The sequence below is a fragment of the Nannobrachium achirus genome, assembly GCF_963921795.1.
Source record: "Nannobrachium achirus genome assembly, chromosome: 15".
Classification (NCBI taxonomy): domain Eukaryota; kingdom Metazoa; phylum Chordata; class Actinopteri; order Myctophiformes; family Myctophidae; genus Nannobrachium; species Nannobrachium achirus.
Window position 1 is genome coordinate 5,635,893 of NC_137822.1, and position 53,938 is coordinate 5,689,830.

Below are 53,938 nucleotides of genomic sequence, written 5' to 3' on the forward strand. Positions count from 1 at the left end.
GACCTTGCCCTTTAACCAGGCTAGAACCATCCACGAGGAGCTCATTCGGCTGATGATTCTTGCAGGTGGGATTTATGGCTCTTTGAAGTGAGCCGGATCTCTGTGATCCGTTCCTTTTCAAAGAGCCGTTCAAAATACTGTCTCGTTTCAGTTACTTTTAGTTATTTTGTTTCTTTCTAGATTTTGATTATAATTACAAATCACTTCACCCTATACAGGCCTACATTATGGCCATATACATTTCCGCCATTTGATCTACAAGCTCACAATGTGTCACGTTGCGACACATTGTGAGCTTGTAGATCTGCTATTTTCAAATGATTTTTCCAAATGTTATTAATTGGAAAACCTGTGAAATGTGACGTTCTGCATATTGAGTACTTTCTACTCAATATGGGGTTAAATGTACTATAATCATATTTTTGTCTTAGGAATGCGACAAATACAACACATTATTGATAGCCGGGGACCCACAAGGCCAAAAGCTCAAGGAATAGGGTGGGACCTGGGATTTTCTGCCGTACTTTTTATTTCTGTTTTATCGATTAGTTTGGTCATTAAGGCCTGCTCTGCCGGAAACATCGCGAAAAAAAGTTATGGCCATTTGTATATATTCAGTGTCCCATTGACTCCACTAGAAATATATATATATATATATATATAAAAAAAAAAAAAGAATCTGCTTTAAGTAGCATGTGAGGGGTCAAACTAGGTTTCTGAATTGAATCCACTGCAAGGATTTGTTTTGCATGAAAAACATTCCTTGGGTTAACTTTCGGCAGCCCAAAACTGTGAAAAGTGGAAAAAATGTTTTTCATGCAAAACAAATGCATGTGTAGTGATACGCGGAAGCGGGGATTGAACCCGGGACTCCCACTCGCCAGTCCAACGCACAACCAGTCGTGCTAATAGGGCTGGGCCCGATTTGTAGGGCTGTTGTCGCTGGTTCATGGCTGATACTAACTGTGGGGTGCTACATTCACCCTCTAGGTCTTTTGGAGCGTGCCCTCGCGCTTCACACATCACGCCGCGGACCACCGCACACGACGTGGCACTGTTCCTCCTCACGAGGGCAACACGCTCCTCATCCTGCCGACAACGCCAGATTGTAGTGATACGCGGAAGCGGGGATTGCATCACTACACTTGCAATGGATTCAGAATCATGCAGAACCCCTAGTTTGACCCCTCACATGCAAATTAAAGCAGACTTTTTTCTTTTTTTAAATATTTCTAGTGGAGTCAATGGGACAGTGAATATACAAATGGCCATAACTTTTTTCCGCAATGTTTCCAGCAGAGCAGGCCTCTCATTCTGTGGACCTTAATGACCAAACTAATAGATAAAACAGAAATAAAAAGTACAGCAGAAAATCACAGGTCCCCTCCCATTTTGGTGACTGGGTCCCCGGCTAACTAACTTAAGTCTCCATGGCACGAGTAATCAATAGAAAAAAACTCATTTTGGGGGGTGAACTACTGCATTTTGATACCAATACTTTTGTGCTTTAACTCAAGTACATTTTAATTACACTTATACTTGTGTATTTTGTTCATTGTAGTAAAGAATGTTTGTACTTTTTACATGTAGTATTTTGAACGGCTCTTTGAAAAGGAACGGATCGCAGAGATCCGGCTCACTTCAAAGAGCCATAAATCCCACCTGCAAGAATCATCAGCGGAATGAGCTCCTCGCGAACCACCCCAGGTGAGCAGCCAGCCAACAGCAGGAGGATTTGGGAAATGAGAACGCCACCCAGGCAGACCTCCACACGCCCACACACCAGCCAGGCCAGACCCTATAGGGAAAAACAAACTAAAACAAAATGAAAAACAGACAGCCCATGACAAAAGTGTCACATCATAATACTTATAGTAAAACGTATGCAGTGCCAAACAAATAAAAGTTACCATAAAGTTACCATAAAGCAAAACAAAGTGTCCATATCATAGTTTGACTAAGGGTTAGGGTTAGGTTTTAGGGTTAGGTTTAGCTTTAGGCATAGTTTTACTGAGGTTAGGGTTTGAGAAGGGGAGGAGCTGGGAGAGGCAGGACAAGTTATATAGGCCTACTGCAGCTGAAAATGCTCTGAAAGTCAGGCAGAAATGACAGGGGCTCTGTATTCAGTAGTGGTAATTTAGCCTCAAACCTTTTGAAAAACGTTTTTGGGAAAGAGACAATATTATATTAATTATTTTTAAATGCATGGTGTAGGAAAAATAGAAAAAAAAGGGGCAGCTGCTAATGCCCTTCTCGTAAAGGAATCGCTCCTCAGTTAGCTAACTGAAGTGGTTGCGACAGTAGTTTATACTCATTATCTTTTTTTTTTTTTTCATTTTGATTTATTTTTTATTTTTATTTTTTACCACTACCACTACACTCTTTTTGTAATATTTTTCATTCAGTTATCTTTTTTGGATGATCGTTGTGCATAAAGACTGTAATTCTGTGAGCAAAACATGGCTGAAGGTAAGACAATACATCAAAGTATATTATCATCTCTGGCAGGTGGAAGCCTCATATGTTACTTTGCAGGATTCAAATAAAAACAATATCCAAAGTAGCAGATAAGAGTAGGCAGGGGCCTCACAAGGGGTAGGAAAGTGGGACTGAGTTACCAGGGCCCAAGGTGGAGGGGCCCTAGTAACTTTAGCTATTGAAAAATAGCAGATATACAATCTCACAGCGCGGCACCGAGTGCCGCGCTGCGAGCTTGTAGATCTGCTATTTTTGAAAAGTCGTGAAAATGTGCGCAAATCTTTGAATATATGTATTCTTTAAGTGAACATTTGTAACTCAAATTTTGCTTCTGGGGGGGTCCCTGGAACTAAATATTTTGAGATGGGGGGTCCTTCACATGAAAAAGTTTGAGCATCACTGACATGGAAACATAGGTTTCTTGGCACACATTTTTCAAAAATAGCAGATCTACAAGCTCGCAGCGCGGCACTCGGTGCCGCGCTGTGAGCTTGTATATCTGCTATTTTTCAACAGTTAACATTCATGGGGGGCCCGCAGTGAATCCTTGTACCCAGGGCCCAGAATTTGGTGTGACGCCCCTGAGAGTAGGGCATTCATTTATGAAAAGTTATAATTTCTGTCTGACAGCAATGATTCCATCATTAGCTGCTGCTTGATACTACGTTGTGTTGTCTTCTACCATGAGGTCTCTGCTCGGGTCTCTGCTCTGTATGTAAAGTGCCTTGAGATAACTTGTTGATTTGACACTTTAATACAATTGAATTTAATTTAATTGAAACCTTGTATGTCCAAAACTGTTTGTTTTGTATTTATCATTTTTAAAATGATTTAGAGTAGTGAAAATAGCAGATCTACAAGCACACAACGCCTCACACTGTGTGGCGTTGTATGCTTGTAGATCGGCTATTTTCACTAGTCTTGTGTGACAGCCATGTATGATGAAGCAGGGCTTTACTTTAAGAAAGAAAAAACAGTGATGTTCTGACCATGAGTCATGATGCCATGGCACAGGCACTGCTATCTATTGTTTAGCGCAGTTAGTTCTCACACTTGTTTGTGCCATGGACCCTTGTTGAACTAGCCTCGTACCCGCCCCTCTTCCAGAAACCATTTCATTACCCGCCCCTCTTCCAGAAACCATTTCATTTCCTGGAGAACGGAAGTTGGTCGTTTACTAGGCTATTGTTGAACATGGGGACATGTGGATCAGAATGTATTCAAGTCAAAAGGCAGTGAAAATATGATGTTTTTTAAAAAGTGGTCTTGTGTGTCTCACTTTACCCCAGCATCGGGGGAAAACTGAAACAGCCCAGATAAGTAAAGGGGGTAAAGTCACTTACTTTTTCAAATACTTAACTAGCTATTAGTAAGTGATTTACTAATAGCTTGTTCATAATACATTAAATATTTGCAGTAGAGAGAGACACTGGAGCAGCTCAGACGGTTCTAACCTTTTATTCACATTAAATATTTATAAGGCATAACTTATAAGTCCTTAACTGTTAACAAATATTGAAAAAGACATTAATAAATCAATAATAAATGTTTTGTAAAAATGATCCATTAACTGGATATAGGGCCTTCTTAATAATCCTTAACTAACTATTAACACATGCTTAACAAGGCTTTAATAACTCATTAACTAATAGTTTATTAACTACTTATAACGAATAGTTATTATAAAGTGTTACCGTCTTGGTTTACCCGGTGTCTCAGTTTACCACGCTCTCCCCTATCACTACCAGCTACATTAATTTTATCTCTACTTTTGCAGGTTCAGATTTGCTGGAAGAGCTGAGGATAGTCCTGGTGGGCAAGACTGGCACAGGGAAGAGTTCGTCAGCGAACACAATCCTTGGAACAAATGTCTGTAAAGTGGGCGGTAATACAATATCTGTGACCAAAAAGTGTATGAAATACAGCGGGGAAGTGGACGGGACAACGGTGCATGTCATTGATTCACCAGGCCTGTTTGACACAGGAATAAGCAATGAAGACCTGAAGTCAATCATAGGGGAGTGTGTTGAGAAGTCCGTCCCAGGGCCTCACGCCTTCCTGCTGGTGATAAGGCTGGGGGTGAGGTTCACCGAAGAGGAGCAGAATGCCGTTACATGGATCGAGGAGAACTTTGGAGAGGACTCCTCCCTGTACAGCATTGTGCTGTTCACGTGCAAAGAGCAACACCCTCCTAAAGAGGCTATTAGGGAGTGCAAGGAAATACAGAGGATCGTCAACAAGTTTGGAAACCGGTACCTCGCCTTCAACAACAACGACAAAGACGACCACCAACAGGTCAAAGACCTCATCGAGATGATCAGGAAAATGGTCGACGACAACGACGGGAAGCACTACACCCACAAGATGTTCGAGGAGGCTCAGCAGAAGCTGCGGGAGGAGGAGGAGAAGAGGGTACGGGAGAAGGAGAGAGAGAAAGCGGAGGAAAGGCAAAGGTGGCTAGATGAGGAGAGAATGAGGCGAGATGAGAAGAGAACGAGGTTAGGTGGTGCGAAATTTGCGTTTGTGCTGGGGTTACTGCTGTTTATCGCCGGAGTATTCATTACAGTAGTGGTAGAAGGGATAGGCCTGTATGTAGGAGTTACATTAATCCTATTGGGAGTTGTTTCTCTCATAGTTGGATTTGTCATGTATAAAGGGCAGTGTCGTAATCCCACACCGGCAACAGCAATGGACATGTCGGTAGTATAATTATGTGCTGTGTGTGTTTGTGTTCAAAGATGTCTCATGAACTGCTTTTATCATGGTATCATGGTAGCCTACTTGAACACATTTATACGCGACAAATAAGGATTTCTGTTTGTATTGATCGTCTTGCAAATGTTTCTCAGGAACTGATTCCATATCACTGCTTAGTTCACAATGTTTCACATAATGTATTGAAATGAATAAAACTCATTATTCTGTGTATTTGTTCCATTATTATTGCTATTTCCCAGAATTGCACAAATATTATCATTATTCAACTCTTACCTACTCCTGTAAACCATCATGCTACGCACATTAGTTAATTAGTTGTAATCTTACATTTCACTTTGACACTGTCACATGGTATGATAGTAGCCGTTGGCCACACAGGAAAAGAGGAATGACTTTTGATGGAAAGATTATTATATTCCATATGAATAGACAGTTTCCCCCAAAATATTAAAGTACTCACACACAAGAAATGAGTCCACACAGTGTAAGTCCGTTTTCTGTTAGTTGTAATGAAATAATAGTTCAGAGTTCAAATTGTACAGTACAGCAACGTACAGTACAGCAAAATCACCCATCATTGCTTCTCTGCCTATACAAAACATCATTTCACAGACATTAGTCACATTCTGATTGGACAATTAAACATAACAATGGATATCAGATGTTTTCGTGTCGTTGGGCCCAGTAGCAAGGCCAGATAGTATGGCTTGGCAATATCATTGTGTTATCCTGTGTCCTGGGCATTATGACCTGCAGTGGACAGATCTCATCACATACATTAGTTATTTGTCCCAACACAGGATGGCATTGACATTTAACACTGAAAATGATATCTATACCGTGTTAAACATAATAAGGGTTTGTTTTGGAACACAAAGAATTATGATATTTGACCGTTATACACAAATTGGTACACACTGCTATATTAATATTATATTAATAATATTAACCAAACAGGATCCATCAACTTTCTCCTGAAATTCACAGTGAGGGCTTTGCAATTAGATGGTTTTTAATCACATTTGACTACTGTGGACCACTGTTTATTTTTAGCAAATTTTTAGTCATGGTCTTTTGAATAAAATGTAATTTAGTTTTAGTCACATTTTAGTCGTCTCAAATGTTTCAGTGTTATTCTAGACTAGTTGATTTTGTCGATAAAATGTATTTTGGTGGCCCTTGTGGGGCCTTATGCCTGATTTTACACTTGGTTGCATGCTGAAAAAATACCTTTCTACAGTATGTATTCTCTTCTCCACTAGCCCCTCCCTAACATTTTTTATTTGTTGACAAAATTGTCAATATATTTAGTCAGTTTTAGTCATCATATCATAGCTTAGTTTTTGTTTTCGTCAGTGAACAAAGATAGCACCCAATCTTTGAATATATCTTTTTAAAAGTGAACATTTGTAATATTTGCTTCTGGGGGGTTCCTGGAACAACAAATACATATACGTTTGAGAACCACTGATTTAAGGACTTAAATAAAAAATAGCTGATATACAAGCTTGCAGCGCGCTGTGAGCTTGTAGATCTGTTATTTTTCAATAGCTAAAGCATAATAATGTTTAAAGTAATAATGGTTAATGTAATGATACGTACCCAGAATGTGTACTTTACTGGAGTATTTCCAATTCTAAATACTTTTACTTCTAGGTACATCTTGGAGGCAAATATTGTATATTTTTTTGACTCCACTGTGTTTGAAAAATTTGGTTATAGTAACTTACTTTGTAGATTTTGATTGGTTACAAAACCACTTCAGGCTTAAGCCTGTATGCTTTGGCAGTTTGAAAATTGTCGACACAAGTGACGCTTTGTGAGCTTGGAGGTCTGCCATTTTCAATATTTCCACCAAAAGGCCCTTTTAGACATTTTGTCAAATATTAGAGGCAGAAATTGCACACACACACACACACACACACACACACACACACACACACACACACACACACACACACACACACACACACACACACACACACACACACAGTGTACTGCATGTATTTTCCTAAATTGCCACTATCATAATATAATACAATCTAAGGGACCTTTAACTAACATGCCTATGAAGTGCAGACAATAATAATAATAAATATAGCTGCAAGCAGCGATAAAGTGGCCAAGGCATAAAAAGCAGGAAAGCAAAAAGGCATCAAGGGAAAGCAAAGAAGACATCAAAGAAAAACTAGAAGCAGTGTTCTTCCGAACAGGACTCAGGCAGGTCGGGTAGGTTTTTTTTTGGCTTAGTGGTGACTATAATAGGCCAAAGTGAAAAGGGTACCACATGTTCTTGGGCCTTTCACGGCAATCGTACACTGCATGTGTGTGTTTTTCTAAAAATTGACCCGCTGGTGGCGCTATAACAGGCCAATGTGAGAAGGGTGGAATCTGTTCCTTGGCCTAGTGGGAATGTGTGTGCAAAATCTCACAAATAGCAGGCTGCGTTTGAGACATTTTGTTCAAAAAGGAGCAATCCTGCAAACCTTGGAATTCAATGTTAGCCAATTAGATAGAATATGATATAGGACAAATCCGTCATGATTACATCACTGTAGAGATACTGTGTACCCATTTGTGTGATTATCGGATAAAATCTGAAGGAGTAATATCGAAGAATGTGTTTTCGGCCTTCTGGTGGCGCTATAAATGACAGAGACTCTGCCGATTTTACACTAATCGGCATAGTTATTGGTAAAAGCACAAATTGACCTCTACACGACATGTATGCAAAAGACTATATGCAACAGACATAAAATAGTTCCAAAGAACTCAAGGTTTTAACTCAATATCTTTATTTTCCAACTTTTTCATTAGTTGTCTTTGTTGAAGAGTTGGTCATCAGGTTGTAAACCTTCAAAACAGAGGGTTAACAACCTAGCCATTTTCAGGCATGTCTTTTAAATCACAATGTTTTCAAATAATTCAAGTAGTAAACGTCTTCAAATAAAGTTTTTAAACAACGTTTTTAAACATTAAGTATTGTGAAGTCTGAACCCAAACCAGCACACGGAAACAGTTCTCAAGGTGAAAATGCAATAAGCGTCGTTTTATTCAAGGGGGCGTTCCCCTAAAACATGGGGCTTTTAACTCAAAATATGCTTCTTTCCAGAACTTAACAAACAGGGGTTACATTCGAAACACATGTTTCACAGTATGCCGTTGCTTCCATTAACACATGCCATTTCTCTTCCAAGATTCAGATGCGGCTCCTAATTTGCCTACAATGGGAACAGATAGAACCACCATTAGCAATGTGGCAAAATACAGAGCAAATGTGCGACAGAGGAGAACATAGTGGAGTTTTGCTTACTGCTCGATGGAAGAGTCCCTTCGAGAGCCAGCTACTCAGTGAAGCAGAGCTCGGTGGTTAAGAGCAAAAACATTTGGATTGCCTGACTCAGAGAAGCTGTGTTGCGGCCAGGTGCTGACAAATCAAACTGATTGAGAATGAAATTGGACTAGCACCATAGGCCCCTGGCTCCACCAGTAGCTGCTAGAACAATGACAGTAATACATATTACAGATTAACCACGTAGTTACACGGAATCGTGGACTACAGAATATATGTCAACCCCTTTCCTTGTTCACCTTTGCACATGCATATTACCAGTAAGACTCCCTAATTGGGAGATAAGTGACCGTCAGGTCGCATACACAAACTTTAGAAGGCAATCGTAGCCAATCAGGAGGTAACATGGGAAATTCATGTTGATGAAATGACTTGAGATACTATGTACCGCTTTGCGTGTTTTTAGGGAAAAATCTGTAGTGTTGAAAAATGTGTTTTGCAAAAATCGGTCTGATGGTGCTGCTATAAGAGGAGCATGTGAGAAATCAGGGACGGAGGTTGTGATTTGACAATCAATTTGCGTGATTTTAGGCCAAAATCTGTAGGAGCGTTGTTCAAAAATATGTTTTACAAGAATCGGCCTCATAGTGGCGCTGGATGTGAGAAATCAGGCTGCCAAGGAGTGTGTGCAAAGTTTGGCATGGATAGGGACAACGATGGCAGAGATATGAGTAGGGCAAAAGTGTGATGTCACACGGACAGACTGCCAGCCGGTGGAGGTTTTGATAGTAACTGCGACCTAACAGTCGCAATAATAGTCACATTTCTTTAGTTAAATGCTTACACTGTGGGTGCTGGGGGCGTGTTCCCTCCTCCGCGTCATCAGTGCCCACACCCTAGGTGGGGTTGGCAAAAGGGCCTTTCTGTGTGGAGTTTGCATGTTCTCCCCGTGTCTCCTAGGGTAGATACCCTCACAAAAACATGCAGTAATCCTGGTCTCTATAAAGCCTCCCCCTGGCCAGCCGGGGCGCCTGATGGAGGGGAATGGAACTGGTTGGAATAACGTGTTCCTTCCACGCGCTACGTCCAACCGGGGAAGCTCCCCCTGTCAGGTGATAAGAAGCGGCCTGCTCACTCCTCATGCATTGAAGGAAGCATGAGCTCAGTTCGGGGCCCTCCCCAGGTTGGCAGAGGGGGAGTAGAGCCCAGGATCACAGCTTAGGCAATTGGCACCGGGTGAAAAAAATGGGTTACAAAAAATCGTGGGATAAAAATTTTAAGAAAACAAAAAAAAATAAAAAAAAAATGCTTACATTAAAGAAAGATGAGGCCACACTCCCAAACAATAGTGGACACAGGCAATCCACAACTGCACAGTCCTGGCAATATAAAACACATTCTCACTGTAAACCATAGACCAAAATAACACAGTAAAACAGTAAAAGAGACCATACAAAACACAAGCAAACAGTCTTACCGGTTAACAGAGCAGCACACATCCTCCTCTCTACATCATGCAACCAGCAGTGTTTTGCCTCAACTGTTCTTCAGGTGGATTCAATCAGCCGACACCCAACAAGCAGCCATCTTAGCTGCTGCATTATGGGAAATGCAGTGTTTCTGAAAACCAAACAAAGACATCAGTTAGATTCAGTTCACATGCAAAAAACATGGCCTGGATAAATAAAAAAAGAAAAATCAAATAATCAGCCGATCTACAAGGTTAAAACAAAATAAAGTCAACAGATCTGCTGATTTGGAGGTTGTGATTTGCCATCCAATTCGCGTGATTGTAGGCCAATATCTGTAGGAGCAGTGTTGTAAAATGTGTTTTGCAAAAATCTGTCTGATGGTGGCGCTAGAGAGGGGCATGTGTGAAATCAGGGACGGAGGTTGTGAATTGACAATCAATTTGCGTGATTTTAGGCCAAAATCTGTAGGAGCAGTGTTCACAAATGTTTTGCAAGAATCGGCCTCATGGTGGCGCTGGAGGGCCATGTGAGAAATCAGGCAGCCAAGGAGTGTAAAACACCCAAAAAACAAGCAGGCAACAATGAACTCGCTCCTCCACTTGTTCTCTCTCTCTCACTCACTCACTGTACTCAGTCAGTACTCAGTGGAGTAGCAAGGAGATGTTGAATTGGGGGGAGGGGGTCTCTCCCCCAAATGAACGGCTCTCTACTGCGCGAACCGGATCCCAACGTTCACTTCAAAGAGCCGTTCAAAAGATTTGATTCGTTCGCGAACGTCCCAGCTCTATTCTGCATCTAGCCTAAGGCCCAGATCATGGGAAAACCCTACTCACGTCAGGGTGGGGGGTCCCCAGTTCAAATATGATTCTTTTTGGTTTCAGTGATATTTGGACTTAACCTCTACAGTAGTTCATCATGAAAATTTTACTTTGCATGTATGTTTTAGAGGCAGAAGAATAATTTGCAAAAAACTTGCAATGTTGATTGAATTATTAAAAAAGCATGTTTCAATGTTTAAAGAATCCGATCTGACAGATCTTTAGATATTGGTCCAAAGTTCATGTAAAAAAAGTTCTTTGCACGTGACGCAAAAGTTCCGGAATAAAAGCGGGTTTAAGTGTTTTACAAACTGCTCAAAATGGCGGAAAATCTAAGGGCGGAGCTTACTTAACAAAGACACAGATGTCTTCCGCTTGAGTCAAGGCACGCGTGTAAGCAAGTTGCATGTCTTCAAACGAAACGAGGCATGACTTATGCCCCTTTAAAGTTTGAGTTTTCAAACGCTTCGTATAGCGCCCCCCCTTTGGCCAATTGGAGTAAGATTGTTTTCAGTGATATTTGGACTAACCCTCTACATATTTGCCAAATGCCATGAACGTGTCACTTTGCATGTATGATTTAGAGGCAGAAGAATAATTTGCATATAACTGCAACATTGAGTGAATTATTAAAAAATAATGTTTCGCTTTAAAGAAAATCCGTATTGGTCCAAAGTTCATGTAAAAAAAGTTTCGCGCACGTTACGCGAAAATCCCAGGAGGAGATACATTTTTACTGTTTTTCATATAATTCAAAATTGTGGGAGAAGTAAAGGTCAGAGGTCAAAAGTCAGAGCGTAAAAGTTGTTCGGCATGAGGAGACGCATAAGTGTATACAGGTTTCATTGCTGTACCTGAAACAGGGCATGAGCTACACCTGTTCAAAGTTGGCATTTTTACAGCGCCACCCTTTGGCCGATTGTTGCGAGCTTCGCGTTTTAGCCGTTTGGCATAGTCCTCTGCCATACTGCCGAGTTTCGTAAAAAGCGACTGCACGGTCTAGCCGCTAGAGAAAAAGTGGCGGAATAATAATAATAATAGTGATGAAGTCCAATATCAATAAGTGGCCATTTGCCACTTCGTGGCCTTGGCCACTAATAATAATAAATGTAGCTGCAAGCAGCGATAAAGTGGCCAAAAACACCTCAAATCATGAACACAGCCTTTGTACTTTTATTCAAGTACATTTTATTTTATTCCTGAACTTTTACTTATAACAGAGTATTTCTATAGACCTATTGCAGTATTGATACTTACTCAAGTAAGACATGTTAGTACTTTTTCCACCTCAGTGGAGGGGGGGGGGGGGGGGGGGTTTAAACGGATAAATGCATAGTCTGTCTATACTGTACATAGTAAAGCATGTTTTGGTTCATACAATATACATTTTACAATATACATTTTGGTGTACTGAACGGTGCATGATGGAATTCCAATGCAGGACCCAGGCCGGCCATCTCGCAACAGAGGAAGGCTTCAATGGACAGGAGCATCATGTTTTATCTTCAGAGTCGTCAGTGAAATTAATTTACATCTGAGCAAACAATAGCCTATTTAACACAACAATAAGGCATATATCTCAGTTGTAAAACTAAGTTTTGACGTGAATACTTTGCAATCCAATCCATAACACACTTCGACACCATGTGACTACTACATGTGTGTTTGTTTATTTTTTGGTGTGGGCAGAGTATAGGGAAGGACTTCCTATGGAAGGGAATTTAGGAGGAGTCGAGGAATGGTTATATGCAAAGCAATCTGGGAGTTGGAGTTATTCAGTGAAACACAGAATGTCATGAAATACTAAGATTTCTAAAGACACATTTTGAACACATAAGAACCCCAGGAGTGTGTTTATTATCTCACAAACAACATTACAATAAGATTTGGTTGTCTCAGGGGTGACCTTGCCCTTTAACCAGGCTAGAACCACCCCAGGTGAGCAGCCAGCCAACAGCAGGAGGATTTGGGAAATGAGAACGCCGCCCAGGCAGACCTCCACACGCCCACACACCAGCCAGCCAGACCCTATAGGGAAAAACAAACTAAAACAAAATGAAAAACAGACAGCCCATAACAAAAGTGTCACATCATAATACTTATAGTAAAACGTATGCAGTGCCAAACAAACAAAAAAAGTTACCTTAAAGCAAAACAAAGTGTCCATATCATAGTTTGACTAAGGGTTAGGGTTAGGTTTTAGGGTTAGGTTTAGCTTTAGGCATATAGTTTTACTGAGGTTAGGGTTTGGGTTTGGGTTAGGTTTAGGCATAGTGGTTAACATTCACCAGGTTAACCTGGTGCTTTCACCAGCGTCAACAGGTAAGCATTTCACCAATTTGCGTTCACCTGCGTCAAACTAGTGGGATGTCGAACAAATGTTATGTTGCAATATTGACACTCCCAGGTTACATGTGTCCTTGCCATGCGACTGTTGTGTGTCTCATTGTATAACTTGAGAGCAACAAATGGCATCACGAATCTCATTGGATCAAAGGTTAAAGGGACTACACCATGAATTAAACAATGTCCTATGTTTATGTCTTTTTTGACACCAGCACCTTCCTCACAATGTCCTATTTCCGACCATTTAGTCAGGTTTGCTATGTTAAGAAATGTTTATTCGTTGGATTTTTATGGGGATTTGGAAAACTATACATTTTTGAAATCTTCAGAGCATGGGGAATCCAAAAATCTTTGTTGCCATTTGCACAGACACCTGCAAAGCCGTCATTTTGGACGTTCAAAATGGCCGACATAAAATACATAATTTGTGCCATCTTGGCTTCTAGACAACATAGAAACTTAATTAAACATGCCAATCCTATGTTTTCTGGGTCAAGGAATCGAATGAGTAAATGATGGGTGTAAAATATTCCGGACCCCCACCCCCTTTCTGGGGGTTATCTATTTTGGGACCTCCCAGAACAGTACGCCAGCCAATTGATGTCCTATTTTCATAATAGTAGAGTTGTTTTGTAGGTTTTAAAACCTCCTGGGCTCATTTATTGCAGCCAGAATAATCCTTCTGACTTTTGGTTGGGGTCTTTCCTCACCTGGGACCCTCAGACAGACCCTTGAGCCTATCTCAGTAATCGCTCTGCTCCTGCTCCAGAACAATGTTAAATTAGATCATAATTGAATCATAAAAGTTTTTGTAGCTGGGCTCTGAAAACAAAAAGGATTGGTAGCAAATACCAGGGGTCTTCCATGGGGGGTCCGGGACCCCTGGGGGGTCCTCAGTGTTACAACAGGGGGCCTGCCAAATCTTGATGGGATCTTTTTTTATATATATATTTGAAACTTTGAATGTTTTTATGTATCCTGGGTTTATGTACTGTCACAACATTTTTGTGTTGTGACAGTTATGGTTGACAGCTGTTACTGCAGGGATTGCAATAATGAAAGTATTGCAACTTCTCATTTTGAGCGCGCAGAACAACGTGTCCATTTATTGCACTGCACTGACACTGACAACACAACACACACACTTGTTATCGTCACCCCAAAAGCCGAACCCTATCCTTTTAGAGCTCCCTAATAGTGTTGACCGTCTCCACCATAGCATTTGCAGGGAGGAGTGCAAGGCAGGTTACCTATGCAAAACCTCTAATAAATACTTCAATCAATGAAAAAAATGCATTTGGAGCAGGGAGGGCAAGACTCCCAATACCCTACGGTTCGACGGTCAGGATCGCACGTGACCCCTTGAGTAACAAACGGTTCTTAGCGAACAACGAGCCCGCATGCAGCCCACGCAAACGAAAGTATACGAACGACCTGTTGTGACAGTGAAGCCCATGGTAAGGCCCCAAGCCCAGGTACGCCCAACCCAAACTCAGGCAGCAGCCCCTCCCTAATCCACCCAGAATAGGGACGACCCAGGAGAGGGATCGTCAGGACTAGGGCAGAATAGGGAACAACGTAGGGCAGCTTTGAGGGAACTGGGGACTCCAGCCGTAAGGGTTGTAGAGCGACGCAGTAATGTTGGGGAACCCCCTATATATATATTGTAGGGAGTGACAGTGAGGAGGAGGATTTCCCAGTTCCAAGACGATTAAGAATAGTACAGAGAAGAAGCGAAGAGTGCACCTCTCAGTCTACTCGTAGTGAGTGAAGGTTAGCTGAAAATGTGACACAGGGCAGTGGGGATGTTGACAGAAACATCAGCAGCAGAGAGTTAGCTGAGAGATTCTGTTTAGACCCTAGGCAAAGAGAGTCTTGGCAGAGAGAAATGGACATGTTTGACGAGGGTTTGCGGTTGTTGCGGTCTGGTGAACACACTGTCAGTCAATCAGGGTGGAGCTCAGGGAGGTTGGAGGAGGTCCGACGTCTAATTGCACCAATTGAGGCAATTAATGATGCAGTTAATGATGAGGATGGGTCACCAGGCCACCACCAGGGGGCAACGGAGAGAGGGGCAACGGAGAATGAGGTGCAGTGGCATGAACCCAGTCAGAGGGATCCAGACTACGATCCCACATATGATCCGTCATCACCTACGGAACCTGACCCGGACGAGGCCACAGTACCCTACTCCCCCACATCGCTCAGCTGGGAGCCTGAGCCTACGGGTCATTTCCAGGATGCTACAGGCAGGTCTCCCTCCTCTTCCAACTACACTCTCGCGTCATCCACCTGCGATCCAGCATCACCCACAGGAACTGATCCTGACGAACCCCGGGAAGCAGGATTCCCAGAGGAGGAGGAAGCAGAATTCTCAGAGAGGGAGGATATGGAGGACGAGGAGATGGAATAGGAGAAGATGAGAAGAAGGGCTAAGTGAATGATAATGTGTTGTAATGCTACTGAACTATTGCACTGTTTTCATACTTTTTTACTCTAAATACTTTTACTTTACATTTTTAAGACAAACATGTTTACTAGACGGCAGCTGTGGAAAGTCCCTGAGATTTGGATATTGTAATTCAACTTGCCCGTAAGGCAGGAAATGTTGCAATTGTGGTAGATAGCAGTTGACGATAAGGAAGAAGTGGTGTGGCTTTGCGCAACCATGTAGCTGGGTGCGGCCAAAATGGAAAGAAACAGAAGCAGAATTAGTAACACACTATGCAACGTTAAAATGGCATGTGATATACTGTACGTGAGACACTGTACAGTATAAGTAAAGTAGGGTTGAGAATCCATGAAGAACTAGAAACATTGTTTGATCACAAGGTTCAGTAGCATGTCTCATAACCAACATTATATTCAACTTTTTAAGTTTAATATAATGGGAGAACTGCTGTAAATAGACTTACTTAGATGAACGACGCTAGACACTCAACTACTGAAAAGATCTTAGCAGGTGTAAAAAGGCAATCTGATTGGTAGTGGTAGCATAATACTTGAGGCACATGCAGTAGTCACCTGACACTGATGTCCCCCTGCTGTTAACAGTCAAAAAGGTACAAAAATATGGAAATAGATTCTAGCACAGGGGTCCTCAATAGGCGTCCGGACCGCGAGTCACCGCCGACCGGACCCAGGACGAATTATATATAAAAAGAAGAAAAAACGTGGAAAAATATCTCCACGTTTTGTTCCCACTTCTCGCTGTATTCATTCACTTCATTACATGCGCTCTGAAGTCTGAGTGCGAGAGAGAGAGAACGGCACGCTGATTGGCTGATGCTGGGCCATAGAGTATTATGGGTTGTCATCTCTATGACAACGACGCGCTGATAGGCTGTTACCACCTCCGTTCATTTCACAGACTGCGGAAGCTTTTCTAAGCAGGCAGCAACAGCGGTTAACTGCAGCCTGTAAACTAGTTATAAATCAGTGGGTTTCATTCGCGCACAAGCACAACATCAACGTGAATACGTTTGCAGGATGAGGATTATAATCTTCTCTCCAGAGAGTTTGTCGCGAGGTGCCACAGCCATGGCTGCCTCTCTCTTTCTCCATGGATATGCAGCCAGCGAGCCATGCAGCAAAGCCAGCTGCGAGCCACACGCATTACTCAGTATAGGAGTGAGCCAATCTACAATCCAAACTGCCCTCTGTACATTATTTCAAAGGTGGTCCTTCTCAAACTGTGAAGAAGTACCAATTGATTGCAGATAAAAAACCAGGACCACAGCGAAAATTGGCACCTGAGAATGAACTTTTATTGACTCTGATGAAGTTGAAACTAAATCTGTCACTCAGGTTCCTTGCCTATCTTTTCGGAATCTGCACCAGTGTTGTATCTCAAATCATATCTACATGGGTGCCTCTGCTCTCAAGAGAATTAGAACCACTTATATATTGGCCTCGACAAGAGGAGATTCACCTGTACTATCCTGAATGCTTCAAAAAGTACAAGTATGTGCGGGCCATCATAGACTGCACTGAGGTACCCATACAGAGGCCTTCACTGGCAAAAGCCAATAGCCAGATATATTCTCAATACAAGGGAAGACCTACTGCTAAAATTTTGGTAGCATGTAGTCCAGCAGGAACTGTTTCATTTGTGTCAAAATCTGCAGGGGGATGCATGAGTGACAAGGAAATAGTTAAAAGGTCAGGCATCATTGACTTATTGGAAAGAGGTGATCACTTGCTGGCAGACAGAGGGTTCAATATCCAAGAACTACTTCTTGACAAAGGAGTGACCCTTGTAATCCCTCCATTCTTAAAGGGACTACACCATGAATTTTCATTTTTCCAATTTTTATGTATTTTCTTGGTGTCCCACCAGCAACTTCTATCCTCACAAAGTCCTATGTCTGACCATTGTGTCTTTCTCAGTTTATGGGCAGATCTATGTTAGCATGTCTCAGAACGGTCCTGATTGTGAAATGTCAGATTTGTGATGTCACAAGGCCTGAGAAGGAGGCAGGAGGAGCTGGGAGAGGGTTGGGGAGGGGTGGGCAGGCCTGAGAAGGAGGCAGGAGGAGCTGGGAGAGGGTTGGGGAGGGGTGGGCAGGCCTGCTGAGCAGGAGGTGGGGAGGAGTGTGGGGCCAAAACTGGCTCAATAGCGCAGTCCTCCCACTCAGGACAAGGTGGTACTGCAGCTGAAAATGCTCTGAAAGCCAGGCAGAAATGACAGGGGCTCTGTATTCAGGAGTGGTAATTTAGCCTCAAACCTTTTCAAAAACGTTTTTGGGACACAAACAGTGTTATATAAATTATTTTTAAATGCATGGTGTAGGACCTTTAAAATCCAAAAAGCAGTTTTCAGATGCTGATGATAGACGAACCAAGCAAGTTGCTAATGCTCGAATTCACATTGAACGTGTTATTGGCAGGATTAAGGATTTTGACATAATGAAATCTGAACTCCCATTACACATGTTTGACATTTTTGATGACATTGTAGTAGTTGTGGCAGCTCTTGTCAACTTACAGCCACCCATAATTCCACTGAAATGTCACTGACATAAACAGTAGTGCAAAAGGTGCAGTGTAAAATGTATTCTAGACCAAAACATAACACACATGTCATTATAAATATGTAATGTAAAATCAATTTTAAGTGTACTATTTTTGTTTTTCACATATGTTTATTCAATACTGTAATTCCACTGAAATGTCACTGACATATTGGCATAGAAAGAACTTTAGTGCAACAGATCCAGTGCAAACATTAATTGTAAACTAAATTAACTCAAGTTGTGCATATGTAATGCAAAATAAAGTTAAAGTTATACCATGTAACTTTTTTTATAAAACAAATCTTAAAATTGTCCTAACTGTTAAATCGCTAAAGTTTTAGAACACCCACTCTGTTATTTTCAGCTTCTGAAGCCTTCTCTTTATATGTTTTCTATGAGTTGTGAGGGGGGGAGAATTTCCCGGCAAAATGATGTCATCTCCCACATGATACACTACCGGCCAATCACAGTGCCGATCATACAACACCGGCCAATCACAGCGAGTCTTGCTGTCTCTAAAGGAAGTAGCTTCCCTCAGCAACTGTGTTTACATTGGTGAAGGAATCTTGCTTGCTACTCCCTCAATCCTGGTCTAAACGGGAGACGGCTCTACGGAATCGTATCGGCGAGGCGGAGGTGCTCGCGACGGCCGCGGTCGCGGCGACTCCGGCCGAAAAAAGCAATACCGCTACTGACCACTAGTTGAGCAGCTTCCACAGTACAGCTTTAACAAAACAGGTATTTCAAGTGTACTGTTTTTTTCTTTTTTTATATCTCTGTCATTTCAGTGCACTGAACATGCGCATTACAGAGACTGGAGGAATATTTAAGCTGTATATTTCAGTGCACTGCATTTACAGTCTACAACAGGGGTCTTCAACAGGGGGTCCAGGACCCCTAAGGGGTCCTCAGAGTCCCTACAGTGGGTCCTCCAAATCTTCCAATCCTTTTTATATTAACAACTTGAACCCTAGTGTCCATATATCATGAGAACTGTAGCCAAAAATAGCAGATCTACAAGCTCTCAAAAGAGCAGAGTGAAAGGTCAAGTTTAGGTATTGACGGTTCAAGTGGTTAAATATCTGAAAACATAAATTGACATGAATCCAAAATACACTGACGATTGCGCTGTCAAACAATGAAACTATAGGGAATCTATGAACAGGTTGTGGGGGTCCCTGCTTCATCTCTCTCTCAACTAAGGGGTCCTTGGCCTAAAAACGTTGAAGACCCCTGGTCTACAACACACTACCCTTGGGCACATTTTGCACAAACCCAATTTGTCACATTATTTTGGAGGAAGGCCTCATTACCACTTAACTCTAAACATGGCCAATGTGACCACTCTTTACAAGAGTAACACACAATACTCATGTCTTCAAATGTGTGTGGGTTATCCACACATTCCTTTGTGCAGACAACACAAGGAAACTCCACAGCTGATGAGATGGGTGCAAGCTCATTTACTGCACTGGATGGTGGCGGTTCATCACTTGTGGCACTTTGGAGCACCTCTGGACCAGAGGAAACTGCCACCGCCCCTCTTTGCACATCTTTCTCCATTGAGCTCTTCAACATCCCCCCCAGTAACTCTGGTTGGATCACAGACCGGAAGAAAATGGTTGACTTTTCAATGATCTCCTCAACAAGATTGGGGTCAAAGCAGATTTCTTCTGTGTGAAATTGGTTGTAAGGGGAAGCAGTTTTGAGAAAGAAGAAGCCAACATCAGCATGGGTCACCAGCAGCTGCATTTGCACTTGAAAGTAGTAGGGATGTGTTGCCTTCAACTGTGTTTCACCTGTTGGTAATATGGAAAAGCAAAATATATTTATATATATGTGTGTGTGTGTGTGTGTGTGTGTGTGTGTGTGTGTGTGTGTGTGTGTGTGTGTGTGTGTGTGTGTGTGTGTGTGTGTGTGTGCTGCATATACATACTGTATATTCTTATACTGTATGAACCTCATTTGACATTGACAATGACAATTAGTCACAGTCTACACATAATAAATTAATTCTTTGTGTGGAAATTCTCAATTCAATGATCAGTTACTCTATAGTAGAACACAATAGCACTAGACCATTACCTGTTGGTGTAATCTGAAGGCAGGAATCAGGTTGCTCAGCCAACTTTGGGATACTGAGAGCTCGATGCTTGAAGGGGTTTTTCACCTCAAGGGGACGAGTGCCACAACACTTGCAGGTTACAAGTCCATCTGGTGATGCTGCTATTATTGGCAGCTGGTCATACAGAATAAGTCCACAAGGGACTATTTTCATACCCTTGTGCTTACGCCGGTTCAGCTTCTCAAAGTTGTGCACAGCATACCTCTCATTATAATTGCCCCAATGGATAGCTGGTGAATGAGCTGGTGGCAAATAGTTCATTATTTCTTTTAGTAAAGCTGTGTTCTTGCTGCTAACCTCATCATGCTTCACCTTTTTAAACACAGAATGTGCTTTGCTGGCTGTAACACACCCAACTCTGTACTCACGCCATTCATCTGAATTTGCCTGGTCTGTTGTGTACTGAGACAGAGCTAGAACAACATGCTGGTCCAGGGGTTGTACAGCTGCATCAAAGAATTGATCTGCAGAAGAGCAGTGTGTTGCTGCAAGGGCTTTGAGAGTGGGAGGCAGAGCAGCTTTCACTTGCTGTAGTGGGTCTTCTTCCATAGCCTCCTCCCACTGTACTACACCACAGTCTCTTAAATCAGGTGATGCATGTGCTGGATCAGGGGAAGCTGGATGGTAACAGAGAATCCCAGCAGTTCCATTTGTCGCCTGCCTGAGCCCCTCTAGGTCCATGTCGTGGATGGATCTTTTGGCTCTGTGAGGTAGTGCACGGGGGTCAAACTTAAACCTCCGAGACCGACACACGGTCTTCTCAATGACACAGTTTCCTGAAATGTCAAATTAAAAACTGATCTTATATGATTTGGCAGGCTTATGTGAATTGAGGCTAGAGGCTTAACAGATGCTGGAGAGTAAAACATGGACAGCTGTGGGCTTAGTGGACTGTAATATGAAATGGATTTTGTTATTGTTAGCCTATAAAGTTATTTTTGTAAAATGTTGTATCACATTCTAAGAAGGGAATAACAAAATGCAACAGAATAAAGAAAATGTCAGCCAGCTACACAAAATAACTGATCAGTTAAATTATTACTGTACACAAATCATCACCTTGAACTTTCTGAATATGGATGTTTTCAAGGAACTCCGCATCGTGCAGCTTCTTGGATGGTGCATGCCAACTTTGTCTCTGTTGAGTCACCGTTTTATTTTCTCCTCGTGCCACTTTCTCGATGACCGTATGGCAAAGGGATGCAACGTGCTTACATGAGCCACGTAACCTTGTATTTTGAAAGGACAGAGTATGAATGAATGAGTGACTTGGTCACAATACTTTGAAACTGGTCTTTGGCAAACTTGTAGTAGCATATTTAAATTAAATAAGCAAAGCCAATATACCCTGCAGGACAGGAGCAGAAGGCATCCACTAGCAATGCCTTTGACTTGTGGACAATCAACCAACATCTATAGATGCCTTAATGGTCCACGTCACATTGATATAAACCAGTATGCGCACGCCGGTCGGCACCAAATGAACCCCACCGTTCATAGGATGCAATGGATGGCACTCGTGTTTAAAAATGCATTCCATCAAACTTTCAGATGCCGTTTTTCTCCCAGTGTGGATGAAGAATGCTTAGGATTTTTACTGTAAATTCTCACTCTTGAAATATATAATCCTTAGTTTCTGTTGATTGTGAACAATAATAGCGATTCAAAACAGTTGTCCTTCAAACCCCACCTCTATTCACCGTCATCAGAACAGAGGGAGCGCTCCTCATGATCACCCACCCGATCCACTGGATCACCAGAGCGTCTACTGCTCGCCCAGCTGCAGTCCATGAAGCCTAATTATGCTCCGTCCTGCGACGGTGTCGCGCGCAGAGCCGCAGACCTCCAAGCTCAGAAGGGTTGCATTGGTGACGCGATGTGAGTTTGTATATCAGCTACTCTTGACGAGGAACACCGTTGCGCAATGAAGTATATAGGGTGGCAGAGAGAGGCTGGTTTCCCTTATGACAGTGGCCCTCAGCAGACAATAGGGCACATTTTCACCAATGCCATGGTATTGAACACTATGGACATGGCCTGAGATGTGAAGGGACTTTCCATCCCTCAAAGCCTCTGCACCACCCGTTAAAATGCCAATTGCACGGTTTTCTATTGGAGAATAAAACTTTAGTTGGTGATGATCAAAGTTAATTCATACATGACAGAGGGATAAAATAATGATATATATATATATATATATATATATATATATATACGGGTCAGTGACGTGACGCCCCAAAAAATGTGTTTTTAAAAAAACTTTAAATTGCAGGCATAAAAGTTATTTACTTTTGTTCTACTCACTCTCAACCTTATGGAAATACATTTTGTTTTTAGATATTTTATTGGAATCAGACTTTATTCAGCAGTTTGTTGTACTTGTGCCTAAAATCGTCATATGGTGTGACATGAAAATAATTGTTCATAAAATGAAAATGGAGTACATCTTTCTTAAGTTACTCACTTTATCAAAGTCCTTTATCATAACTAACCAGTGATCCACTATAGTTTTTTGAAAATTAATTATATCTGTATATTTGTTTCATAATCGACACTCTGTGTGAGGCCCATGTTCATGATCTTACAACATATTTTAAATGTATTCTGTCAAAACTTTCTCTAAAATTACACAAATATTTGTGACTCTTCCTGATAATATTCTCTATGTAATCCATAAACATTTTTTTGGTTTAATCATTAATAAAGGTATGATTTCTCACTATTTGGAATGTCACACCAAATGATTTAGTGTCACACCGTATGATCATATCTTCATGTGTCAAAGCAAACTGTGTTTTAACCTACCTATTAGTGAGTACTGAACTTTACTGATTGATTAAACAATTACCCAGGATAACATGGCCTTAATATTTCTGAACAGGATATTATTGTAGGGCTTTAACATGGGATAAGAAAGAATTGTAGTAGTAGATGGATGATGAGGATGTGCACAGGAATGCTACGCACACCTAAGTCTTCTGCCGGCCCACGGCAGAAGGATCCTAAAGGGACAATAAGGCGCATAGCCACACTTGGAGCCAAGGCATTGAAGGCAACATTTTATTAACACCAATTAGTGGAAACAGAACTCAGCATTCAGGTAAATTGCTTTTTTCCGAAGTCTCCTGAACTTGAACACAGCATTTTGTGTTGAACAAATGTAATTAGGAATCATGACATTACACCACATCTCCACTAGCTAAAGAGTGCTGGGTTGCGCAACTCCGAAAATAGCTGATCTACAAGCTCTCGCAGCACAACGTGTTGAGAGCTTGTAGATCAGCTATTTTCGCTAGTTTTGTCTCGGGTCCTACCTTAACACTGTCCACTGTCCAGTCCAGTGAGTGAAAGTACAAAAGTATTAGATCAGATTAGATTATACATTTAGACTGTATTGTACATCAGCCAGTCGTATTTGGTGAGGGTAGCAAACCGGCTGCCTTGTTGCGGTTCTGCTATGCCACAGACAACCTCCTGCTCTTCGTAGAAAATGCAGTCTCGCCCCTTTGGCTCCTCTCTCCTTGCTGGGTCATTGTTTAGTTTCTCCCTGTACTTTCTCGTTCTCTCAGCACTTGTCATTTTCCAGCTGACAAAAGAAAATGGAATGTATAGTTTAAGACAAAGAGAAAATATTGTTTAGATTGAAACAATATGTTAAGGTTGCTGTGAAGGGGTTTCTGCTCTGTCTGATGAATTTGAAGTATCACTGAATGAAGCTAAATTACATTTTATGTAAAAATGTTTAAAACAAATGTTTAAATGTACAAAAGAAACATGGAACTTTGTTATTTGTTGTTATATCTGTAGTTAACTACAGTATAAATCATATGGTGTGACAGTCAAGTCATATGGTGTGACAAGCAGACATGTCACACCATATGATTAAGTGTCACACCATATTACTGTTTTCTCCATTTAGGTTTACCTTGAGGCTACTATGTACACATTAGCATGCTAACAGCATGCTAGCTATAACAAAGCAGCCTAGATCTACATGGAAATATGACCAAAACTTCAAATAACTTAAGCTTTTTTTAAAGAAAAGGTGTCACACCAAAAGACATCCAGAATGGTGAGTTTGTCAACGTTTCAACAAGATGGCATTTCATGAAAATGTTAAAATCATAACTCACCTCAGACACCTGTCTTGCAGTTGTGCTGGGAGTGCTGAATAGCCTTACAGAAGAAGGACCTCTCTAGCCAATAGGTGTCCAAATAATTGCCTGTTTAATTTTTCCAAACTAGTGTCACACCAAATGATTTTGGGTTGGGGGACAAAATGTTTTTGATCAGAAATGACTGAAAACATTATGCTTTGACTTTGAAAAGATATAGGCTCAAAATAGACATGTTTTTTAGCCTAAATTCATTTTCAAATGATTTTTAGCAATTCTTTTTCTTAGTTTTATTCAAGTTCCCACTTTGAGAAACAAGGTCAGGACAGTCACACCATATGAGTTTTGCCATGTTTGGTTGAAGATTCTGAAGAAATGAGGAATGAAATGTTTTAATCTTGAGTAAGTTCACATAAAGCTTAATGTCCTGCACAATATTCAGAAGGTTTTTGACAAATATATTTTTTATTTATACATGTTTGACACCGAGGACAGCGAAAACGTTACGTCACGTCACCCACCCATACACACACACACACACACATATATATATATATATATATATATATATATATATATATATATATATATATATATATACATATATATTTTATATACACACATACATATATATATATATATATATATATATATATATATATATAGGTCTATATATATATATATGAGGCCTGTGTGTGACTGTGGTCTACCCAGACCCTGTGTGATATGTTTTGAAATATTGAAAGAGATGCCTTATTGCAGCAAACTTGATATGATTCTTATTAATAGACTTACTTTTGTCAAAGTACGTTTCTACAGTATTTTGTAACGACTGTGGATAGCTTGATGGGCTGTCTTCCCAGCCGTTTTGTAGGGTATCAGCCAGGATCGGGTAGACAAATTATGCCCCCGTCTAAAACTAGTTTGGACCTCCTCTGGTTCTCTATTTCTGCAGCATATTCTATTGGTGTAGCCTTAGGTTGCAGATTCACGGTCTAATAAATACTTCTTAATTGTGGAACGGTGAAATTATCAAATTGGTCTTGTGCGTCCGTCATCCTCCAGCTGTACCCACACCGGCTGAGGTGCGCAATAGCGCATGGACCCAAATCATCCCAGAGACCTTTGCGCATACCCAAAATGCATTGCGCGATATCCAAGATGACGCTATTTGCGTACTGGGTTATGGGCTCTTTAAGAGGATAGGGTGAGGGTTTGGGGGGTTTGAGGGTTTATTGCAATCCCTGCAGTAACAGCTGTCAACCCTAACTGTCTAATACAAATCAAATATGTTATATGTTATAAATAATAATGAGAATACTATAAAAACATTCAAAGTTTCATATGTAAAAAATATTTGGCAGGCCCCCTGTAGTAACTCTGAGGACCCCCCAGGGGTCCCGGTCTCCGGACCCCCCATGGAAGACCCCTGGTATTTGCTGCTACTCATTTTTGTTTTCAGAGCCCAGCTACAACAACTTTTATGCTTCAATTATGATCTAATTTAACATTGTTCTGGAGCAGAGCGATTACTGAGATAGGCTCAAAGGTCTGTCTGGGGGGTCGCGGAAAGGTTATTCTGGTTTTAAAAGTGTAATAAATGAACTCAGAAACCTACAAAACATCTAATATTATGAAAATCGGACATTAACTGGCTCACATACGTTTCTTGGAGGTCCCAAAATAGATAACCCTCAGAAAGGGGGTGGGGGTCCGGAACATTTTACACCCATCATTTACTAATTTGATTCCTTGACCCAGAAAACATAGGATTGGCATGTTTAATTAAGTTTCTAGGTTGTCTAGAAGCTAAGATAGCACAAATTATGTACTTAATGTCAGCCATTTTGAACATCCAAAGTGGTGGCTTTGCAGGTGTCTGTGCAAATGGCAACAAAGATTTTTGGATTCCCCATGCTCTGAAGATTACAAAAATGTATAGTTTTACTAATCCCCAAAGAAATCCAACAAAAATACATAGTGAACCTGACTAATTGTGTCTTTCTCAGTTTATGGGCAGATCTATGTAAGCAGGTCTCAGAGTCAGAACGGGCTGCTACTGCTGTGCTGTGTGCTGTGCTGAGTAGGGGTTGGGCAGGCCTGAGAAGGAGAAGGGGAGGACCTGGGAGAGGCAGGACAAGTTATATAGGCCTACTGCAGCTGAAAATGCTCTGAAAGTCAGGCAGAAATGACAGGGGCTCTGTATTCAGTAGTGGTAATAGCCTCAAACCTTTTGAAAAACGTTTTTGGGAAAGAGACAATATTATATTAATTATTTTTAAATGCATGGTGTAGGAAAAATAGACAAAAAGGGGCAGCTGCTAATGCCCTTCTTGTAAAGGAATTGCTCCTCAGTTAGCTAACTGAAGTGGTTGCTACAGTAGTTGTACTCATTATCTTTTTTTATTTTATTTGTATTTGTTTTTTTATAATTTTTTTACCACTACACTACACTCTTTTTGTAATATTTTTCATTCAGTTATCTTTTTTGGATGATCGTTGTGCATGAAGACTGTAATTCTGTGAGCAAAACATGGCTGAAGGTAAGACAATACATCAAAGTATATTATCATCTCTGGCAGGTGGAAGCCTCATATGTTACTTTCCAGGATTCAAATAAAAACAATATCCAAAGTAGCAGATAAGAGTAGGCAGGGGCGTCACAAGGGGAAGGAAAGTGGGACTGAGTTACCAGGGCCCAAGGTGGAGGGGCCCTAGTAACTTTAGCTATTGAAAAATAGCAGATATACAAGCTCACAGCGCGGCACTCGTGAAAATGTGCGCAAATCTTTGAATATATGTATTCTTTAAGTGAACATTTGTAACTCAAATTTTGCTTCTGGGGGGGGGGGGCGGGGGGTTCCCTGGAACTAAATATTTTGAGATGGGGGGTCCTTCACATGAAAAAGTTTGAGCATCACTGACATGGAAACATAGGTTTCTTGGCACACATTTTCACGATTTTTCAAAAATAGCAGATCTACAAGCTCGCAGCGCGGCACTCGGTGCCGTGCTGTGAGCTTGTATATCTGCTATTTTTCAATAGTTAACATTCATGGGGGGTTAGGGTACAGTGAATCCTTGTACCCAGGGCCCAGAATTTGGTGTGACGCCCCTGAGAGTAGGTACTTTTGATCCTTTTGTGTAACACTGCATAATATGATCAATAGGGCATTAATTTATGAAAAGTTATAATTTCTGTCTGACAGCAATGATTCCATCATTAGCTGCTGCATGATACTACGTCGTGTTGTCTTCTACCATGAGGTCTCTGCTCGGGTCTCTGCTCTGTATGTAAAGTGCCTTTAGATAACTTGTTGATTTGACACTTTTAAAATTTAATTTAATTTAATTGAAACCTTGTATGTCCAAAACCGTTTGTTTTGTATTTATCATTTTTAAAATGATTTAGAGTAGTGAAAATAGCAGATCTACAAGCACACAACGCCTCACACTGTGTGGCGTTGTGTGCTTGTAGATCGGCTATTTTCACTAGTCTTGTGTGACAGCCATGTATGACGAAGCAGGGCTTTACTTTAAAGGTGATACACCATGAAATTTCACTGTTCCTATTTTAAAACCTTTTTTTGGGGTCCCACTAGCACCTTCTATCCTCACAAAGTCCCATTTCTGACCGTTGTGTCTTTCTCTGGTTTTGAGAAGGCAAAGGTTAAAAGTATCCCACGGGTTCTTAAAACAGGCTGTCCAGATTTGCTGCCGATTGTGACGTCATCATCGGCCGTTTTTTAAAAAAATTTTTTTTCAAAAAAACATTTTTTTTTTCAAAAAGATTTTGGGGGGGGGGGGGGGGGGGGGGGGTGGCGCAGTTCAGGCCAAAGGTGGTACTGCATCTGAAATGCTCTGAGAGCCATAGAGACACACGGGCGCCTACAAATATGGCCGCCCTATTGTGATAGCGACCCGACTTCGGGTAAGGATGAACGGTGAACTGCAGCTGCCAATGCAATCCCAATGAGAGGCATCGTGAAATATCATAATTTCAGTGGTTGACTACTGAGGCATTAGCGATTTCTTTTGTGTTCTAATAAAGTGTCCCATGAGTTTAATTTTGCCTTTTTAAAGTGGCATATCTGTCATCTTGATACACTACCTACAATATACTTTAATATACTTCATCTGTGAGTCAAAAGTGCTAGCATTGGAAATCTTAAGTTTAGGTGGTCGCATGGTACACACGTCATGGACGCATCCCTTGAGGTTTTCTATACCCAGATACGCTCGTCTCTCATGTATAATTAGGCTGTTTATTTTTGGGAAATGATCGCATCTCGCCTTTTCCAAACGGAGTCTTGCAGGTTATTTTTGGATTAATACTAACCTGGAGAATCCACTCTGTAGTTGAAAAGGTCGGGATCTTCAAAGTCGGCGCTCATAAACGCACAGCAGTAAAGACAGTGATGTCACTGAAAAGCGACAGGTTCTGTGTCTGCCGTTTCCCCTCTTCTCTGTTAACATTATGGGTAATCCATTCAAGTGGCAAATTAAATGTGACACACATCATGTATTTAGCAAACAAGAAGATATGTTGTCAGAGTCAGGCCATACATCTGGAAACATATTTTTATTCAAATCAAGATAGTCTGCAGTTCGTGTAGGATTATTTTAATATTAGGCTAACCACAGCTGAATTGCAATGACTTTCTATGGGCTGGCTGGCAGTTCACCGTTCTCCCTTACCCGAAGCGGGGCCGCTGTTTCAATTGTGGGCGTGAATTTGTAGGCGCCCGTGTGTCTCTATAGAGACACACGGGCGCCTACAAATATGGCCCTATCGTGATAGCGACCCCACTTCGGGTAAGGATGAACGGTGAACTGCAGCTGCCAATGCAATCCCAATGAGAGGCATCGTGAAATATCATAATTTCAGTGGTTGATTTTGTAGGCAGAGGAGCATTTCTGCCCCCAGTTTCCGTGAATCTTTTTACTATTTTTACTATTTACACATTTTTCTTCTCTTTGTTGTTGAAAGGAAAGTGTTAGAATTATACTTTAGTCGTTATTTTTGTCTCGGATCTGTTGAAAATAGCGAGGGACAGAAAATGCTCTGGGGGCAGATTCTCCTCTGCCTACAAAATGATGTCACGGCTTAAAAGCGCGATTTTTTTTGTGTTCTAATAAAGTGTCCCATGAGTTTAATTTTGCCTTTTTAAAGTGGCATATCTGTCATCTTGACACACTACCTACAATATACTTTAATATACTTCATCTGTGAGTCAAAAGTGCAAGCATTGGAAATCTTAAGTTTAGGTGGTCGCATGGTACATACGTCATAAACGCATCCCTTGAGGGTTTCAATACCCAGATATGCTTGTCTCTCATGTTTAATTAGGTTGTTTATTTTTGGAAAATGATCGCATCTCGCTTCTTCCAAACGGAGTCTTGCAGGTTATTTTTACGTTTTGTGAAAGCAAAACTTCTTTACCTACCCCCTGGAAATCACTTTGGCAGTGACGTCAGAATGGAAAGTGGATAAATGTCCCTTGATGATAAACGCGGGCGGCTCTCTAGGCTGCCTCCACGTATTCTATTGAAGTCAGTGGGCTCCGCCCCCGCTCAGCGTGCAGATCATGTGGAATCAACTGCTCCTCCTTCCGTGGGCTTTGCTAGTTGCTTTTTCGCCCCCCTTCTTTGGTTTGGGAAAGGCGATAAATGTGTCAGAATGGATGAAACCACAGTGGATGAAACCACGGCGAGAGTCGTTAGATGAACTGCAGCTCAGATTTGCCCAAAAGACGCCGAAACGAAACGTCATTTAGCCAACAATGGAGCAAAGTAAATAATAATAAAGTAAAGTTAATAAAGAAGCGCAGAATTGACGAGTATCATCATGCACTGTGTGCAGTGGCGTAGGGGAGGGGCACGCAACCCCTGCAATGCAGGGGGGCCTCCAGCAGAGGGGGCCCCCACACAGCACACACCCAAATGCTCCCTACTGCTCCAGTCTAATTCTCTCTCCCCCTCCCCCGCCTGCTGGCCCAGTCTCCACACAGCTGTGTGGAATGTAGTTAATGAGCACTCCTTTAGCTTTCCCTTACCAAGAAAGGAATATATGTTTTGTTTCCCAAAAAAGAAGAGCACAGAGAGGTAATCCACCCTCTCTCTCTCTCTCTCTTTGTTGTTGTTGTTGTTGTTGTTGTTGTTGTACTAATGTTGTACCACTGGCACTTTGGCTGAAATATACATCAGAATGTTTGGAGCAAACATGTAGCTGTTAATATTATGGGCTCATTGGGCTGTATGCAGATAAATACATTTACTGCACCCAGCATTTAGCTAGTGGTCGTGTTGGAGCGCCTCAGTCCGCCAGCAGAGTTCATGTGCAACTTCTTCCAGAGAGATTGATTGATTGAAGACTTTATTAGAAGTTTGCATAGGAAAAGGTACAGTTTCATGACAGTACAGTTCACTGGTACAAGGTCAACTAAAAGGAGATCCTAGTAAGCTTTTCAGCTTATTTACATAGGAAACCTTTTATGACTCATATAACATTGAACAGATATAACTTCGTCATCATTTGCAAAAGGGCCCCCACCCCCCTCCTCGCAGGGGGGCCCCACAATTTTCAGGAATGATGTCAGCAAAGAAAAGGTAGAACGCAATGCATGTTTAGGTTTTCCTCTTGTCACTAGTAACAAAATAACTGCAGCTGAGCATAATTATATCCACAAGTCTCCCCTTCTCTTCCCCTCTCTCTGTTCTATTATTTCTGCTATGCCAGTCATGTGGATTAGATTTCTAATGGGACAATTTAACTCAAGAATAATTGCAAAAAAATACAGTGTAGGGCCATCATGAAATAAAATAATTCATGAAGGGTATTTGGGTGCATAATAAATAAAGGAGGTAGGCTAGTCTTAGTTTCAGGGCCGTGCAGCCCATACAGGCAAAATAGGCAGCCGCCTGGGGCCCCACACAGGCTGGGGGCCTCATGAGATTTTTTTTTTTTTTTAACTAACATGGGCATGGTGATTCAGCAGTGATTCATGGTGGTCCATTGGCTAATAAGTGTCAATTTAGGGGTCCTTGACATAAAAAGTGGTGTAACTTGGAGGGCGCTGGTTTAAGCTTCGCTTGTTTAGCCTTGGATCAAGACAGTCATAGGTCAGTCTTGTTAACTCAAATATTTACTTCTGGGGGTCCCTGGAACAAAATATTTTGGGATGGGCAGGCCATGGAGCCGCTCCGTGGACCAAATACATATCATTTGTGCATTTCCAGGGGTTAGCTGACATTTGGTGGGTGAACACTAGGCACAATCATTGTCATTTTGTGCCATACATTTTAGGCAGATTACCCCCCCGGACCCCCTGCGGCTTAACACATTAAGAAAACAACAAGCAACAAAACGTTATTATTGAAATATTCAATTCTAGTTTGATTAATACTAACCTGGAGAATCCACTCTGTTGTTGAAAAGGTCGGGATCTTCAAAGTCGGCGCTCATAAACGCACAGCAGTAAAGACAGTGATGTCACTGAAAAGCGACAGGTTTTCTCTCTGCCGTTTCCCCTCTTCTCTGTTAACATTATGGGTAACCCATTCAAGTGGCAAATTAAACGTGACTCACATCATGTATTTAGCAAACAAGAAGATATGTTATCAGGGTCAGGCCATACATTTGAAAACACATTTTTATTTAAATCAATATAGTCTTCAGTTTGTGTATGATTATTTTAATATTAGGCTAACCAAGGGTGAATTGCAATGACTTTCTATGGGCTGGCTTGCAGTTCACCGTTCTCCCTTACCCGAAGCGGGGCCGCTGTTTCAATTGTGGGCGTGAATTTGTAGGAGCCCGTCTGTCTCTATTCAAAAATGAGAGAGGCTCTCTATTCAGGAGTGGTAATTTAGCCTCAAACCTTTTGAAAAACGTTTTTGGGACATAAACAATATGACATAAATACTTTTTAAATGCATGGTGTATCACCTTTAAGAAAAAAATCACACTTGTGTGAACTGAGCGGTGGAGGATGCCTGTGTGTGTGCGTGAGTGTTTGTGTGAGTGTGCCTGGCCTGAACAACAGCGCCCCTCCCTTAACATGTGTGGTCAGAAAAGGTACTGCAGGCTACATACAGACAAAGGCTACATACAGACACGGACGGACGCATACCCACACACACGGCCACGTATAGGAGACGGTGTGACCACCGCTCAAAAACAGTGATGTTCTGACCATGAGTCATGATGCCATGGCACAGGCACTGCTATCTATTGTTTAGCGCAGTTAGTTCTCACACTTGTTTGTGCCATGGACCCTTGTTGAACTAGCCTCGTACCCGCCCCTCTTCCAGAAACCATTTCATTACCCGCCCCTCTTCCAGAAACCATTTCATTTCCTGGAGAACGGAAGTTGGTCGTTTACTAGGCTATTGTTGAACATGGGGACATGTGGATCAGAATGTATTCAAGTCAAAAGGCAGCGAAAATATGATTGTTTTTTAAAAAGTGGTCTTGTGTGTCTCACTTTACCCCAGCATCGGGGTAAACTGAGACAGCCCAGATAAGTAAAGGGGGTAAAGTCACTTACTTTTTCAAATACTTAACTAGCTATTAGTAAGTGATTTACTAATAGCTTGTTCATAATACATTAAATATTTGCAGTAGAGAGAGACACTGGAGCAGCTCAGACGGTTCTAACCTTTTATTCACATTAAATATTTATAAGGCATAACTTATAAGTCCTTAACTGTTAACAAATATTGAAAAAGACATTAATAAATCATTAATAAATGTTTTGTAAAAATTATCCATTAACTGGATATAGGGCCTTCTTAATAATCCTTAACTAACTATTAACAAATGCTTAACAAGGCATTAATAACTCATTAATAGTTTATTAACTACTTATAACGAATAGTTATTATAAAGTGTTACCGTCTCGGTTTACCCGGTGTCTCAGTTTACCACGCTCTCCCCTATCACTACCAGCTACATTAACTTTATCTCTACTTTTGCAGGTTCAGCTTTGCTGGAAGAGCTGAGGATAGTCCTGGTGGGCAAGACTGGCACAGGGAAGAGTTCGTCAGCGAACACAATCCTTGGAACAAATGTCTATAAAGTGGGCGGTAATGCAATATCTGTGACCAAAAAGTGTATTAAATACAGCGGGGAAGTGGACGGGACAACGGTGCATGTCATTGATTCACCAGGCCTGTTTGACACAGGAATAAGCAATGAAGACCTGAAGTCAATCATAGGGGAGTGTGTTAAGAAGTCCGTCCCAGGGCCTCACGCCTTCCTGCTGGTGATAAGGCTGGGGGTGAGGTTCACCGAAGAGGAGCAGAATGCCGTTACATGGATCGAGGAGAACTTTGGAGAGGACTCCTCCCTGTACAGCATTGTGCTGTTCACGTGCAAAGAGCAACACCGTCCTGAAGAGGCTATTAGGGAGTGCAAGGGAATAAAGAGGATCGTCAACAAGTTTGGAGGCCGGTACCTCGCCTTCAACAACAACGACAAAGACGACCACCAACAGGTCAAAGACCTCATCGAGATGATCAGGAAAATGGTCGACGACAACGACGGGAAGCACTACACCCACAAGATGTTCGAGGAGGCTCAGCAGAAGCTGCGGGAGGAGGAGGAGAAGAGGGTACGGGAGGAGGAGAGAGAGAAAGAGGAGGAAAGGCAAAGGTGGCTAGATGAGGATAACATGAGGCGAGATGAGAAGAGAATGAGGTTAGGTGGTGCGAAATTTGCGTTTGTGCTGGGGTTACTGCTGTTTATCGCCGGAGCTATCATTACAGTAATGGTAGAAGGGATAGGCCTGTATATAGGAGTTCCATTAATCCTATTGGGAGTTGTTTCTCTCATAGTTGGATTTGTCATGTATAAAGGGCAGTGTCGTAATCCCACACCAGCAACAGCAATGGACATGTCGGTATAATTATGTGCTGTGTGTGTTTGTGTTCAAAGATGTCTCATGAACTGCTTTTATCATGGTATCATGGTAGCCTACTTGAACACATTTATACGCGACAAATAAGGATTTCTGTTTGTATTGATCGTCTTGCAAATGTTTCTCAGGAACTGATTCCATATCACTGCTTAGTTCACAATGTTTCACATAATGTATTGAAATGAATAAAACTCATTATTCTGTGTATTTGTTCCATTATTATTGCTATTTCCCAGAATTGCACAAATATTATCATTATTCAACTCTTACCTACTCCTGTAAACCATCATGCTACACATTAGTTAATTAGTTGTAATCTTACATTTCACTTTGACACTGTCACATGGTATGATAGTAGCCGTTGGCCACACAGGAAAAGAGGAATGACTTTCTCCTGAAAGTCACAGTGGGGGCTTTGCAATTAGATGGGTTTTAATCACATTTGTCTACTGTGGACCACTGTTTATTTTTAACACATTTTTAGTCATGGTCTTTTGAATAAAATGTAATTTAGTTTTAGTCACATTTTAGTCATCTCAAATGTTTCAGTGTTATTCTAGACTAGTTGATTTTGTCGATAAAATGTATTTTGGTGGCCCTTGTGGGGCCTTTTGCCTGATTTTACACTTGGTTGCATGCTGAAAAAATACCTTTCTACAGTATGTATTCTCTTCTCCACTAGCCCCTCCCTAACATTTTTTATTTGTTGACAAAATTGTCAATATATTTAGTCAGTTTTAGTCATCATAGCTTAGTTTTTGTTCTCGTCAGTGAAAAAAGGTAGCACACAATCTTTGAATATATCTTTTTAAAAGCGAACATTTGTAACTCAAATATTTGCTTCTGGGGGGTTCCTGGAACAACAAATACATATACGTTTGAGAACCACTGATTTAGAAGGATTTAGAAGACATTTACATAATCTGGTCAATATATTCAAAGACTTGTTCAAAAAAATAGCTGATATACAAGCTTGCAGCGCGCTGTGAGCTTGTAGATCTATGTTTAAAGTAATAATGGTTAATGTAATGATACGTACCCAGAATGTGTACTTTACTGGAGTATTTCCAATTCTAAATACTTTTACTTCTACTCTACTAATCTTGGAGGCAAATATTGTATATTTTTTTGACTCCACTGTGTTTGAAAACTTTGGTTATAGTAACTTACTTTGTAGATTTTGATTGCAAAACCACTTCAGGCTTAAGCCTGTATGCTTTGGCAGTTTGAAAATTGTCGACACAAGTGACGCTTTGTGAGCTTGGAGGTCTGCCATTTTCAATATTTCCACCAAAAGGCCATTTTAGAAATTTCAGCCCCTGCCTCTTTAACATTCTCTGCACGTGCGCGGCCGCTCCAAAAAATCAAACATAGCCAGATCGCCAGCCAATAGCGTTTCCCCCTCGCGTCAATCCCCAAAATTCCGACTCCTCCCTCAAACAGTCTGCCTGTGAGAATTCCCCCCCCCACCAGCATGCTGCTGACAACCCCTCCCCCCGGACCAATGGGGGAGCAGGGGGGAGGTTTTTGGACGTCCCCCGGCCAATCCTTTGTCGCGGGGTTCCCTATTGATGGAATGGAGGAGGCGGAGCGTTTCCTTGTTCTGTTTCCCTGTCTGTTGCATGGTCTGTTCTTCAGCTTCACACATTGGACTCTGCAATTTATACCCCTATGGTTATACCGTGCTTGCTTTTGGACACATATAATGTTTATTTAGGTCGGATACTAAAGCGTGATTATTACTTTCAACCTGGTGATACGTGATACTGCTTTGAGCTGTGGCTGCGGGCTGGGTTGCTCTGGGCTTATCTCAACGCGAATTCACCTTGTGAATGTGAAATGAAAGGTCTGATTGAAACGCCTGGGTTCCCGATTATGCCTTAAAAAGAAGATGTTTCACGCAAATGTCTGTACGGCGCCTGAGGCGCACCACACACATATGTGTGAAACATCTTCTCCGTATCGTCTGAGAATGGCCACTGGGGGCGCCGTACTAATGCATTGTCAATGGAAGGTTGTTTGGTGTATTGTCGTTGCCGTGTCTCTTGGCCAAAAGACAGGCTGTGGTTGAGCTAGAGACACGGCAAGGACAAAAAACCAAACAACCTTCCATTGACAACGCATTAGTACGGCGCCCCCAGTGGCCATTCTCAGACGATACGGAGAAGATGTTAGACGCATATGTGTGAGTCAGCCTAGGTTGACTGTGCCTCTGGGGTCACGGACACTTATCTCTCAAGAAAGACATATTCAGCATTGTTTGTTTACCGAATGGGTCTCCAGATTGTGTGTGTATGTGTAAACTGTAGCCCTGAAGCTAAAGTCCACCCAGTGGCTACAGATACTGTCTTTTCTGCCTATATTGATGGTACACATGTAGAGTGACAGGAAATGGGGAGAGAGACAGGGGAGTGACTCGAAAACTTGAAAGGGACCATTTTCTTTCCTCCCTTCCTTTTAGATACTGTATGTTCCTCTTTGCAGATTTATTTTTTAACCCGAACAAACTTTTTTATTTTTTTATTTTGCACCTTATGTCTAATCATACCTACCAACGTGTTACCATTTTCACACCTTATGCTTAAAGTACATATCCGTTTCTGCTGGTCTTATGTGTATACCTATTGTACACTATGGTTGGTGGCAATTCTTTTTTTCTTTTTTGATAATACGGTAGCAGTGTGTTTAAAACTGTATCCCCTGTGTCTGTTTTTATTCATGTAAGTGGTCGGGACTTTAAAAGATTGTTATGCTTTACATGGGTTCTGCTGTCAAGATGTGTCTTCAAGCATATACCATTAGGAAATCACTGAGTGTTCTTGAAACAAACACCATTTAAATCCTCATTGTTAATTTATCCTTTTATAACTCAATGTTTTATAACCCCAACCCATTTGGTTCCATTGGTACACTCTCAGAGTTAAAGGAACACTGAGGATTCTTGTGTGCTACTGTTCATTAGTTTGTTCTTTGCTTCATGTCCTGTTCATGCTGGTTTATCTAAAGGTATTCCCAGTCTGGACGACAGCTTGCTCTATCATTGTCTTTACTGTGAAATAAATATCTTCGGATAGAAGGCCCACACCATTTAAGCTCTTGAATTTGAATTTCAGTCAGTCACTCTTATCCCAACATGACTTCAGAGACACCTACATACATTCAATCCCTCATACAGTATACTGTGAGTGTGCATACCCCCCGGGCACAGGACTAGTTTAGCTATTTTATTCCACGTCTTTTAAGACACTCTGTAACTGTATTCCTAAAAATATTAACAATAAATAATACTGAAAGTTGTATATGCAAGTTTCAGCGTCCTCTGGGAGGTCAGGTGGCCGATCTGCAAGCTCACAACGCGGCGCGGAGACGTGGATGCGAGCTGCTGTGCCTGTGAGCTTGGAGATTGGGCACGTCAGTTCAGGCACGCAACACCGTGGGATGAGGAAGGGTTCGCTCGCCACCGATGGCTTGAGGTGAAAACGGGAGGAATTTACACACGGTCCGTGTCACTCCGTGTGTAACAAACAACAGGTTTGTTTTGTGGGCTAACGCTATACCATGGACAAATATCTGAAGTCATTGCTACAACTACATACAGTAGAATCAGACAGGGAATATAATATCTTGTTTACAGCCATTTTGACAACATGCAAACTCAAGAATAATACAGGTATAAGTCCCTTCTGTGCCATAAATCTTAGCAAATGGATTCACATTGCTTGTATTTGCAAAAGCAGTCAACAATCATGGTAGAAATTATGTTAAAGCTCTATTTTGGGAGTCCACCATCTTGCAAATATGCACAATAAAGGTCCAGACACACCCAATAATAAGATTAGCTATTCCATTGAGTCTCCCATGGTCAGACACCATGAAATAGACACCAAGTTTGCGTTTCTAGCTCATCTGGTTCAGAAGTTAGAGGCAAAACCTATTTTCTGGGTCCTTACATTATGGCGGCCATATTGTGGCGGCCATATTGGATTTCATGGAAACTTGCAATACAAAAAATGTTCATATGTATACCATTGATCAACCTGTGAGGTTTCGTGGAAATATCCCTCAGTTTAAAATGTTGTCCTATTCACCCCCCATTAAAACTAATAGGGGCTAATATTGAGGCGGCCATATTGGACTTTGTTGTACAAATTGACCGGGTTGTCCATATAGGTTGTGATCCCACTGGGTCATAGATAATATTTCTGGTGGACAACTTTGTATGTCGGGGCAAATAAAGCACACCTTCCTTTGCCCCCTGGGTATTTAGAAATTTCAGCCCCTGCCTCTCTAACATTCTCTGCACGTCCCTGGTGTAGACCTTCAGAAAGAAACGATCCAAACTGTTCTCATCAACTGATTTATTTTTGCTTTATTGTGGATAGTGCATGACATTCTTTTGATTTCTGGCTTTTCTGCCTTTATTGGATAGTGCACAGTGGTGGGAAAAGTACTAAAATGTTTAAGTAAAAGTATCAATACTGCAATGTAGAAATACTAGCCTGTTAAAAGAAAGGGTCCGGTATCAAACTTTTCTTGAGTAAAAGTACAAAAGTATTGGAAGCAAAATATAATTAAGTACCACAAGTAATCTCATTGTGCAGAATGTCCCATTTCACATATTCAAAATGTATACAAATCTTTTAAAAATAGCAGATGTACTAGCTCACAATGCGTAGCAACGCACTCTAATATTTGACAATTTTGCCAATGTTTAATTTGTTATTAGAGGTATCAAAAAGTCCTTAGATTGTCACTTTAGAAATGTTCAGATACCCTCTACACACTTAAACTTTATGCTGGTTTGTTTACTGTCGAGTGAGAAAACAATGTTTCACATTAAGCTAATCATCTGGGGACCCCCAAAATAATTTGGGGACCCCCCCAGAACCACTGCTTTACACCACTGATAGTGAAAAAATCAAACCTCGGTTCGAAGTAAAGCGGTGAACTTTTATTCTATGTGTTCTAGAGTTATGAACTCTGTGATCTATATGTCATAGTATATTAGAGAAACAGCACATTCGAGACGCGGAGCACTCGTGGTGCGGCACGGGGCGGAGCAAGCGGTCGCCACAACAACGTACTCCAGGCGGTGCGCCGCTCTATTGTCCACGACACTGCGAGCGGCTACCGAAGCCCCCCTGTATCCACGAAGCCCAAACGAGTTACGAGGCCCCCCTGGGTCCACGAAGCCCCAAGCGGCGCGAAGGCCAGCGGACCTTGGTCCTGCTCTTCGCCCCCGAGCGCCGCAGGCCGCGCGAGTTACGAAGTTACGAAGCCGTGGTGAATGCAATCGTTATATTTATGCCCAGGCCGTAAGGCCTGGGCAAGCGCACGTTAAACACCCTGTCCAAGTGACTACAATGGAGCTAATGGCTAGGCTAGGCTAGGCTAGGCTAGGCTAGGCTAGTAAATAAAGAGTAAACACTTCCGGTCTGCGGCGAGTTCAAAGCGTGACGTAACTCTCTTATATACACTCTGGTGAATGGCAGAGCAGTGGCTGACGTCGCCATCTGGTGGTGATTAGTGTGTGGTGAACGTCAAAACGAGTGCTCCTTGACAACTTTTACTGGTTTCTTGAACATACTGTAACACAATCATCAAACCGGGACGGACACTACACACATATTCTGGACGTACAGGACAGATAAAACCTGTTCATTATGGACTGAAATGACCATATATGGACATGGGACACATTTTGTTTTTGAGAAAACCTGTTCATTCTAGACTGAAATGACCATATATGGACATGGGACACACATTTTGTTTTTGATAAAACCTGTTCATTCTGGACTGAAATGACCATATATGGACATGGGACACACAAAGCCACTCCTTGGAAGCGGCTTTCACCGCTTCAAAAAATACTTTTCTTCTGGCAGGCTCAGGGGTTGTATCTACCCACACATCGTGAAGAATTTGGGGTCCTGTGGCAGATGGCATCCTGAGCCTCTTGCTGTTCGGCAGCCTCTTCCACAGCTTTGCTTATATTGAGTGTTAAACAGTCAACAGTAAACTCTCCCTGCAGGAAGTTGACACACAAACAAAAACATTATGCAATTGGAATACATTTTCTGTAATGTGGTATAGCAGTAGGCCTACAATGAAATATTATTTGAGTTTCTTCAGCCTATTTGTAGCTGTAAACAAATAATGGCCTGGTGCAGGCTGGTGCAAAAGTAACTGAAAGTCTGCTGCAAATAGCCGCCTGGTTAATTTTAAACACCCGGGCTACTATTTGGCCTAGATATGGCCTACATCTTGGCACAAATGGCTCAAAGTTTGTTGTCCGGGACTCAAGTAAACTGAGAATGGCTTACACCTGGCCTAGATATGGCCTAAATCTTGGAACAAATGGCTCAAAGTATGCCCAGGGTCCCATTGACCAAGTTTCGCAGGACGAGCTGTGTTTATAGTGGGGACCCTTGATGAATTTAACTCATAAATAGCACCGCTCACTTCTTATGTATTTGGTTTTACTCCAGAGTTAACTGAGATTTTATGTAAGAAGCTGAAATGACACCTACCTGCCAAGAGTGTGCCTGGCCATAACGCAGCTTAGTGGTGAAGTGCTCGCAGTTCTTATAGAGGAGATCGTAGGCAACCTTCCTCCCCACCTGTGCCAGGGCCTCTTTGACCATGGCATCGACTGGCCGCGGCCTATGTGTTTTGTCCCAGTAATTGTTGACTTGCCACTGGTCGCCCGCGACCACGTCCAAAAGCTTCTGTTTCTTTACCACAGCCGACCCGCTAACAGCTGACCCGCTAACAGCTGACCCGCTGCCGAAAGATGACCAGCTGCTGTTTCCTCCATCATCTATAAGTACAGAGAAAGAGACATAGCTATACTATGTCACTTTTTTTTTTCTCCTTGTGATTATAATGTTCTGTCTACCCGTTATTTTATTGAGACATTGTGTGTCAGGTTTGACATGAATGAATGGTTACAATTTCAGCACTTGCACAGAAGACCTTTCTTCTTTTCTTTTTTAATCCAGGGCCCCATTTGTTTTATTTCTGGTCCAAATGACCTAAAGATATGGCCCAGCTGAAAAATACGGTTTTGCAGAACCGCAAATAACAACAAACTCCTGGACTACCCTGACAGATGTGTAGGCTTGACTCACCAGTTGTCACGTGAACGACATATCCATTTCCAACGTAAAATGCCCAGTGCTGGTAGCCTGTTCTGAAGACTTGAATCATGTCTCCCGCCTTTGGCTTTTCCTGGAAAATACAGTATAGGGAAAAATACATTTCCACAGGTTACTTCCCATGTTCTAATTTTTAATGAACCCCATCAGAATCCACCTTCATAGGTAGTTTTAAACTTCTACATCAGAGAAGGACATAAATATAGCAAAAATAACTGATCTACAAGCTCAATGTTCAGCCAATCACAGCAAATGGTATAGAAACTATTCCAGATCATACCGTATCTCTCCAGTCAGTTCACTAACCTGAGTTGAAGCCATTTGGTTTCTTTCAGACAGATGAGGTGATGTCTTCAAGGATCACTCACACTCAGCTCTGTGTTCAGGCCTTTTATAATCCTTCACCTGCTTTCACTTTCCATCAGATCATTAGAGGGAGACATGTGAGAATTTTGGCTGGTTGAAGACCAATCGTGCCGGGGCATTTTGGATCAATCCTTGAGTCATTTGCGTCACTGAAGTGAGTTTGAGTTACTTGCCCACCCCTGGAGTTAAATCTCGGCAAGATAACTAACTACACAACCCAAATCTCTGCCAAAGTGACCTTGCCCTTTAAGTAAAACCATCCATGAACTGTCACTTGCTGTCACTTGCTTTTTTTAAATATATTTAATGATTTACTTTGTGTCAAGTTATTCTTTATAGGCTACTGTACGCTGTTGTTCACTCTATGGCAACAGAGAGCAGATAACAGACATTTGGAGCAGGTTCAAAGTTATTATCACATACAGTACAGTATGCACATACAATATACAGTAAGTAATTAAAGTCACGTCCTCAATGCTGTGATATCAATAACACACACACACACACACACACACACACACACACACACACACACACACACACACACACACACACACACACACACACACAAAAGCATAATAAAGAAGCTATGTTTTCACATTTATTAGGGTCTTACGTGATACTTGCACGTACAATATTGTGTAGCTTCATGCTTCTCCTTTGCCTCCGTGTGAAAGGGGAATCGTTGGAAGCTTCCCATGTGAAAGGGGGAAACGTGGAAGCTGCTTTACTGTTTATTTGTGGTGGTTCCCACCATATCCTACCTAAATCTGCATCTTTAGGTGGGATGTGTTGGTAACCCGCCACAAAGAAACAGGAAAGCAGCTACAACAAAGCTTTCACGTTCCCCCTTTCACACGGAGGGAAAGGAGAAGTGTGAAGCTAATGTACACGTGAAGTCTCACATAAGACTATAATAAATGAAACTATAGCTTTGCTTTTTGTGTTTGTAAGTAAATGTGTGGTATTCAAAAATGTGCTTGGATATCAAATTGTAAAACCATCCATCAGCCGGAACACTTCCAAGAAAACAAATTCAAAATTAAAGTAGCATAATTTGTATGTAATGATCTATTTTGTGTCAATAATATAATAAGGGTAATAATAATAATAATAATAATAATAATTATTATTATTATTGTTGTTGTTAGGTATACCAAATCTTATACTGTACTGTATACTGTAGGTGGAAATTGCAGCCACATGGTGAATTAGATATTTTGCTGTACATTCCCATTTTGATATCCTGCGATTGAATAAAAGAAAAAGAAATAAATGACACAAGACTGTACTCTATCATATAATATTAAATTATTGTTATTATTGTGAGAAATGCAAGTAATACTGGACTGGCCAAGGTAAAACAGCATAGAAGATAAAATGACTATAATGTCACTAGCATCCTTTAAAATTGCCCTAAAAAACCACTTACAGGCAGCAGCCGTTCACAACTGGTAAAAACCTAGCCCAACCCTACCCTCCCTGCCCCTTCCTTGTATATACTGTACATACTGATTGTTTAGACTTACTGTTACCTGCCCCTTCCTTGTATATATTGTATATACTGTACTTACTGATTGTATAGACCTACTGTTTTCTTTTTTTCTTTACATATCTACTGCATAGTACTGTGTTCTATTTGTCTGTCATTCAATGTTATATGAGATACTTTAATGGTTTCCTGTTGAAATAAGCTTAGTCTTTTCATGGATCTCCTTTTAGTAGACCTTGTACCAGTGAACTGTACCGTCATGAATCTGTACATTTTCCTATGCAAACTTCTAATAAAGCCTTCAATCAATCAATCAATCAATCAATGTCTGTATAAGATAAGACTGACATTAAATCAAATGTAATTGGTATAGGTTTTTCTACAGGAGCTTGTAGATCTGCAATTTTATCCGAATGTTCGGGTGGAGAATATAGGGACGCTAGGGTTCATGTGGTTAACATAAATGTTTCATAGTTGTAAAAGGAAAGACAACTCAAGTAGGTCCAATCTGATATTTGTGACAGATGCAACGTTTCCAAGGGCACGCTGGGACACACGTTCTGGTCGTGCCCAACTAGGATTGTTTCATTCTGGCAAAGCATTGTTGCTTGGTACAGTCGTGTTAGCCAGGGAGCCACTTGCCCAACATTTGAGAGGACCTGTGATGTCATAACATACTTTTTATTTTAGTTTTTTCTATTAATTTGGTCAATAAGGTACACAGAATGAGAGGCCTGCTCTGCCGAAAACATTGCGGGGGGAAAAAAAAGTCCCATCGACGTCACTATACAGGAAAAGAATACAAAAATAGGCTGAGGACATATGTAAGAAGCGTTGTGATAGCCTGAGGACATGGTAGTGCAGGATGAGTCAGCATTGTTAGCCGAGTACATTTAGACTCATTTCAACATGTTGTCCACATGCAAATCCTTCTGCATGGAAAATAATTATACATTCTATTTTACAACTTTTACAATGGATAAAATGTATATGCAATGTTTGAAAATCAGATCTACAAGCTCTCACGATGTGTCGCATCGCAAAGCATTTTGAGCTTGTAGATCAGCTATTTTGAATGGTCAAAATGTACATAGGGCAGAAGTGGTTAATGTATGTTTTGTAATAATAATCAAAATCTCCAAAGTAAATAAAAACTAAAGTTTTAAGGTAATTGTGGTGGAGTAAAACTATAATATTTGCTGTAGTAGTAGAGAAGTAAAAGTACTGAAAATATGAAAGTGAAAACACCTGCAAAGTGTATTTAAGTACAGTACTTGAGTAAATATACTTAGTACACCACTGAGAGCTAAAGGTGTGATAATGGATTTATTGTTCATATTATAAAGTGTGTGTGTGTGTGTGTGTGTGTGTGTGTGTGTGTGTGTGTGTGTGTGTGTGTGTGTGTGTGCATGCGTGCGTGCGTGCGTGCGTGCGTGCGTGCGCGCGCGTGCGTACATGTGTGTGTGTGATCATCTTAGAGGTAATCCTGAACAGTTCGTTTTCATGAGACAATATAGTGTAAAAACATGAGCATCAAACACAAAAGAACAGCTTGAATCATGTTTTTGTACAGTAACAGCAGAAGATGGGGGTTAACAGATAATGATCTAAATTTGTGGATTAGTCTTTGCTGAGAATGTAAGACAGTTAATACTATTTGTGCAGTACCAGTAGAATTTCACTCTTCTCTACACAACATGTAAGTATCCTTGAATAAATAATACTCTAAATAAATAAATCATACTCTGTACCAAGGAGGAGACCTGATATCGTCTACAGGTGCCTGAATCCCTGGACATTTTAATAAAGTTATCTCATGTATATATTCATGGCTTCTCTTTAAGCCTCCAGAACAAACAGTCAAATAAAAGGCAACATAAGTAAAATAGCTGCTTTATATGGATCCTACCACATTGTGGAAGTGCCTGATCCATTCTGCTGCCCAGGATAGCTACTACACAATGGACTTGTGTGACTACAGGACAGCTACTACACATGGAGTCATGTGACTACAGGACAGCTACTACACATGGAGTCATGTGACTAGTAGGACAGCTGGAATTGGACATGTGTTGTGTACGCATAATCCAGCATGGCTTCCTGAATCCTGATGCTTTGCATGCAGCATGTTCCCTCCTCCTGGTGAAAGGCTGCACAGAATGTCAACAGGTGCTTGGTCTACCTACGGTTTTTCTTAAGCCCCTTTTCCACAGGCCCAACACCACACCACTCCACACCACACCGCCCACTTGTGCCAGGTTTTCCACTACAAGGACCTGGGTAGAGTGGTGTGAAAGTGGTACTAAACGTGGTACTAAAAAGTATCCAATCCAGAGTGTAGGTCTGAGCTATAGGCCAAACAGGGCCAAACACTTCATAATGACTGATCACTCACTGACTTTTCATTTAGACCGCCAGGATATAGTTGTAATACATGATAATAGATTATATTGTGTTATAACCACTATTATAATCTATTATAGTGTATTATAATTATCATAGTAATACATACATACTTTATAGTGTATTATAATCACAGTTATAATCCATTATAGTGTACTGTATTATAATTTAGGATAGTTGTAATATACAAATTTATATTGTATTAAAATCACAGTTAAAAGGTTCAATTGTTTCTTACAGATAGGGATACTTTTGTGTAAACGAAAACGTAGATATTTTTATGTGGTGCGGTGTGGTGTGGTGTGGTGTGGTTCTAAAGTTGCAGTCAAAAATGGGCTTTAGAGTACTATTTCTATGTGTAGTGATGCGCCACATATGCATTTGTTGTATTGATGTTGTCTTTGATGTATTGATGTATTACCTTGCTTATTGTAAATCATTCTGGATTAAGAGCGTCTGCTAAATGCCTAAATTGTAATTGTAAACTGTCAACACCAAAGCTGAACGCAAACTATCTTTAACACTTAAACCCTGGCGTCCCCCAGAGCTCCATACTTGGCCTCCTCCTTTTTTCTTTTTCTTTTTTGTTTAAAGGTATAGGGTAAGCGTTATTATTTGGTTAAAACAAAAGGTATTTTATTAAATGGTTAAATATCTCTATATTGTGATTCATTGCTATTTAGCAGGGATCAGCATTCTTTTTGATTTTTTTATTAGTCTTTGTAATCGCTTCCTAACGGCTGTCCTGTATTCAAATGGTAGTGTGCTTTGACCAGGTAGACACACTGTATTATTACCAAGAAGTGAGATAATAAAGAAATGGAAGGGAAAACATTTCAGAGCTCCTTTGTTCACAGTTCCTCCAACGGAAGGCTATTTGAATTGATATGAGCGATACAGGAGAAATGCAGTTACCCATGGAAGTACAGGAGTAAAAACGAACTAGCATTCTGATGTAATGTTAAAGCATAAAAATAACATGATAAAAATATACAGCTAAATAATAGGCCAATATAAAGTGAGAACGACATGGTACAAACGTTCAATTAGCAGTAGTTGCAAAGATGTGCAGGTAATGTAGCTGCAAAAATCCACTATAGACATGTTATGAGCTAAACATTCTGTGCAGGTGATTATTTTGTTAATAATGAGAATACTCTGACAATAATGGAAGTCACAATACTGTGACAAATGAATGCTGACACTAGAGTGGGTTCCAATTTCCAGGTGTGTGAAGTGTGAGTGAGCAAACCTTATGCTAAAGGTAAAACTACATAAACTACAAATTCCAGCAAAAGAACATCAGACTGGGTTCAGTATAGTGCTGTATAGAAGGCTAGATCAGACCTTAAGTCTACCGTTTATGTCTCGTCTATAAGGCTAGGTCGCTTGGAGCTTGGGAACCGACCCCAGGCTCCCCCTGAGTTAGTGTTGAAGTGTCTTTGAGCAAGACTCTGAAAATTGCATGTTTCCTCTGCCATCAATGGGAATGGGTGAATGTAATAAATGTGTGTAAATGGGTGAATTTAATGAATGTGTGTGAATGGGTGAATGTAATGCACAATCATTGTAAAGCACCTTAGATAAAGGCTTGATATAAATGCACCATTTAGTACCAGCTATTCTTTCTTGTTAACTGCAGGCTGCCATGACATCAAATAAAGTATATCTATCCACTACTGACCAGGTAACAGGCAACAGAAATGAGTTGCCGTTCATTCTTGGACTCATTCAAATTATAATGAGGACCTTGAGAAAGTAAAGAAATGGTAACTGAAACATTTTACGGATGTTGCCACTCCGACAATAAGAAGTCACTGTCGGAATGGAGACATGTCGGAATGGAGAGCACCCCCACATTTTACTATCTTCCTGATGATGAGAAGAGGACTGTTCTTCACTTCCACCATGGAAACACATTTGAATGTTAGATTAGGACACAACTAGTGACTTCATCCCTCTTTAGCACTGTGCACTGTGTCTGTTCTATGGGATTGGTAGAATACTACTGATAGTATTTGCATTAGCGATAAAACACAGTTTAAATACTAGTGGTACAGCCAGTCAGTCAGTCAGAGAAGATAGAAGACAGTTTAAATACTAGTGTCCTACCAGTCAGTCAGTCAGTCAGTCAGTCAGAGAAGCCAACATGAGGACTCAGGCTCTACTCCTTCTCTTCATGCTGTCAGGTATGTCTCCTAAAGTATGTCTAACGTGCATCTTGACCACTTCAACAGGTTGTCTCTGCAGAGAAATGTTTTGTATTGAGTTTGCGTTATTATTGCGCAAAAAAAAACAATTTAATTACAATTCCGAGAGAAACTCAGCATGAGAAATGTATTTTTTCAAGAGAAAGATTATTAAATTAACAATTGCATAAAATACCATATTTGCTTACATAATGGTGAGACAGCTGGTTGCAATATTACAGTACGTGATCACTCTGATATTCAACTAAAGATGTGACAGATCGTACAATTAAAGTATAAACTAGTCTTTTAGTCCAAAGTGAAACACATCTAGGAAGGAGACCTGGTCATGTGCTGCAGACTGTTGAATGACAACCTTCCAGGAAATGTTTGAATGTTTTAAAATGAAAAAAACAAAACAATCAGATCGGCCCTGTGATGTTTTCATTTCAGCTGCAGCAGCGAGGAACATGGAGAAGAGAATCATTGGAGGTGAACCATGTGGTCGGACTGAAAGGCAGTACCATGTGGATGTGATAACTCCGATCGGAGAGTGTGGAGGTTCACTCATCAACAAACGCTGGGTGTTGACAGCTGCACACTGTAGACCTAAAGATGAAAAGTAAGCAGTAGTGTGTGTGTGTGTGTGTGTGTGTGTGTGTGTGTGTGTGTGTGTGTGTGTGTGTGTGTGTGTGTGTGTGTGTGTGTGTGTGTGTGTGTGTGTGTGTGTGTGTGTGTGTGTGTGTGTGTGCATGCGTGTTTGTGTGAGTGCAAGAGTGAGAGAAAAAGAGAGAGAGAGAGAAGACGGACAGACAGTTTTAACCATTTTATCACTGAGGGTAAAATAGCATACAGCCACCCGTCTAAGGAAACCCATTTGGGCCGCTTGCACCCGCGACCTTATACTTTTGGAATTCAATCTGATAAAGCTTTATTAATTTCCAAATGTAAACAACCACAAAGGCTAGAAGAGCTATATTTGCCTCACTTTAGGTTGAAAGTCTAAGATAAGTTTTCTTTACCCTAAATTCATATTGAATAAGTAATTTATAATCCAGACAATAACATTGTCTCACTGACATTCATATCCTCTCACTCAGGCCGCTCAGCGTGACACTTAGTGTGCATGGCCAACACCCGGAATTGACGGAACTATCACAGGAAGTGGGGAGGCAAGAGATTCCTGTGGATCAACAGCATGTTCCCAAAGATGGTGGTGACATCATGCTTCTGGAGCTTAATATAGGTGTACCTCAACACCCCATCATCCACCTGCCACCACATAAATATTGTATGAAGCCTGTCATGGGTAACGTTAGAGTTGGAGGGTTTGGTTGGACTCAGACCGTACCGGATCCTGACAATCCTGGTCTTGAGGTTAAAGGTGAGCTGTGTTAAGAGTTCACTTCAGGTAATGTTGTCTGAGATCTAGAATGAAAAAGCAGGCAAATAATTCAGATGTAATATTTCCTTCACAAAGTACCTGGACCAAGGCCAGCCGACCTGCAGTGTGCTACCATGAGCATTGCAAAATGCGACCTGAGGAACCGCCCCAATCAGATCCAACTGAATTATTTGTGCTATGAGAAACCTCCTCAAGGGAAGGATGTGGATATCTGTGTTGTGAGTTTGTTGAATTTGAATAGTAAACAATTAATATAATAATTGTCTGCAATAGTCAACCCCACCCACAACACACACGCACGCACGCACGCACGCACGCACACACACACGCGCACACGCACACACACACACACACACACACACACACACACACACACACACACACACACACACACACTCACTTCTCTCTGTGTCACCACAGGGAGACTCTGGTACTGCGGTGGAATTCAAGGACAAGAACAATAAAGTACACATCTATGGAGTCCATATAAGGAGCACAGACGAGCTGTGTGCAAAACCAGCTAAGTCATCATCAGTGTGTTTCTACAGAGACTGGATCCATGGCATCACAGGACTCTGATCCTCTCAACCAGCAACCAGTGGGCCACAACTGATGAAGAATATGATGGCGATGAATTATTCATGGTGATCATTCATCATAATCCTTGACTTGGTAATAAATTGAGATCCCAGATCTCCTTACATGGCATTAAGTGTCTCTGAGTGGCGTTTGTCTCCGAGTGATGTTTGTATTCACTGTTCAGTCCTCCATGCACTCATAACCTTCAGTTATAGTCTAACAGAGTGGTGTTTGTATTCACTTTGCTGTTCAGTCCTCCATGTACTATTATAATATTCAGTTAGATTCTAACAGAGTGATGTTTGTATTCACTGTTCAGTCCTCCATGTACTATTATAACATTCAGTTAGATTCTAACAGAGTGATGTTTGTATTCACTGTTCAGTCCTCCATAACCTTCTTCAGTTAGATTTTTTTTAACAGAAAACATGGACAGGAGTCATGATGTTATGTAAGCATGTTTTAAGCCTCAGCTTTTCCTTTCCATAAAATTACAATCTGAAATTCTAGAAAACATTGTTCATTCGAAACAATTGTGTGCTCGCTTCTAGACAAAAAGCAATGGCTATAAAACTACAAATTGTCAAGATCGCAGACAGTGCTCTCTTTGACGTTACTGACATAAAATGGTAATCAAACTACAATGCAGACAAGCAGTGTTATTACATGAACTTAACGGTATGGACAATTACGTCAAAATAGAATAAAAACATAATGTGGACGGGTAAACAAACAACACAAGTTCGAGACCAGTAGCATGTTGGGAACTGAAGTCGAAATGTGTCTCCTGACCAGGGGCGTCAAAAGGGGTAGGAAAGTGGGACTGAGTTACTAGGGCCCAAAGTGGAGGGGCCCTAATAACTTTATCTATTGAAAAATAGCAGATATACAAGCTCACAGCGCGGCACCGAGTGCCGCGCTGCGAGCTTGTAGATCTGCTATTTTTGAAAAGTTGTGAAAATGTGTGAAAATCTTTGAATATACGTATTTTTTAAGCGAACATTTCTAACTCAAATTTTGCTTCTGGGTGGTCCCTGGAACTAAATATTTTGAGATCGGGGTCCGTGGCCAAATACATATCATCTTGGGGGTCCTTGACATGAAAATGTTTGAGCACCACTGACATAGAAACACAGGTTTAAAAAAACAAAAACCTTAGAAGGATTTGAAATATTCAAAGGCTTGCACAAATATTCATGATTTTTCAAAAATAGCAGATCTACAAGCTTGCAGCAATATCTGCTATTTTTCAATAGTTAAAACACAAAATAGTGTGCTAAATGGGTTAAACCCCCCTCCCCTATGAAGAACATTCATGGGGGGCCCGCAGTGAATCCTTGTACCCAGGGCCCAGAATTTGGTGCGACACCCCTGACAAGAATGTACACACATAAGACGCACGCACGCACGCACGCACTACTTGACTGGCTCTTAACTCACTTAGTCACTGTGGAGATCTTCACACCAAAAACACCCATGGGTTTCCTTGAAGGCATCCTCTTCAGGCTGAACTCTCGGCTGGTGAACTTAATAGAAAGCTTAACCTCAATCTAAAACAGAGGAAAAGAGAAAGTTGCTCAAAGTAAAAAAAAACAAAAAACTAACAAACACTTCACACAATGAGTGATTGAATTGCCGTTATTATGGCTCATGTCATTATTACACATGCCTATCAACTTAGTTATTAGCCTGCAATGTAGTCTAAAGCCCAAATACGGTAAACATAAGTAACGAACTAAACCTCCTCACAATAGAAGGATACACAGTGTAAAAGCACACATATAGGGAAATGATGGGGTAAACAGAGACACACAGATCCTCTCCTCTCAGTGGCAAACGTTCTACTGAATGGAGAAAGCCTCTGCAGCTAATGACCAACTGAAACACCTGTCTGCAGTCAATGACCATGTCCAGCCACTAGACGTCAGGCTTTCTGACACTTGCCGTCCTTTGGGGCAAACCAGGGTGTCCCCTCCCCAGTAAGGCTGGTTATGGCAACATGTTATGACATATTGCTTGACATATTGCAACATGGAAACGATTATGACAAAATAACTGTGATTAAGACGGTTACGTGTCAGATGATGATGCATGTGTTCCCGCCTATATTAACGGAATAGGAATGCCGGCAGGTTCAAAGTGATTTAAATGTAATCTCATCTGAAATATGAAAAGTGTGGCATGCTAAAATCATTCCCTGATCCTGGCCTGCCCTCTGGTGGTATAAATTAGACACAGTCTAATTTAACAAAAGGACTAATCCATGATTTAAATGATAGGAACAAAATGATGTACTGCATTTTGCTTACACAGTAAAATCCTCAGTGTTAATTTTATCCATTTAAATAATGTACTGCACTGTAACCTTATGCCTCCAAATGAATTAGACACAAGGAAAGGGGCCCAAATGGACAAAGTAATTTCAGGACACAATCACCTGACCTTTCTGCAGTCCAACATGCAGGCTGTTTCTCCTCCTCCGTCAACAACAGACTGGTTGACTTCCTGATTTGGCTGTGATTGGTCAGTGGCTCGCACAGCGCCGCCTGTTGATGGGGACCTACTGACTGTTTTTATTTCACCAGCCTCTATCTGGCTTCAGTGGGTTGAGGGGGGCCGCGGCCGCTCCGCGGCCGCTGCCAGAGCACGCAGTCCGGCTTGGGTGCCCTCCGAGACCTCGGTGTCTGAGTCTGGAGCTCTGTGGAAAAAGAGAAAAAGCCAGCTGTTGAGCGGGCGTGCTTGCGTGCGTTCAGTGCAATGTGAATGCATGTGACCAATTGATAGGAAGATAGATAGATACGTAATAAACATGATTTGGTACAAGCCCAACTAAAAGGAGATCCCAGTAATGTTTTTGGCTTATTTCCACAGGGAAGTCATTCATGAATGAACGAATTATTGATATAGGACTGTCATAGGTATACAGTGTCATTGACAGTACAGTTCACTGGTACAAGCTCAACTAAAAGGAGATCCTAGTAATGTTTTTGGCTTATTTCCACAGTGAAGTCATTCATGAATGAATGAATTACCGATATAGGACTATCATAGGTACAGTCAGTGTCATGGACAGTACAGTTCACTGGTACAAGCTCAACTAAAAGGAGATCCTAGTAATGTTTTTGGCTTATTTCCACAGTGAAGTCATTCATGAATGAATGAATTACCGATATAGGACTATCATAGGTACAGTCAGTGTCATGGACAGTACAGTTCACTGGTACAAGCTCAACTAAAAGGAGATCCCAGTAATGTTTTTGGCTTATTTCCACAGGGAAGTCATTCATGAATGAACGAATTATTGATATAGGACTGTCATAGGTATACAGTGTCATTGACAGTACAGTTCACTGGTACAAGCTCAACTAAAAGGAGATCCTAGTAATGTTTTTGGCTTATTTCCACAGTGAAGTCATTCATGAATGAATGAATTACCGATATAGGACTATCATAGGTACAGTCAGTGTCATGGACAGTACAGTTCACTGGTACAAGCTCAACTAAAAGGAGATCCTAGTAATGTTTTTGGCTTATTTCCACAGTGAAGTCATTCATGAATGAATGAATTACCGATATAGGACTATCATAGGTACAGTCAGTGTCATGGACAGTACAGTTCACTGGTACAAGCTCAACTAAAAGGAGATCCTAGTAATGTTTTTGGCTTATTTCCACAGGGAAGTCATTCATGAACGAACGAATTATTGATATAGGACTGTCATAGGTATACAGTGTCATTGACAGTACAGTTCACTGGTACAAGCTCAGCTAAAAGGAGATCCTAGAAAAGACTAAGTCAGGGGGAAAAAAGGGGGAGACAATTTAAAACAATAAAACCAGCCGATCTACAAGGCTGTGAGCTTGCGGATCAGCTGTTCTGGGTAAATGTGGGTTATTTCTCTTAAATGCAGTATTGATCCCTTTGTCGAGTGATTGATTGAAGACTTTATGACAAGTTTCATGACAGTACAGTTCACTGGTACAAGGTCAACTAAAAGGAGCTTTATTTATTTCATGAATTATTATTATATGAGGCCCCTGTCAAGAC

At 41.2% G+C, this 53,938-nt stretch overlaps 3 protein-coding genes across 3 annotated transcripts; 2 read left to right on the top strand and 1 right to left on the bottom strand.

Annotated features, from left to right (window-relative positions):
• Window positions 1–2,459: 2,459 nt before the first annotated feature.
• On the top strand, window positions 2,460–15,537 carry LOC308299172 (GTPase IMAP family member 7-like; the record flags this gene model as incomplete). The annotated part of the gene is made up of 3 exons (XM_080742890.1): window positions 2,460–2,469; window positions 4,256–4,976; window positions 15,069–15,537. The coding sequence occupies 3 exons, from the start codon at window positions 2,460–2,462 to the stop codon at window positions 15,535–15,537; spliced, it is 1,200 nt and encodes a 399-aa protein (XP_080599016.1).
• An 11,375-nt stretch (window positions 15,538–26,912) lies between these two features.
• Window positions 26,913–35,871, top strand: LOC308299173 (GTPase IMAP family member 7-like; the record flags this gene model as incomplete). The annotated part of the gene is made up of 3 exons (XM_080742891.1): window positions 26,913–26,922; window positions 33,359–34,146; window positions 35,773–35,871. 3 exons carry the CDS (start codon window positions 26,913–26,915, stop codon window positions 35,869–35,871), a joined length of 897 nt encoding a protein of 298 aa, XP_080599017.1.
• Window positions 35,872–40,186: 4,315 nt separating this feature from the next.
• On the bottom strand, window positions 40,187–41,508 carry LOC308299174 (phospholipase A and acyltransferase 4-like; the record flags this gene model as incomplete). Its single annotated transcript, XM_080742892.1, has 3 exons — window positions 40,187–40,324; window positions 40,830–41,119; window positions 41,430–41,508. 3 exons carry the CDS (start codon window positions 41,506–41,508, stop codon window positions 40,187–40,189), a joined length of 507 nt encoding a protein of 168 aa, XP_080599018.1.
• Between the last annotated feature and the right edge of the window lie 12,430 nt (window positions 41,509–53,938).